At 37.5% G+C, this 71,365-nt stretch overlaps 6 protein-coding genes, 1 long non-coding RNA gene and 1 other non-coding gene across 9 annotated transcripts; 5 read left to right on the top strand and 3 right to left on the bottom strand.

Moving 5' to 3' along the window:
• Positions 1-13,463: 13,463 nt before the first annotated feature.
• On the bottom strand, positions 13,464-15,040 carry LOC130461045 (uncharacterized). The gene is made up of 2 exons (XR_008921339.1): positions 14,474-15,040; positions 13,464-14,328 (listed from the first exon to the last, which is right to left on the bottom strand). It is a non-coding gene; the product is annotated as an uncharacterized lncRNA (long non-coding RNA).
• Positions 15,041-30,185: 15,145 nt separating this feature from the next.
• LOC110800316 (DNA oxidative demethylase ALKBH2) lies at positions 30,186-31,444 on the top strand. Its single transcript, XM_022005625.2, has 4 exons — positions 30,186-30,552; positions 30,627-30,743; positions 30,828-31,020; positions 31,105-31,444. The coding sequence occupies exons 1-4, from the start codon at positions 30,244-30,246 to the stop codon at positions 31,308-31,310; spliced, it is 825 nt and encodes a 274-aa protein (XP_021861317.1). The 5' UTR covers positions 30,186-30,243; the 3' UTR covers positions 31,311-31,444.
• Positions 31,445-31,597: 153 nt separating this feature from the next.
• LOC110800314 (WEB family protein At5g55860-like) lies at positions 31,598-34,730 on the top strand. The gene is made up of 2 exons (XM_022005624.2): positions 31,598-32,823; positions 32,911-34,730. The coding sequence occupies exons 1-2, from the start codon at positions 32,632-32,634 to the stop codon at positions 34,492-34,494; spliced, it is 1,776 nt and encodes a 591-aa protein (XP_021861316.1). The 5' UTR covers positions 31,598-32,631; the 3' UTR covers positions 34,495-34,730.
• A 1,065-nt stretch (positions 34,731-35,795) lies between these two features.
• Positions 35,796-38,215, top strand: LOC110800323 (U-box domain-containing protein 35). Its single transcript, XM_022005634.2, has 4 exons — positions 35,796-36,606; positions 36,848-36,972; positions 37,146-37,261; positions 37,478-38,215. Exons 1-4 carry the CDS (start codon positions 36,051-36,053, stop codon positions 37,728-37,730), a joined length of 1,050 nt encoding a protein of 349 aa, XP_021861326.1. The 5' UTR covers positions 35,796-36,050; the 3' UTR covers positions 37,731-38,215.
• Positions 37,760-37,832, top strand: TRNAF-GAA (transfer RNA phenylalanine (anticodon GAA)). The gene has a single exon. It is a non-coding gene; the product is annotated as a tRNA-Phe (tRNA).
• Positions 38,216-38,522: 307 nt separating the features above from the next.
• On the bottom strand, positions 38,523-42,317 carry LOC110800317 (serine/threonine-protein kinase D6PKL2). Of its 2 annotated transcripts, none has more exons than XM_022005626.2 (3): positions 42,115-42,317; positions 40,427-41,471; positions 38,523-39,772 (listed from the first exon to the last, which is right to left on the bottom strand). In XM_022005626.2, exons 2-3 carry the CDS (start codon positions 41,341-41,343, stop codon positions 38,899-38,901), a joined length of 1,791 nt encoding a protein of 596 aa, XP_021861318.2. In that variant the 5' UTR covers positions 41,344-41,471; positions 42,115-42,317; the 3' UTR covers positions 38,523-38,898. The 2 variants fall into 2 exon arrangements, with proteins under 2 accessions (XP_021861318.2, XP_021861319.2); XM_022005627.2 differs by having other exon boundaries at positions 40,427-41,468; positions 42,115-42,280.
• Positions 42,318-45,143: 2,826 nt separating this feature from the next.
• LOC110800318 (phosphoglycolate phosphatase 2) lies at positions 45,144-48,738 on the bottom strand. The gene is made up of 11 exons (XM_022005629.2): positions 48,581-48,738; positions 48,423-48,490; positions 48,233-48,325; positions 48,081-48,152; positions 47,942-48,013; positions 47,523-47,582; positions 47,375-47,427; positions 46,132-46,229; positions 45,833-45,932; positions 45,597-45,700; positions 45,144-45,483 (listed from the first exon to the last, which is right to left on the bottom strand). Exons 1-11 carry the CDS (start codon positions 48,666-48,668, stop codon positions 45,383-45,385), a joined length of 909 nt encoding a protein of 302 aa, XP_021861321.1. The 5' UTR covers positions 48,669-48,738; the 3' UTR covers positions 45,144-45,382.
• A 4,900-nt stretch (positions 48,739-53,638) lies between these two features.
• LOC130461641 (uncharacterized) lies at positions 53,639-64,687 on the top strand. The gene is made up of 2 exons (XM_056829797.1): positions 53,639-53,805; positions 64,198-64,687. Exons 1-2 carry the CDS (start codon positions 53,639-53,641, stop codon positions 64,685-64,687), a joined length of 657 nt encoding a protein of 218 aa, XP_056685775.1.
• The last annotated feature ends 6,678 nt before the right edge of the window (positions 64,688-71,365 follow it).

Raw genomic sequence — 71,365 nt, 5'->3', positions numbered from 1 at the left:
ATAGAATTCCACATTCTTTCAGATGGTCATCAAATTCATAGCTCAGATATTCACCGCCTCTATCAGACCGCAGTGCCTTAATCTTCTTGCCTAATTGATTCTCTACTTCATTCTGAAATTCCTTGAATTTGTCAAAGGATTCAGACTTATGCTTCATTAGGTAGACATAACCATACCTACTGAAGTCATCAGTGAAAGTGATAAAGTAGCTGAAACCACCTCTAGCATTTGTACTCATTGGTCCACATACATCTGTATGGATTAAACCCAATAGTTCATTTGCTCTTTCTCCAACTTTAGAGAAAGGTTGCTTTGTCATTTTGCCAAGTAAACATGATTCGCATTTACCATAATCCTCTAAGTCAAATGGTTCTAGAATTCCTTCCCTTTGAAGTCTTTCTAAGCGTTTCAAGTTTATATGGCCTAATCGACAATGCCACAGATAGGTGAGATCTGAATCATCCTTTTTGGCCTTTTTGGTATTTATGTTATATACTTGTTTGTCGTGATCTAATAAATAAAGTCCATTGACTAATCTAGCAGATCCATAAAACATCTCTTTAAAATAAAACGAACAACTATTGTCTTTTATTAAAAAGGAAAATCCCTTGGCATCTAAGCAAGAAACTGAAATGATGTTTTTAGTAAGACTTGGAACATGGAAACATTCTTCCAGTTCCAAAACTAGCCCGAAGGGCAACGACAAATAGTAAGTTCCTACAGCTAATGCAGCAATCAGTGCTCCATTTCCCACTCGTAGGTCGACTTCACCCTTGCTTAACTTTCTACTTCTTCTTAGTCCCTGTGGATTGGAACATAAGTGTGAGCCACAACCTGTATCTAATACCCAAGAAGTTGAATTAGCAAGTATACAGTCTATAACGAAAATACCTGAAGATGGAACGACTGTTCCGTTCTTCTGATCTTCCTTTAGCTTTGGACATTCTCTTTTGTAATGGCCTATTCCATCACAATAAAGACAGCTTGATGTGGACTTGTCCTGCTTTGATTTAGCATTGCCCTTGGACTTTCCACCTTTCTTGAATGGTCTCTTTCTAGCCTTGAGTAAATCTTTGGCTTCACAGTCCAGTACTATTTCAGCCTTTCTGACAAGGTGAATAAATTCTGCAACTGTTTCTTCTCTTGGTTCACTTAGGTATAGTTGCTTGAAGCGACCAAACCCACTGTGTAGTGAATTGAGCAAGACAGAGACTGCCATCCTTTCGCTTATTGGTGTTCCTAGTAGACTTAGGCGATCAAAATATGAACACATAAGATCCACATGGAACCTCAGTGGGACGCCTACCCTCTGTTTAGTGCGAAGGAGCTGAACATGTGTTTCTTGGACCTCCATCCTATAACACCTGTTGGGAGAACTAACCTTTAGACCAGACATTGATTCAATCAACTCATGGACGTTCAGGTCCCTGTCCTCCGTACTTCCACGACAGATATCCCTCAGATTCTTGATGAGCGTAAAAGGTTCATAGGCTACAAACCTTTTAGCCCAATCATTAGGGATATTGTTCAGCATGAGACTCATAACCTTTTTGAGATCCGCATCCCAGGCGTAAAATCTCTCAGGGGTCATGTCTCTGGCATAGTAGCTTGGCATGGGATGTGACAGTACATACTCAAGTCCATTGAGTTTGACTATTTCAACTAGCTTAGCTTCCCATTCAAGAAAATTTGTCAGGTTCAGCTTGACCATAAGCTCAGAACCCATGATGATGTTTTGATTGTTGTTTGCCATATTAATACTACAATTGAAAAGAATAAACAAATAAATAACCATTCACAGTTTCTCTTAATAAACTTAAATTCTAGCATACATGCATAATTCAATGTTTATTAAGCATTTTATTCAAATTATGTGTTCCGGCAGGTGTGAATAAAATGATTCCAAGATCCTAAAATCATTGAAGAACTAAGCACAGTTTGTCGACTTAATCCTAGAACATCTTAGGTAAGAAAAAGCCTTTTGCTAATAGTCTAGAAACTATTCTTGGTTGATAGGTACGTCTAAGAACTTATTAGGTAAACCTATCGAATTTGCCACGACATAAAAGGACTCCTTACTTATATCGTTGAGTTTCACCAAAACTAACATGTACTCACAATTATTTGTGTACCTTGCCCCTTTAGGACCAATAAGTAACACCTCGCTGAGCGAAAACTATTACTAGATTGATGTAAAGGATATCCAAGCAAGTGTATATTTTGGCATGGCACCTTTTAACTCAATTTTTAAGTTTGGAACTTAAGGCTCTTACTATGTTGGTTAGATTTTAAGTGAACTAAAATCCTTAATCATGCAACATAATCAAGCTTTTGATCTCATGCATTTTAAGACATATTTAAAACAATAAATAACTTAAAACATGCATAAGATAAATGTGATCTAGTATGGCCCGACTTCATCTTGAAGCTTTGACTTCAAAGTCCGTCTTGAAAATCTCCGTGGGAGGCACCATTTTCTTCAAATAGGATAAGCTATAACTAATTACAACTATTTGATGGTTCGCAGACCATATTTGAATTGAAAAATAACTTTGGTACTTTAGACCAATTACATTCAAATTAATGGTACGCAGACCATATTTTCTATCCTATTTGGGCCATACTAGTCACTTCATAACCTGCAAAACAGTACATATACAATATATACCATTCACCCATTCATTATCATGAATGGCCCACATAGCTGGTTAGTAAAACACATTATGCATCACGTAAACATTTGCAGCAATTAATCAAGGGCACCAATAATCTACCAATTATTCAGTCCTTATTAATTCTAATCAAGTTGTTTTAACCTTAAGGATTTGTAGACCTAATCAAGAGTTTATGACTAAAAGCGCTCCCACTTAAACCAATAAATTTATATGCTTTACTAATTTTAAACATAAAAATGTATTTCTAGTCCAACCGGAAACATACAAATTTAATTAAAATTTAAAGCTCATATCAATTTATAATTGAATCCAAAAAGTTTAATTTAATTTCAGTCGTATTTAAATTAATTCATGATTTTAATTTTAGTAAAATAATTAGAATAAATAACATTTATTATAATTACAATATTCAAAATTAAAATCCAAGAAAATAATTTAAATTATTAATTTTAAAATTAATTAAAATTACGTGAACTGAAATTTTCAAATTAAACATTCAAAACGATCTTTAATCGTAACGCAAACACCCTACGCGTTGCACGCCCATGGGCCGTACGCACACAGCCATTGCTGGCCATGTGCGCGCAGCCCATGCGCTCGTCGCATAGCTGTTGCATCCCCATCGCAAGCCTCCGCACGCATTGGTGCTCGCTGCGCGCGCCAGCGCTCATCGCACGCGAGCTATCGCTCGCAGTGCGCGCGCGACATCGCTCGCTGAGCGCGCGAGCCATCGCTCGCTGGGCGCGCGACATCGCTCGCTGGGCGGGCGACATCGCTCGCTGTGCGCGCGAGCAATGCTGGGCGCAGCGCTCGTGGCACGCGAGCTTGCGCTCGCTGCGCGCGAGGCTGCGCGCTCTTGTGCGAGGCAGCGCGCGTTGTGGCGCAGCTCGCTTGCTGCCCACACGCGACTGCCTTGGCTCGCCCTTCGCCCATGCCCATTCGTCCATTGCTCGTGGCACACGACACAAGGCAGGGCTGCTGCCTTGTGCTCGTGCACTACGCCCTTGCTCATTGCATTCGTGCCGCACGGGCGACGAGCTCCCTTGCTCGTCGTCGCATGCCCGCATTATACAACACCCCTTAAGGGTAACACGAAGCGTCCATTGCTTCGTGCGTGCAAGTTTTATGAACGAATCGCATAAAATTTAAAATTTATATTTAAAATTAATGACAAATTAATAAATAATATTAATTTCATAATTTTAGGGCGAAAAATCGAAAATTTATTATCCAATTGATTTCCGATTGTTATGGATTCAAGTCTAGGTCATAAAAATTTAAAATTTATCATAAATTTACAATTTTTATGGTGGTTTTTAATCATAGGTTTCTAATTAAATTACAATTAATTATGAAAATCAAATTAATTCTAAATTATTCTAATTTTCAACAAATTAATCATAATTACAAAATAGATTGCATAATTAACAAGACTAGGCATTCAAACTTGTTAAACATATGCAGTAGGTCAATCAAAAATTCAAGATTTATCAACAAGAATCGCAAATATTTAATTTAACATCTTAAATTTACGAAATTTTGCATTCGAAAAACTAAAACCTTCGAAAAGTCATAGTTAGGCTTCGAATTTGAGAAATTTTAGAATGCCTTTTACATGCGGAATTGACACAAAAATCACTCAATTCGGATGAGTAACGAAGAAACTGCCGAAAAACTGCGTACGTATAATTAAATAAACGCAATTTGCAATTAATTAACAATTACGAAAATTAATCACCCCTTTTAATTCTTGCAAATTTGTAATATTTAACCATGTTCATGCAATTTAGATTATGAAAATAATAAGGGGCTCGTGATACCACTGTTAGGTTATGATACATATGACATTACATAGATCATGCGGAAACAACCATTAACCCAGGACAACATATTATTTACACATAATCATATAGCATAATTTAGATGCATACTCTTTGTTGCGTGCCCTCCCTAGCTGCGCCCGAACCGAACAAGAACAAGTCTTTAGGACTCCAAGTGTCGTCCCTCCGTAGATAGTCCACAGCACGTCCGGATCCGCCTTAAGATTGACCAACTAGAATCGCCCTTAAGGTACTAGAAAATTTCGGCACTTTTATGAGCAAGATGTGTGTTTTAATTTTCTCTCAAAAAAACTCACTTTTGAATACTTTGAAACTTCTTATAAATTGTGAGCCCTAGCCTCATATTTATAGGGGTATGGAAAGGGAATCGAAATCCTATTCAGATACAAATTAATTAAACCTAGAATCCTACAAGAACTCTAATTTAATTAATTTATCAAATAGAATTAGGAATTTAATCATTAACCGAACTCTGCATGTTTTAGGAAACGTGCACGAACACAAACACTTGCACACACACGCACGGCAGCCACGATGGGCCCCCATGCGTGCGCGCGAGCAGCAGCCCACGCAGCGCCCGCGCGCGCTGCGCGCTGCGCGTGCTGTGCGCGCTGTGCGCGCTGCGCAGCCTGCTGGGCCTGGCCTTGCGCTGGGCCTGGCGTGGCTGTTTGTGCGGCGCGCTTGGCTTGCTAGGCGATGGCCTGGCTTCGTGCTGGGCCTCGTCCGGCAGGCCTCGTCCGATGCTTATTCGTACGATGCGCTTCCGATTAAATTTTCCGATTCCGGAATTCATTTCCGATACGAACAATATTTAATATTTCCGATTCCGGAATTAATTTCCGTTTCGAACAAATATTTAATATTTCCGTTTCCGGAATTATTTTCCGATTCCGGTAATATTTCCGATTCTGACAATATTTCCGTTTCCGGCAATATTTCCGATTCTGGCAATATTTCCATTTCCGATAATATTTTCCGATACGTACCATGTTTCCGTTTCTGGCAACATCTACGACTTGGATAATATTTATATTTCCGATACGATCCATATTTCCGTTTCCGGCAATATCATCGTTTCCGGAGTATTCATTTCTTGCCTGTGACGATCTTAGCTCCCACTGAAACCAAGATCCGTCGGTTCCGAATATTCATAGATGGAGTATTTAATGCCATTAAATACTTGATCCGTTTACGTACTATTTGTGTGACCCTACGGGTTCAGTCAAGAGTAAGCTGTGGATTAATATCATTAATTCCACTTGAACTGAAGCGGCCTCTAGCTAGGCATTCAGCTCACTTGATCTCACTGAATTATTAACTTGTTAATTAATACTGAACCGCATTTATTAGACTTAACATAGAATGCATACTTGGACCAAGGGCATTATTTCCTTCAATTTCAACCCGCTTGAGAATTAGAATTTGTATTATTTTAGGGGAGTTTCAACCCGTTGGAAGATTGGACTTGTATTATTTTAGGGGAGTTTCAACCCGTGGATAGAATTTGAACTTGTATTATTTCAGGGGATTTTCAACCCGTTGAATGGAATCTCGAACTTGTATTATTTATGGGGAGTTTCAACCCGTGGATAGAATATGGAATTTGAATTTGTATTATTTCTGGGGAGTTTCAACCCGTTGAATGGAATCTCGAACTTGTATTATTTCTGGGGAGTTTCAACCCGTGGATAGAATATGGAATTTGAATTTGTATTATTTCTGGGGAGTTTCAACCCATGGATAGAATATGGAATTTGAATTTGTATTATTTCTGGGGAGTTTCAACCCGTTGGAAATGTTTTGAATTTTGTATTGGGGAGCAATGGAAAGCAAGATTCCTTTGTAGCTTGAAGATGAATTTGGAATTTGAATTTGGCTTGAAATTTGGAAGGTCGAATTGGAAAGTTGGTATTATGCCGGTATGGGCTCGGATATTTGAACTTGAGACTTCGAGATTGGAATTGGCAACTCGAGTTTGAGGTTTGAAGACTTGAATGTTTGAAATAGGAAATCCGGCGTGACGCCATTGGATTTGGGTTTTGAACTTGCAACTTGAAACTCGAAATTTGAACTAGAAAATCCGGCATCATGGCGTCGTTGGATTTGAGGTTTGACTTTGGAAATGGAAATTTTGACTAGGAGATCCGACATTATGCGTCGTTGGATTGAGTCTTGACTTGAAGCTCGAAACTCGAAATTTCAATTTAGAAAGTCCGGCATTATGGCGCCGTTGGATTTGGATTTGAAAATTGAGGTTCTAGAAAATTCGGATTTGAACTTGAAACTCGAAATTTGGATTAGAAAATCCGGCATTATGACGCCGTTGGATTTGAATTTTGAAATTGAGGCTTGGATTTTAAAATTTGGATTGAATTTGAAACTCGAAATTTGGACTAGAAAATCCGGCATTATGACGCCGTTGGATTGAATTTTGAATTTTGAAACTTGGAATTTGGACTTGAAAATCCGGCATTATGACGCCGTTGGATTGAATTTTGAATTTGAAATTTGAAATTGGGACTTGAAAATCCGGCATTATGACGCCGTTGGATTGAATTTTGAATTTTGAAACTTGGAATTTGGACTTGAAAATCCGGCATTATGACGCCGTTGGATTGAATTTTGAATTTGAAATTTGAAATTGGGACTTGAAAATCCGGCATTATGACGCCGTTGGATTGAATTTTGAATTTTAAATTTGAATTTGGGACTTGAAAATCTGGCATTATGACGTCGTTGGATTGAATCTTGGATTTGATATTTGTGCGTGAGGCGTGTTTAAGGGTTTTGAATCAAATGGAGTGACACTCCTACAGACCCTAAAATCGGCGATTTAGATGCATGAGGCTTGAATGATGCTCCTAGGGGTTTGGCTTCCTAGTTGGAGGCTAATTGGTTTTGGCAAGCTAGAACTCGAGGTTAGCCATTCACGCGTGCAAAGACGCCCACACAATGCACAAGTAGCACGTTGTCACACTAGTCATGAATATGAATGCGACATGCAAAGTTCTCAACCTAAGGTCGGTCTAAGTTTTGTATGATGCAAGTGGTCGGCTTTGGGTGTCAAAAGGTACTTGGCTAAGAGACGGATCCGGCGACGAGCTTTCACATCCGCCTAAGGGAAGTGTGTGTCGGCAGACGGCCTCCATACTTGACATCGGGAATGTCAAGTAAATGCCAAGTTTTGGTAGGCGCGGAAATAGTCACACACTTTGGTCGGGAACCGTATGGAGAGTCACCATTTCGTTGCCCCCGGGGCTAGCCCGAATGTAGAACACATCCGTTTGGGCGAAGGTAGAAATTCATTTTGCACAATATGGTTTTCGAAAAATGCATGAAATGCCTAGAAATTGAAATTGAAATCGTACTTGAATTTGTATTTGTAAAGCTCATTTTTCGGCACTTGTTCACGAGGCTTGGGAGCGTCCTTCCAGATTCAAAAACAGACTAACTCCCAACACGAAAAGTTGAGCAAAAGTGGGCAACAAGCCACTGTGAGCCACTGTCCTGGATGCAGGTAGTGGCGTTGGGCGCAGGGGCTGCGCCTGGCGCCAGTGCTGGCATCCAGTACTTAAGCAGGTCAGTGGCTTGTTGCTCGAAATCTGCCCGCATTTTCGAATTGAAATTAGTAGATTCCCCAGCAGAGTCGCCAGAATTGTAGGGGGTTTTTTTTGTGTCAAAACTTGTTTCCCGTTCTGCAAGAGGGGCGGTTCTTTAGAAAACCGTACAATTTTTGCACCTCGAAGGAGTCGCCACCAAGAAAATTTAAAGTCTCGTTTGGAAAGACCGCAAGTGACTCTATTTTGGATAAGGCCTTGAATCCTTGAAACGGATGGGTGAGATCCGGGCACGGGAACAAAAATGCTTATTCCACGAGCTTTAGAAATATTTAAGTACGTTGGCACAACATTGTTTTCGAAAATAAACCCTAGATTAGACTATGTGGGTTTGCATTTAGAGCAAGTTGAATCTCTAATTGTATGGTGGTCACTTTTGCTTTAAAGATTGATTTAAGGAACCTAAGGCCGGTTTGTCCAAAAATATCTTTGTTAAGCGTGATGTAACCTTTGCATTTTGTTGTATTTAGCATGTTGGTGATGAAAGCAATAAAGCAAATAAAGAAACATCACAATACTAAATAAAGTGCGGAATTAGTAAATACAAGACCCCCTAGAAAAGGACTAGGGAGTAGGTTCACATTGCCTAGAAATGGACTAGGCAAGTAAAGATGCGGAATTGAAAGTGCGGTATTGAAATTGCGGTATTAAAATTGCGATATTGAAATTGCGGTATTGAAAGTGCGGTATTGAAAGTGCGATATTGAAATTGCGGTATTGAAATGTTCGATATTGAAATTGCAATATTGAAAGGTGCATAATTGAAATTTGTACTTGGGCACATGAGGTTCGAACGCCAAGCGGCTCCTTAAAAATAAGTGCGCCTGACACGAATTCAAAGCCAAAAATCTCAACTTGGGAGAGGTTGCTCAACCCAAATGTCCTAGATTTTGCATATTAAACTTGAACTTGAAAGCTTGAATATTGTAGTTTTGAACTTGAAATAATTGAAGTTTGAACTTGAAATGATTGAAATTTGAACTTGAAATGATCCTAGTTTAGGGAAGTAACCATGAACAACCTTAAACATGGTGGGATCTTGAAAATTGAAAACTTGAACTTGTATATTGAAAATGGAGTTTTGAATCTCAAAAGACTAAACCTTTAAATGTTAAAAGGTGTCATCTTTGATTACCCCATGTTTGAAGATGATTCTAGTCCAAGAGGTGATTGTAAACAACTTGGACATCCTTGAATCTTGAGAAATTTGTATTTTGCATTTTGAAAAAGTTTGTATTTTTGGAAAACATGTATGATTTTTGCAAGTGGTGTTTTTTAATGATTAAAAACACCAACTTTCTAATCATTTAGAAATCAAAACAACATAGTTGATTAGAATGGGATTCGGATTTACCTAGTTAGATTTAGGCAAGAGCTCCCAATTGCTTTTGAATTTAGGAATTTTGTATGTGTTTTTGAGGAGTTTTTTATTTGTATTTTGAGGTGTAATGTCGAAATTACGACGTTGTATTGTTGTTCTCCTCCCCATTGTGCTGAAAATGAGGGGTATTTATAGAAGGAATTGGTGCAAGGCACCAGCACACGTCAGCGCAGGGCGCTGGACCAGCGCTGGGCGCTGGTGACGTGGCTTGAATGCCGCCAAAGCAAGGACGGGGAATCGTCCTTGTTTCGTCTTGTAGTGTTGTACCTGTTGTACGAATAGTACTAGGTTTGGCGTTTTGTATTTTCTTGGAGGTTAAGGCATCTTTTAGCGTCTTAAAACAAGCCTTTCTCGGGTTTTTGAATTCCGGTTTTACAGGACGGGTCCCGGCATGCTCGGTTTTGTGGGTCGCCGCCCGAATTTGACTTGCCTTATATGATTTTGATTGGAAAAGGCCTAGTAAAACCAATGGGATGGTCTACTAGATGAGATTGTACTTGGATTTTGAAATTGATTTTTGAAAATTGTATTTTGTACCGAGAACCGAAAGGGGAACGGTCTCGGGGGTAGGATTTTGGATCTTGAATTTGGAAATATTCTTAACAATTGGGATTTCCGCCTGGAGTTACTCTAATCACCTAGGATAATGGTATCGTCATCATCCCAAAGGGGAGACACAAATTAGGTGTCTACAATAGCTAACTAAAGTATTAGATTCATTATAATGCTAAAAACGCGAACAATCAACGACATTCATTAGTAATAAATCGTGCCAACTTGTCTCGAACACATTTTATTTCATCAGTCGTGAAGGAACGCTCCCTTGGTTTGTTCATGAATACCTATAATCAAATCCAACAAAAAATCACATAATAATCTAGTTAGAGACATGAATATTGTAAAATATAATATAAACATTATTTTAAAACAATAATTGAGTTATATGAACAATTTTGACTTAAATGACCGTTTTTGGTTCCAACTTTAACTAATGAACCTAAATAAGTATTCCAAACCCCTTATACGTTTAATATACTAAATATTAGGATGATAAGATTCATTCTCATCTACTTTGGTCAACTTATGCACATTTAACGCTCGTTTGATCGTTATATTTCATATTTTGACTATAATTGTTGTTTCGCCCCCAACTCTCAACTAATGAACCTAAATACGTATTCTAAGCCCTTTACATATAAAATACACTTAATATTAGTATGATAAGACTCATTCTCATCTACTTTGGTCAAGTTATGCAATTTAAGACTCGTTTGATCGTTATATGTCATATTTTGACTATGATTGTTGTTTTCGCTCCCAACTCTCAACTAATGATGATAAATAAGTATTCTAAGCCCTTTACGGTTTAAATATACTTAATATTAGGATTCTAAGACTCATTCTCATCTACTTTAGTCAAGTTATGCAATTTATGGCTCGTTTGATCGTTATATGACATATTTTGACTATAATGGTCGTTTTTGCTCCCAACTCTATACTAATGAACCTAAATACGTATTCTCTATCCTTTGGATGTTTCATATACTTATTATTAGGTGGCTGAGGCTCATTATCATCTACTTCGGTCAAGTTATGCACATTTGAGGCTCGTTTGACCGTTGTAGGACATATTTTGACTATAATGGTTGTTTTCGCTCCCAACTCTCAACAAATGAAGCTAAATAGGTATTCTAAGCCTTTTACATGTTTAATATACTTAATAGTAGGATGGTAAGACTCATTCTCCCCTACTTTGATCAACTTATGCAATTTAAGGCTCGTTTGATCGTTATATGTCATATTTTGACAAGAATGGTCGTTTTTTGTTCCAACTCTTAACTAATGAACATAAATAAGTATTCTAAGCCCATTACATGTTTAATACACTTAGTAATAGGTTCTAGACTCACTCTCATCAACTTTGGTCAAGTTATACACATTTAAGATTCGTTTGATCGTTATATGTCATACTTTGACTATTATAGTCGTTTTCACTCCTAACTCTAACCAATGGACTTAAATAGGTACTCTAAACCCTTTAAATATTTGATATTCCAAATATTAGGTTGCTACAACTCATTCTCATATACTTTGGTCAAATTATGCACATTTAAGGCTTGTTTGATATTTATAGGTCATATTTTGACAATAATGTTTGTTTTCGCTTCCAACTCTCAACCCATGAACTTAAATAGGCATTATAAATACTTTACATGATTATTATACTTAGTATTAGGTTGATAAGACTCATTTTTATCTACTTTGTTTGATCGTTATAGGACATATTTTGACTATAATGGTTCTTTTCGCTCCTAACTCTCAACGAATGAATCTAAATAGGTATTCTAAAACCTTTACATGTTCAAAATACTTAATATTAGGATGCTAAGACTCATTCTCATCTGCTTTGGTCAAGTTACACACATTTAAGACTCGTTTGATCGTTATATGTCATATTTTGACTTAAATGGTCGTTTTCGATTCCAACTCTTAACTAATGAACCTAAATAGGTATTCTAAACCCTTTATACGTTTAATATACTTAGTATTAGGTTGGTAAGACTCATTCTCGTCTACTTTGGTCAAGTTATGCACATTTAAGGCTTGTTTGATCGTTATTAATCATATTTTGACTATTGCGGTCGCTTTCGCTCCCAACTCTATCCCAAAAACTTAAATAGGTATTATAAACCCGTTAAATTTTTAATGTACTTATTATTAGGTTGCTAAGACTCATTCTCATCTACTTAAGTCAAGTTATGCACATTTAAGGCTCGTTTGATCGTTATATGACATATTTTGACTATAATGGTTGTTTTCGCTCCCAACTCCCAAATAATAAAGCTAAATCGGTATTATAAACCCTTTACATGTTTAAAATACTTAGTATTACGATGATAAGGCTCATTCTCATCTACTTTGATCAACTTATGCACATTTAAGGCTCGTTTGATCGTTATAGGACATATTTTGACGATAATGGTTGTCTTGGCTCCCAACTTTCCACTAATGAAGCTAAATAGGTATTCTTAACCCTTAACATGTTTAATATACTTAATATTAGGTTAATAAGACTCATTTCCATCTACTTTTGTCAAGTTATGCACATATAAGGCTCGTTTGATCGTTATATGACATATTTTAACTATAATGGTTGTTTTCGCTCCCAACTCTCATCTAATGAAGATAAACAGGTATTCTAAACCATTTACATGTTTAGTATACTCAGTTTTATGTTTTTAAGACTCATTCTTAGCTACTTCGGTTAAGTTATGCATATTTAAGGCTGGTTTGATCGTTATACGTCATAATTTAACTAAAATAACCATTTCCGGTCCCAACTATCAACTAATGAACCTAAATAGGTATTTTAAACCCTTTACTTGCATGTTTAATATACTTGGTATTAGGTTGACAAGACTCATTATCTGCTATATTGGTTATGCACATTTAAGGCTCGTTTTATCGTTATATATAATATTTTGACTTAAATTGTCCTTTTCGCTCCCAACTCTTAACTAATGAACCTAAATAGGTATAATCCTTTACATGTTTAATACACTTAGTTTTATGTAGCTAAGACTTATTCTCACCCAGTTTGGTCAAGTTATGTACATTTAACGCTCGTTTGACCGTTATACGTCATATTTTGACTATGATGATCATTTTCGCTCCTAACTCTCAAATAATAAATCTAAATAGGTGTTCTAAAACCTTTACATGTTAATTATACTTATTTTTATGTTTATAAGACTCATTCTCAGCTACTTCGGTTAAGTTATGCACATTTAAGGCTTATTTGATCATTATATGTCATATTTTGACTAAAATAACCGTATTCGCTCATCAGGCAAAACATTTTTGGTACACAGTTGAAATTGGAAACTCATTGATATCTTTTCGAAATGATGTTATACTTTGGTGAGGTATGGTGACTCGTTAAGACAACTAGAGAAAGTTTTTTTTTTTTAAATAAGGAAAGGTACACATATCTATGGTCTCCCTATCTCAGGGAAAGACCAATAGATAAAGGGAAATATAAAACAACATAACTAAAAACAAAACAAAATACAGGAAATAAACTAAAAAAGAAATAATAATAATAAACTACAGGCTTCTAGAGGAAGCCAGGCCTAGCATCTTCAATGACCACCAAAGACAGAAACGAAGGCGGCGGCACCAACAAACCACACGGCGGCGATAAGACATCGCAATCACCGACGAAGAGAAGACCGGTCAAAAACAGGCACCGACTACCCTTCATCGAGAAACCCATCATCAAAAACTCAACGGAACAACCCATCGCAGACGGGGCAGCATCGGCGGCGAATCCACCGACTGGGTCAAAGATCTGTCTTCCCGGAAGATCATCGGTGAAGAGAGATCGGTCAAAACAAAAGAGGTGGCGGGACGGTTAAAGAAAACCACCAACAACAAGGAGAGGATCGAGATCGGAACAACTGATAAAAGATCGGGGCGAGACGATGGAAGAAACCAACGACGGCTGCGGCTTTCAGATAACTGAAGAAGTTTATCAGGAAAAGGGGCTGGGAATTTTTCTGTAATTTGGGGGCTAGGGTTTTTAGAGAGAAGGGAGATCCCCTCTCTCTAGAAACCTACTGATTCAAGATTGACAACTAGAGAAAGTGGATAGAAACATAAAGTATCATTTTATCCAGATCTTCAGGTGACAATGTTGACATGGCTTTTTGAGCTTTTACAACGTCTTCTTTGAAAGCTTAAGGCCAAATTAATTGCTCACTCAAGCTGGCCATCATATATGGGCTCATAATTTTCAACATCAAAGATAACACCTGATAGATTCCATAACAACAACAAAATACAGCAGCATTCTAGAGGCATTAAATATCTCATCTCAAATTTTAAATTAGAGGTGCACTTATGAGTTAAGAAATATATCAAATGCAATTCAGAAACGATAATTATCAGCCAACTCACTGTTCTCATGGCAGGATCTTCATCTGCTTTCTCATATGTTCTTGCATATCACCCATTGATGTAGGAAAACTTGATTGGGATGAACTCCCTTGACTGGAATATAAACCAGAAGAGTTTCTCTTCTCACCAACAACAACAATATCATCAACGGGTACATTTTGAACCAGACTTTAAACTCAATCTACCACTTGATGAACCCAAAGAGCTGGGAATGATCTGCAAACAAGCAAGAAAAAGAGACCAACCTATTTATTATATGTCATGTAGGAAGTTTATCTGGTCTTTTCACCTTTACGAATCCTGTAAGACTCATCAATAAAAATGATTCCACTAAAAAAAGGCCAAAAACACCAAAAGCAAAAAGTTTTGTTACCCTGACTACTCGTGTAATATAATACATGTTGAAGTTCGCGTGAAATCTCCTTTTCCTAGACTTTCTTTAGCCTCCCTGTGGATAGAGCTGGCAAAAATTGACCCAACCCACCAACCCAACCCGAACCCAACCCAATAATAAAGGGTTGGGTCAAGATTTTCAACCCGTTTAATTAAATGGGTCAACCCAACGCAACCCGTTTAATTAAATGGGTTGGGTCAGGTTGAAATGTTCAACCCGAAAACAACCCGCCTAACCCGTTTAAGTTCAAGCAAGTATGTAATATACATCTGTAGAATTTTATTTAAAATATTTTATTTCTCATTTTTCCTTCAAAAATGAATAATTATTTGACATTTTGATACATGTCAAATACATATTTAAGTATTACTTTTTTCTATGAGATATGCCACAAAAATATCACCTCGCGACTCTATAGTTAAGTCAATTTACACTTAAAAGTGAAAAAAAAAAAATTAAACGGGTCAACTTCAGGTCAACCCGTTTATCATTGGGTTGGGTTGGGTTGAAAATTTCAAACCGTTTAATTAAGCAGGTCGGGTTGGGTTGGGAAAATCTCAATCCGTTTATAAATGGGTCGACCTGATTTCGACCCGACCCAACCCAACCCATCGCCAGCTCTACCTGTGGGATGAATGAAAAAAATCTCAATTCATATATGATCCTGTTAACCTCAATAAATATAAGAAGTCTTTTTTTTTGCATGAAACTAGCAAACCTAACAAAATCTTTACAAATACTCGTACTATAAATTCTCTAGAACTTGGCAAAGCATCACACTTGACACAATTAAAAAGGTATGCACTGGTAAACATCAAATAATGCAGAGTCAAAAACATCAGAAAAAAACACCAAAATACCTTAAAACTTCAGCAATTGTGTCATCGCCAAGGGTAACTTCAAGTGCCTTTGCCAGATCAAAAACAACATTTTAGAACAAATTGAAAACAGAAAGTAACCAGAGAGATATCACGAAAAAAATTAATATACATTGAAGCCCTTATATAGAAAATCACTGCCATATAAATATAAACTTACCACTACCCAGCCAAAATGAAACAAATTACAGATAATTACCTCTAATTGACCTAGGCCCTGTTCTTTAGAGCTGAACTGAACTGAACTGAATGCTCCTGAACTGAACTGAACAGAATTAAACTTAACTAAACTTAACTAAACTTAACTTAACAGAATATATTACCGAAATAAATAATAAATAATAAATAATAAATAATAAATAATAAATAATAAATAATAAATAATAAATAATAAATAATAAATAATAAATAATAAATAATAAATAATAAATAATAAATAATAAATAAATAATAAATAATAAATAATAAATAATAAATAATAAATAATAAATAATAAATAATAAATAATAAATAATAAATAATAAATAATAAATAATAAATAATAAATAATAAATAATAAATAATAAATAATAAATAATAAATAATAAATAATAAATAATAAATAATAAATAATAAATAATAAATAATAAATAATAATAATAATAAATAATAAATGATAAATAATAAATAATAAATAATAAATAATAAATAATAAATAATAAATAATAAATAATAAATAATAAATAATAAATAATAATTAATAAATAAAAAATAATAAATAATAAATAATAAATAATAAATAATAAATAATAAATAATAAATAATAAATAATAAATAATAAATAATAAATAATAAATAATAAATAATAAATAATAAATAATAAATAATAAATAATAAATAATAAATAATAAATAATAAATAATAAATAATAAATAATAAATAATAAATAATAAATAATAAATAATAAATAATAAATAATAAATAATAAATAATAAATAATAAATAATAAATAATAAATAATAAATAATAAATAATAAATAATAAATAATAAATAATAAATAATAAATAATAAATACTACATCCGTTCCTAAATGATCTTTACGGTTACTATTTGCACGGTAATTAAGGAATTTTGGTGAACATGTGATGGTGGGGTAACAAATGGAAAATGAGTGGCTATAAATTGTCCACCAATGTGAGTGGGTGGAAACTAATATTAAAGTATTGTGAGTGGGTAAGTTATGGTGGGCCAAATAAGAGTAAAAATGGAATAAAGTAGAAGTGTAAAGAACTTTCAGGAACGGACTAAAACGGAAAGCGTAAAGAACTTTTAGGAACGGAGGTAGTAATAAATAATAAATAATAAATAATAAATAATAATAATAATAATAATAATAATAATAATAATAATAATAATATTATTATTATTATTATTATTATTATTATTAAGTTAAATTGAATTGAATTAAACTAAATTAAATTGAACTGAACTTAATGCTCCTGAACTTAATGCTCCTGAACTGAACTGAACTAAACTAAACTGAACTTAATGCTCCTGAACTGAACTGAACTGAACTGAATGCTCCTGAACTGAACTGAACTGAACTGCCAAATAAGTTTTGAAACTAAAATTAAGCCAAAAAGAACAGGGCCCTAATTCTTTGTATGCTTGAGCCCTAAGGTATAAGGGTGAGTTTATCCCCAGACTCACTTTCAATCTTCAGACTCTGCCACATCAGCTTTCCACTAACTTTTTCATTATCCAGACTCACACAAAACTCACCTTATTTTTACACATTATCCCCAGACTCACCTCAGACTCACCTAACTCTTAAAATAATATTTTATGTATATATCTTTTTTTTGGTACATTTTCTAAATAATATTGAAACTATGTTTTCTTATATACAAACAAAGTAGACCTGATCAACATGCGGGCCGGGACGGGTTCGGGTCGGGCCGAGGGCATAAAAATTTGACCATTATGTAGGTCGGTCGGGCCGGGACGGACCAAGCTTCGGGCCAATTTTGTATGCCCAAAACCCGCTATTTCGGGCCAAAAATAGCGGGCTTTTTGGACCAATTTCGGGCCAGTCCAAATTTATACCTAAATTGTTGTTCTGCGTTGTCCAAAGCCCGCAAATTTTTTAAAAAAATCGGGTCAGAAACCCGGTAATTTTTGGACCTTGGTCGGGCCGGGCCCATATTGATCAGCTCTAAAACAAAGTAATTTATAATTCGAGAAAAAAATGAAAAAAAAGCAGAAAATGTTAATTTCGAAATTGACATATATTCCGTACAAATTAGAAACAATAATACAACATATTAAATTCAAAAGTTCTAGAACATAAATTTAAAGGCAAATGAAACAAAATAGTACATAAACCATCAATAATTTAATTGGGTGAAATAAGATAAATTAAGTTTGATGATTGGCATAATTTGATTGGAAGAAGAAAAAAGTGGAGTCTTAAGTTAGTCTTGAGTGAGTCTTGGATTTTCAAACTCACTTCAAGACTTGGTGTAGTCTTTTACCACATTATCCCAAGATTTAGGCTTGAGACTCACCTCAAGACTCCCTTCAAGACTAGGGATAAACTCACCCTAAGGCCTTGACATTCTTTTCATCGTAGGCCAAGACCTGAAACAAAAAAGTAAATTTACGAAGTCAAAGAACCAAAATAATACTCCCAAAATTGACGAAATCAGAAAAATTAATTGCCCCTCGATCCCACACTAACTTAAAAGTATTGGGGGGTGATAGGTGGGAAAACATGACCATTAGTAAACCTCATGGAGTGCAACATTGACAAATATGAGGTGTAGTCACTGAAAAAATAACATCTTATTGCCATACAGAGTGGTGTTCAGGAAAATGATTTAAAAAATACCTCAAAGCCTTCTATGACGTAGTCATGAAATTGTCTAGATTTTAAGTAACATGAACATCAGATTAAATGAGAATGCCAACTGCAGTGCTATACTTCTGGCAACAGGAGCCCCTTGTAGATTGTTCTTTGCCTACCGATAAAAAAGATAACTGATGGGATTACTAACCAAAATGTATCTTTATAATAAAGAAAACAATAGCACACTCACACACAAGTATTTCTGTGGAGCATCATGATATTTCCCTGGTTGTGAAGCTCATCTCCCTGAAAGAATTGTCAAAGTTATAGGCACAAGCATATTAGGCATATTTATGTGATTTCAAATAAAAAAGGATTCACTTGTTTGACTAATTATTAACATGCAAGTTCAAATAGGTAGTAAAGTTGGCATTACAATACTCAGGGGCAGACAATACTTTGTTATCAACTAAGTTGAAATTTTAAAGTGTGGATATATCATCAACAACCACATAAGAATCAAGGTATACAACACGACCAACACACAACGGAAGAATATGTAGCAAGCATTAATCCCATAAACTGTCAGCTTTCATTGTCAAACTAATTATTCCAAGGGACAACTCAAAGAACTGTTATGGTATAGTAGTGAGGTCTTCTCTGGTTCAACCTGTAAACAAGGTGAATTAGAGGCAGTAGTATTAGCTACTGGTGTTCACACTTATTCCGGAAAGGTTGCACATCTTACTGACATCCTTAACCAGGTTGGGCACTTCCAAAAGGTGCTTACATCAATTGGAACTTTTATATTTGTTCAATTGCTGAAAATCAGGATGCAATTCATTCTTATATGGTTGGGATACAATTCATTCTTATATGGTTGGGATGCAATTCATTCTCGATGGTTGGGATGCTGGAAGATCCAAAGGAGGTATAATATCACTTCCAACAGACTTTCACTTCTACACTAATTCATCAAATGGAAACTCAAAACTACTTACAGAGCTTGTAACTGGTGGTTAATTCACAAAATTACAAAATTATTAGTAAAATTAACCTGCGGTTAACATAATTAACAAAATTAACTAGTGGTTAATTCACTCATTGGTACTTTGAGGGATAACATCAAATTTGCAGAACAAAATTAACAAATCTGGTGATAATTAACAAAATTGCAGAAATAACCTAGCGGTGGCCAGCGGAAGGAGAGCCAGCGACGGCGGAAGTGCACGCAGGAGAGGCCACTACTAGAATTTGATTGTTTAACGACCACAATTTAACGACGAACTGAAATACTGGAAGTAAATCAGTAATTATAACGACAACTAAAATTTATCCTCGTTATTGGTTCCCCGAATATTCGGTACCATTTCATCCTTTCTAAACTGAAGGCCAAAACCGTCGTTAAACAAAAAGCCAAAGCAATTAGGCCTGTCATTTATTTGAGCGAAAAAGCATTAGGGTTACGTTCTAGCGTATGTCTTTGGCTTTTGTTTCTCACCAACAAAATGAAAAGCTCTAGGTTTTCCCAATTTTCCATTCAATTTCAATCATACTTGTATTTCAATACTCTGATAAACTTTTTCATTTAATTTTCAGATTGTTTCTAATTAAATTCTTGATGCTTTTCGGCAGCTGTTGCCGACTTATTATGCTTTATGATAATCAATTTCATCGAATTGGGATCCAACAAAGGTTTGTTCCTTTTCAGTCCAATAGTTTATTGTTTTATTATCCTGTTATTCTTGATGTTTGCAGCTAATTGGGATTTTTGTTATTGGGTTCTATCTTATATAATTCTCTATAAATTTGATTACTCTAATAGTCTGATTCAAAGATTAATTCATTCGGTAATCTACAAATTGATATTTTGTGATTCAAATTTTCATATGTAGGCATAATAGTCATTATTGTCATCTTAATAATTATTATTTTTTGAATAGTTTCACTTCATTTTTTCGGAGTAATGGAACTCCGCCATTGTAGACCAATTTTTGGTTAATGAGGCTGCTAAGGTTGTGAAGCATAAATTGGTGCCATCGGAACTCTCACTTACAAACCAAGGTCAACACTTTTTCTCTTAATTAGATATAACTTTTAAAGTTGGTAAATTAGCCTCCTTTATTTTCTTTGGTAGTTCATCAAATTAAAACCAATTATTCTTTTGAATATTTAACAACTATAATACTTCAACGTGATGTGTTATTATTCAGGAATTTGAAGTTTTCTAATTTTCATACCTTTTAATAACATAACTATAGTTATTGCTTGATATTTTAATTACCTATGGTCCAATTTACTAAAGCTTTGGTTCATCAGTACTGTTTCTCCTCAGTGATAATTCTCATGGTAACATTTCCAATTCCAAAGAGTTTTGAAAGTAGTGTTACCGAGAACATAACACTTATTTTTCATGCTATTATGTCTTGAATTCCGCTAGCCGATGAGGGAGGTGATAGTGATGATGTTGTAGAAATTGTTGCAGCATATGAAAACCTTATTATTTAACTTTTTGATTATAATTTTGTGAAACTGTAGCTCTTAGACTAACCACATTAGACTTTACGGTTCAGGTTACTGGTTTTTCACTTATGTACTTTTCAGGTTTCCATTTAGCACCAACCAAGGTTTACCTTATATATCTTCTAATTTCTTTAGTTTATTCTAACTACTTTAGTTTATTCAAATTGGAAACGAAAAAGGGTGTTCTGCATATAGGTATATACTTATCCTTTATGGTTTTGGGCATAGTAATAAAATGTATTTTCTTTTTGTTTGTAATCGTTAATTTATTGCTTTTCCTATGTATCAATCATGTATTCTATATCTCGAAATGAGAGAGGAACTGCTTGGGAGATTATCATTGAATATGCTCCCTTCTATCTTTATAATTTGATTGTCCATGTTATTTCTTCAGTGTCTAGTCATTGTCTACTTGGTAGAGTTGATACCAGTGATCCTCCTTAAATTTTGTCGTTGTCGCATCATTTACCTAATAACCAGGTATAGTTTAAGGACTTTTTTTCAAAAATCATTATAACTCTAGTATAGCAATGTGTAAAAATCTGTAATATGCAGTCATGTTTATGTTATGTAAGGTCGTGTCAACATTAAAAATAGGGTTTGGGACTTGCTCAGTAAAATAATTTTCCTAATGCCTTCCCTACTTAAAGTTTCAGATTGGTCACAGTATAAAAAATACATATAAATGAAGGAAATAATGCCCTTGGTCCAAGTATGCATTCTATGTTAAGTCTAATAAGTGCGGTTCAGTATTAATTAACAAGTTAATAATTCAGTGAGATCAAGTGAGCTGAATGCCTAGCTAGAGGCCGCTTCAGTTCAAGTGGAATTAATGATATTAATCCACAGCTTACTCTTGACTGAACCCGTAGGGTCACACAAATAGTACGTAAACGGATCAAGTATTTAATGGCATTAAATACTCCATCTATGGATATTCGGAATCGACGGATCTTGGTTTCAGTGGGAGTTGAGATCGTCACAGGCAAGAAATGAATACTCCGGAAACGATGATATTGCCGGAAACGGAAATATGGATCGTATCGGAAATATAAATATTATCCAAGTCGTAGATGTTGCCGGAAACGGAAACATGGTACGTATCGGAAAATATTATCGGAAATGGAAATATTGCCGGAATCGGAAATATTGCCGGAAACGGAAATATTGTCAGAATCGGAAATATTATCGGAATCGGAAAATAATTCCGGAAACGGAAATATTAAATATTTGTTCGAAACGGAAATTAATTCCGGAATCGGAAATATTAAATATTGTTCGTATCGGAAATGAATTCCGGAACCGGGAATTTAATCGGTAGCGTATCGTACGAATAAGCATCGGACGAGGCCTGCCGGACGAGGGCCCAGCACGAAGCCAGGCCATCGCCCAGCAAGCCAAGCGCGCCACACGAACAGCCAAGGCCACGCCAGGCCCAGCGCAAGGCCAGGCCCAGCAGGCCATGGCAGCGCGCGCAGCAATGGGCTGCGAGCATTGCTGCAGCTCGCGTGGGCTTGTAGCTCGCGTGGGCCGAGCGGCCGTGTGGGCTGTGCGCGATTGCGGGTCATGCTCGTGTAGAGTTTGTGTTCACATACGAAACCTAAAGAGTATAGGATTTGTTTAATGATTAAAATTCCTAATCCTAAAAGATAAATTAATTAAATAAGAATTCTACTAGGATTCTAATTTAATTAATTCGTATCCTAGTAGGATTCGATTACTTATTCCATGGTCTATAAATATGAGTTAAGGGCTCATAATTTATATCAAGTATTCAAGTATTCAAAGTGATTTTTGAGAGCAAAAATTCAGTCATATAATTGCCTACAATAGCCGAAAATTCTAAGTACCTTAAGGGCGATCCTAGTTGGTCAAGCTTAAGGCGGATCCGGACGTGCTGTGGACTATCTACGGAGGGACGACATTTGGAGTCCTAAAGACTTGTTCTTGTTCGGTTCGGGCGCAGCTAGGGAAGGCACGCTACAACATGTATGCATCAATTCTATGCTAAATGATTATGTGAATATAATATGCTTTCCTGGCTTTATGGTTTTTCCGCATGATTTATGAATTGTCATATGTATCATAACCTAACAATAAATAGCTCTGATCATCTTTAATTACTTTAATCTTCATTCCAAGAAATTCTATAAGCATCCGACACTGATAAAGCAGGGAGGCACCGGTACGATAGAAAAATTTCCTAGAGGGAAAATCGAAACACATGATACCACGGTAGTTTTCTCACTCCAATAAATATTGATGACAACTAAATACTTGTTATATTCATTAGGAGAAGCATAAGTTATATTTTTCTCTCCTATTTCTGAACTATTGGGCATGTTACTGGATTTACATAGAAATTAACTTGAGTTTATATATTTGGTTCAAACTAGTTGGCTATTTGGAATGTATTTACCTGTCTAATTCTTAGGCTACTTTAATTCCAGTAAGTCATACAATGTAGTTTAGTTTTGTTTACATTGTAAGTGTAGGATCACCAATTTTACTAGTTCTCTCGCCAAGTACTCGTAACTGTAAAGTCCTAAATATACCTGGTTAGTATTTTCTTGATTGCATTTAGATATAATCTTATTGAAAACCAGGCTCCATGTGACTAACGCTAGCTTTTAATGAAATAAACTGTTTTCAATTCACTGGTGTAGAGTTTGGAAGCACTGCTGTGTAGAGTTTGGGAGAACTGCTAGGGGGGTTGTGTTTCAATAAACTGATAAATAACTTAATCTACAATATACCTACTGAGGAAGCTTTCAAAGACCTACTTGTAGATGTAAGGATATGATAAGCACCAAATTTTGTGGTAAAAAATTCTTCTGTTTAGAGTTTCTTGTAGATATAGTGATAGTGATAGACACCTTTTATTTTTGAATTTAATTGTGTCTTGCGCTTTCAACCTTCCTAGAAGGTGGGAATTGTGGGATTAATGTATCCTGGGGTGGGGTTTGTGGTGTTTTGGTGTTTCGTTGGCTGCTGCAGTTTACTATGAAATTTGTTTTTACTTCTATTCTGTCAAGAATCTGTCTGGAAATACCTCTGTAGTCTTTAAGCTTATTTATGTGAAACTTAATTATGAGATTAGAACTGGATAGTTGGTTGAAGATAGAGCTTTTTGTGTAAGATATTGATTTTTTCACAGTTATACATGTTGTAGGATGAACTTCAGGAAAATTGTGGAAGAAAAACCAACACTTTGTAAAGTTATTTGACATGATAATTATCATGTCAAATAACTTTACTTTACTTATTCTATGTTCAAATGACAACTTTTCTTTATATATGTCCAGGTAACAAAATCACATTCTTACCAATCTCGTGGACACGGAACAAAAAAGAGAATAATGCACTTAAAAGCCGCATGAGTTCAGTTGAAGATGAGCATAAAGTTAAGGATGTGTTGCTACGACAACTCAATGTCTCTATTCTAAGAAGGGACGCGCGAACTTATATTTGATGTAGATTTCTTTATTTTTTTTGTTTTAGATCAAACAAGAGTTACTTATATTCAATTTTAGAATTTAATGACAAGATGAGGGGATGTGATTGTTGGTTTCACATAACTTGAAAATCTATAAGTGATGTCAACTTTCTTTTTTGTAATCAAATTTCCATTGGTTTCAATTGATTAATTTATAGATTTTTTTTATATCACTGGATAAAATAGTTGCTTCCGAAAATGTAGTCATAAGATTTTGATTATATGATTTTAATATTACTGGCGGAATAGTAAGTTGTTGGATTGTTATTTCTAATCAATTTGTATTCAATAAGTATCTATTAACGACGAATTATGGCTTCGTCGTTAAATTTTTAACGACGAATTTTGGCTTCGTCGTTAAATATCAACGAATTCGTCGTTAATTGTTAACGACGAAATCATAATCCGTCGTTAATTATTAACGACGAAACCATAATCCGTCGTTAATTGTTAACGATGACATGATGTTTCATCGTTAAATATTAACGACGAACATCATCGTTAAAACAATTAACGACGGAACCTGTTACAACGAATATTTTTTCCGTCGTTAAAAGTTTTAACGACAAAATTTGGGGCCTTCAACGACGAAATTGTCCGTCGTTAAATTGTCTGGCGATGAGGCGGTTGCGGGGGGCGGTTTCGAACAGTGGGCGAGTCGAAGAATTAAACACGGGGGGAAGCTTCCATTAGTAGGCGACACGGCTTCCAGAAACGCAGGAGAGTCGCGCATGCAAGGGGGGAGAAACGCGGGTGGGGGGTTATGGCAGCCATGACGCGGTGGTGCTTTTGGGGTGGGCGTTGTTGGGACTTGGGAAAGAAACAATGGTGTTAGGGCAGCAACCAACGAGAAGGAAGCAGGTTGCGAGAAACAAAAGGCGGGGAATGAAATTTGGTATGGGAGGGAATTTCATTTGCAAATTAACCTAAGTGAAGTAGTGAAAGGGATGTTTAAGTGGGCCGGTGAATAATGAACCCCAAGCCTTTGTAAATTTTGCAATTTTGTGCTTGGGTGAATAGAAAACCCGAAGCACTTACTCAAAAGAAAAAATTGGTTCAGTTAAGTGCTTGGGGTTTATCTAAAACCCAAGCACTTGGCTCAAAGCACTTGAGGCTTTTTCTACTATATGTTGGTAGCAAGCAGCACGCAGCCCACTCGTTGGGTGCTGCTGCTCGGCCCCTTGCCTCAATGCTCCGTGCGCGAGCTTGCTTGGCGCTAGGCCTGGCGCTTGCGTTGGGCCTAGCGTCTCGCAAGCTCGTTCGTCGAGCGTTAGCACGTCGCGCTTCCGATTCGTTTTCCGATTCCGGAATTCATTTCCGATTCGAACAATATTTAATATGTCCGATTCGAACAAATATTTAATATTTTCGATTCCAGAATTTATTTCCGATTCCGACAATATTTCCGATTCCGGTAATATTTCCTTTTCCGGCAATATTTCTATTTCCGATAATATTTTCCGATACGAGTCATGTTTCCGTTTCCGGCAACATCTACGATTTAGATAATATTTATATTTCCGTCATGATCCATATTTCCGTTTCCGGCAATATCATCATTTCCGGAGCATTCTATATTTTGCCTTTTGACGATTTCAGCTCCCACTGGAACCGAGATCCGTCGTTTCTGAATGTTCATAAATAGAGTATTTAACGAATAATATTTTCACTCAAATACTTGATCCGTTCACGTAATATTTGTGTGACCCTACGGGTTCAGTCAAGAGTAAGCTGTGGATTAATATTATTAATTCCACTTGAACTGAAGCGGCCTCTAGCTAGGCATTCAGTTCACTTGATCTCACTGAATTATTAACTTGTTTAATTAATACTGAACCGCATTTATTAGACTTAGCATTGAATGCATACTTGGACCAAGGGAATTATTTCCTTCAGTTTTCCCAGTGGCTTCTTTCTCGGTGGTCCGAAGGGACCAAAGTGTTCCAGGAAGCTCCTCTAGCCATTTTCTCTTTTCATCTTCAACTCTCTTCTTGAGTGCATTGAGGATTAGCTTGTTTGCGGCTTCGGCTTGCCCGTTGCTTTGAGGGTGGCATACTGCTGAGTAAGCTAGGTGGATACCGAACTGTTTGCACCAACTTTGCAGTGGGGTGTTATCAAACTGTTTCCCATGGTCGAAGACCATTATCCTTGGTATGTCGAACCTCGTGATGATGTTTTTCCAGATGAACTTGCGGACTTGTGTTTCAGTGATGGAAGAAACTGCCTCGGCTTCAATCCACTTGCTGAAATAATCCACTCCTACTATCAACCACTTCTTGTGGTTCACAACCGAGGGGAGTGGACCGATGATGTCCAACCCCCATTGTGCAAATGGTATGGGGTAGAGTGTTGATTGTAGGGTTTGAGCTGGTTGGTGGATAGCCGGCGCGAATTTCTGGCACTTCTCACACTTCTTTGTCATTGCCTTTGCTTCGGAAACCATGGAAAGCCCCTTCGATGCCTAAGTAAGAATGATGCTCGGATCTAGAATGAGTTCTCTAGAGAGTAGTCTTAAGGCAAGAAATTGGACGTACCTTGAGGTGTGAGCCTTGGCGGCTTATTTATAGTGTTTGTGTAATAAATGCCCCATAGGTCATTTATTGATGTTTGGCCTTGGGCCTTGGTGATGGCTGAATAGCCTTGTGTGGGGTAGATGGATTTGATGCTGTTGTATTGAGCCATTGGACTTTGGACTATTGGCCCAATTGGTATCCAATTGGTATCCAATTGGGAGCCCAAACACTAGCTAATACTAGTGATAATGTTGCCTAATCTTGGTTCTATTTGTTTGCAGCAACGAAGATTAAATTTGATAAATTTACTTATTTTAGTTATTTTTGACGAGATTGTTAAGAACATTTCTATATCTATGCATTTTAGCATCAAAGTACCTATAGTTAGTTATGCTACATCATTTTAGCTACTCATTTTCTCAAATTGGTAGGATCTTACGATCTTACGATTCGATTCTACCGATCCGATCCTACCTCCTTCACCGATCCAAAGTAGGATCCCGATCCTGACAACCTTGCTCAAGACATTGGGTCTCATGCTGCTGCTCATATCTTCACCATGACAAACTTTGCTATAGCTAGAGGAGTGGGGCCCAAATTGTATCTCGACTACCCACTAATTTTTTGTACTTTGATTGACTTTGTTAGCATTTGAAATAATAATAATAATAATAATAATAATAATAATAATAATAACATGGCAGTCGGCGTTGTGGAAATCGCAACAGGGAGATCACACCTCTGCTTGGCTTCGTGCGGTCCCCATATCAGGTTTGGGACAGACGATGAATGCTAAGGCTTATCGATGTGTGTTGTGTTACCGGTTGGGGGTTCCTTTGTTCTCTGTTACGGTGCCATGTTCTTCTTGCTCCAGGGTCTTTGCGGGAGACATCTTTGGTGATCATGCGTGTCATGTGCTGGCATCGTGGGTATTAAACATCGGCATAATGTGGTTCGGGATACACTTGTTGATGTTTGTTATCGGTCTGGGATCTCGGCACGGAAAGAGGTTGATATTGGTCTATCTGGAGGGAACGATGGATCCCTCCGACCAGCAAACGTGTTGCTCTACTCTTGGGATCGGGGATGTGATGTGTGTGTTGACTTGACGGGATCTTCTCCTTTGACACAGTCTGGGTTGTCTGGCTTTGCCCCTGGTCGGGTTGTGACTGATGCGGCTATTCGGAAGCGGGTCAAGTACGAAGCACATTGCAGAGCCATTGGTTATGGCTTTCTTCCGTTCTCTTTCTCTTCGTTGGGGGAACTGGATAAGGATGTTGTTGCGTTGCTGAAGCGGATTCAGAAGTTTTCTAGGACGCAGGACATTGGGGCTCGTGCTGCTGCTCATATTTTCACCAGGATAGGTTTTTCTATAGTCAGAGGAGTGGGGCCCCAGATTGTATCTCGGCTTGTAAAATGTTTGACTTTGTTAGCATTTGATCTATAATAATAATAATAATAATAATAATAATAATAATAATAATAATAATAATAATAATAATATATTAATATTATTATTATTATTAGGAAAATTTGTAATTATTAATCCAACCTTTGCCCAATTTTTCTTTAATTAAGCCTATCTATGCGATATTTCTTAATAATCCAACCTTTATGACCCAACTACTATTATTAAGCCTAGATGACTGGTTACCTGCTACAAAGTCAATGTTAAAAACGTTGACAACCTAAAGTTGGTTTCCCTCCTAAAATATTGGACACGTCATCATCACTTGCCACCTAAACAAGGATTTCATTTTTTTTTCAAAAAACCCTTAACCCTTCTCTTCTCTGTACCGTGTTTCAATTCCTCTCTCCTCCATTACTGCTGCTTCAACCACAATTGTACTGGTTCATGACATCATCAGCGATTTTCTTGTGGAAATAGGTGACTTCATCCACGCGCATTCAAATTTCGTCTCCAGAATCGTACAATTGAAGGTGAACTTACGAACCTTAGCGTTTTTGTTCCTTTTTTGGTAAATTTTGAATTTTGGGCTTCCTTGATGGTCAGTTCGTAAAAACCAGAGTTGTTGCAATAATATAGTTTTTTTTTATGTTGTGGGATGTTGGTTATTGTGGTCTTGTTGAAAATTTAGAAAGAAAAAAAAACCTTGAATTTGAAGAAGATCCAGATCCAACAGGCAATTGTTTTACCCCAGACATAGCAATTGCTGATTATTTTTGATGAACTTCGAATGGAGATGTATGACCGTATGAGGGATCGACAATGGTAGAGAAGAGGTAGAAGAGAAATAATGGAGAGGAGTGCAGAGATGAAGCAGAAAATCGCAGAGGAGAGAGGAACGAAAATTAAAATAGCAATTAAAGACAATAAGGGGGGAAAAAATTATAATTGTTATATGCCACGTAAGGGTGAATACCGCCTATAGCAGGTTAGTAACTTGTTAGGCTTAATAATAGTAGTTGGGTCATAAAGGTTGGATTATTTAGAAATATCGCATAGGTAGGCTTAATTAAAGAAAATCGGGCAAAGGTTGGATTAATAATTACAAATTTTCCTTATTATTATTATTATTATTATTATTATTATTATTTCATACAAAATAATAAAAAGTTAATTATGTGTGCGTGGTATGTGGTTTATTGGCTTATGATATATTGGTATAAGAGTTAGGGTAAATGTAAGGCCGACTTACATTTTCACATTTTTAAAAGTTATAATTTATTCGATTCTAGTATTTCTTTTGCTAGTCTTTGATCGAGAAGATGAGACATGAGACATAGATAAACATAATTATTCTGGTTTATGCATGGTAAATATGTGGTTCATACATATCAGATTCGATTCTCCTATTCTGATTGGATTTGGCTTGATTTTATTTTATTTTTGTAGTTATTTTCCGTTCCGATGATTCGATTTTAGGCGAAGATCGGCTCGATTACTTCGGTTTGGGCCACTTCAAGTATCAAGTCATTTCGGGTCAAGTCAACTTCAGTCAATTTTGGTTCCGGATCGGATCAACTTGGGTTTAGGTTTGAGCTCAAATCACCGTTTGGGGATAAATCGGGTACTGGATCAGATAAGTCGGATCGAGCCATCGGGTTTTGCCCCGTTGTAGGCAAGTCCAATCGGCCAAGAAGAATTGCAGAAGATTCATAAAAACTTGCTCAAAAATGGGCGAAAACCTAAAAATGGAGGAAACAGGGTCAGGTAATACTAGAAAGAGGGATACGGCGTGGGCAGAAAGCGAAAGGTCAATCCAATTGCAATCGAAGAAGAGAATCGTTGAAGAAGAAGAAGAATCTAGAAAAAAGAGTAGTCGTACGAGTAGTAGAATTATAGAATTAGGAAATGGAAGCCAAGTAGTATATTATCCAAGCTTCTTAGATTATAACGAAGCTTGGAAATTATTTGATTACCTCAACAATCACATTCCATGGACTCGCCCAACAATCCGAGTATTTGGTCGGTCCTGCGTCCAGGTAATATCTCTTTTTGGGGAAGATCATCATCGTTTTTATATCAAATTATAATTAATAATGAATTCTCTGTGTAGCCTCGAGATAGCTGCTATGTTGCCACTGAAGGTGTTTCTGAACTGAAATATAGTGGCTATCAGCCTCAAGCTTATCCTTGGCACCAATTCCCGCCTCTCCAACATCTCCTCCAGGCGGTACTTTCTGATCTTTTTTTAATTGATTGATGTATTGAATGAATGAATAAATAATTGAATTGATAACAAATTAAATAAGTAAAGGTAGAAGATGGTGTTCCTGGGAGTCATTTTAACAGCTTGCTGCTGAATCGATACAATGGTGGGAATGACTACGTTTCTTGGCATTCTGATGATGAATCTCTTTATGGACCTACACCTCTTATTGCTTCCCTTTCTTTTGGTTGTGATCGTCATTTTTACTTGAAGAAAAAACCCAACAAATTGGCGTCTTCAGGTACCAGCAACACCCTGCACTTACCATCTACCTGCCTATTAGTGTGAAATCCATAAACTAACTAAACAAATGAATTTCTGCCAGTGTTAAAGAAGAATTCGAGTGATGAATCTTCGAGCAAGCAGTTGAAGAAAACCAAGAATGTCGATGAGCAGCATTCCATGTTATTAAAACATGGATCCCTGTTGGTTATGAGAGGCTATACTCAGAGGGATTGGAACCATTCTGTGCCTAAGCGTACTAAACTAGATGCTGTCAGGATCAACCTTACCTTCAGGCTTGTCCTTTGACCTCTCACCAGATTATATGTAATTTACTGTCTAATTGCCTATTATACTCTGTAGTCTGTACTCTCTTCACTTGGTTGGCAATTGTACGCTTTGGAACCACTTACAAAGTTGCAATTTCAGTATCATTTTGCTAACTGTCTTTTTTTTCCCCAAGTGTGATACGGCCTCTTCGTCTCTTGGAGGATTGAGTCCACAATCTGGCTTAAACCCTTTCTTACCATTCAGACAGCCATGAGACTAACATCATTTTTTTGGTCTTCCCATCAGCAACCAGCAATATGTAGTGGAACAAATGAACTACAGCACAAAGACATATTATTGCATTGACTTGTTTTTTTTCCTGTTCTTATTCTATAGTCCCAACGTAATCATATATTTCCTCGCACTTCCTGTTTCTTTTTTAATTGCATCATTTGATATTTCACGCTCGTCAATGCAAAACTTTAGCCTCTAATATCTCTACTTATATGTTAGATAAAATTATAGAAAGTTGATATTTTGAAAATATATATCGGGACGAATCTAATAAGATCACACGTAACTGTATAATTCCTTATGTATAAATAAATAAAAAATGAAAAAGCGAGGTGTGTGAATAGTGTAAAACTGCAAATAGTACGATTAAAAAAAATCATAGGAAGTATATGATTAGTGGAAATTGAGTGTCAAGTTTGTTTGTTGTTTTATTTATTTAATTGCGTGAGTGTAGGAATTAGGTCAAAGCACACACTAAGTTTAGTTAGTACCATCCAAAGCATATCTTAATTTAAACAACTTCTCTCTTCTCAAAATAGTAGTATATTGTCCAACAATGTAGGCTTTCTTTAGCAAAATTTGTGTTTAGTCTCCCTAATATGTGTGGCTCCCATTTCTCCTCTCTTCTCTTGGTTTTTTTCCCTTCTCCTTTTGCATCTTATTGTAGTCCAGTAGTGCACATTTCCGCTCTAATCTCTCTTTTCTCTTGCATTTCAATTCTCATTCATCATTTACATGCCAACTTGAATTCATGATCATAATTATGGGCATTCACAAACGTCGTTATGAAGATAATATTTTAGAAGTGTACTCGATACATTAATCCTCCCTTTCCTTTTTCCGATACATTAATCTCCTTTTCTCTTTAGGTTTGCTTATCTCTACCAACAATATAATTCTATTATCAATATACACATTTGTTCCATACATGCATTCATCAATCATGAGAATTTGATGTTTGCAACCTATTTGTCAGGTTGATTTTTATTTTTTTAGTTAACAAAGTTAGGGTGCATTATAAATTAATCCACCACTTCATCACATATTAATACATCATTCACCGAACATGGTGAACATAATAAGAACACGGCAGAATTCCATGGGAGGCTCTCCGAGGGCAGCCGAGGTAGGAGAGATAGATACCAAAGCTCCTTTTCAATCTGTCAAAGCTGCTGTTAGTCTCTTTGTTGAAGCATCATCCTTCTCTCCTAAAGCCGCCAAACCTAATATTACCAAGAAGTCCAAACCTCAAGCTCAGGTAAATTTTTTAATTTATATCATCATACATATGAGAAAATTGATGTTAATTAATTTACGTACTAATATTCATATTTGAACTGAACAGGTAGAACTAATAGACAAGGATGCAGAGTTACATATTGCCTTGAACGAGCTGAAAAGGTTGAAGGAGCAACTGAGAGGAGCCGAATTAGAAAAAAGCAAAGCCCTACCTGAACTCGACAAGGCTAGAAGGACTCTTGATGAACTCAAACAAAGATTGAAAACCATCAATGAATCCAAGCAGTCCATACTTGAATCTTCAGAAGCTCTTAAGGTTAGGGATAGGGAGCTTGAAGAGGCAATATCATCTAGTGTTAATGTTCAAGATGTAATTGATATTGTACAACAAGATTTGGACGCCACCACGGAGGAGTACAACGCTGCCATCTTGGAGCTTGATGCCTCTAAACAACAGCTCAGCAGTGTACGTAGGGAATTAGATGCGACATTAGAAGCTAAAACTACTGCTTTCCGCATTTCACAAAAAGCAGATGCAGAAGCAGAAGCTCACCGACAGAGAATCAGCGACCTTACCAAGCAGATATCTAGCATGCAGGAAGAATTAGCTAACATCAAGTCTTCTGCTAGAGATGCGGAGAAGGAGCACCAGGATCGTTTAGCAAAGAAACATGATGAGATATGTTTTGGTAGACTTTCCAAGGAAGAGTTGGAAGGTAAACTGCTTGTTCTGAAGAATGAACACCAATCGCTACTAGAGGATGAAAATCTGCAGCTGAAACTTGTAGAAACTAAAGCTGAAATATTATATCTTGAAGAAAAGCTATCAAAAGCCCGAGCTGCTTATTTAGAATCTGAGAAAGCAACAAGTTTTGAGCTTGAGATTGCCAAGAAAACACTAGAGCAGGTAGCAGAGGAGAAGATATCTCTACAAAATTCAGTGGAATCCCTCAAGCAAGAGCTACAATATGTTGGGAAGGAATTAGCAGAGCAAAAGCATAAACAGGAGGAAGTAGATGCTTTAATCAATAAGCTCCGAGCTGAACTAGATGATAACAAGAATGTGCTTGAAGTTGGCGTTGTAAATAAAACAAGTGCAGCAGATGTCTCTGATGATATGGCCATATTGATAGAACAACTGTCAATTGAAACTGAGAGATCAAATCAAGGAACTCAGGAGATGAACAAGAAAATAGAGCAGCAGAAACAAGAAACCAAAACTGCCATAGAGATGATAGCAGATATGGAATTTAAGCTCACACGTCTGCTGAAAGAGGTAGAAGAAGCCAAAGCAGCAGAAAGAGCTGCTCAAGATGAGATTAAAGCACTCTCTGAAAGACCTGAAGAATCAACTTCTGAAACCAATGGAAAGATTAAGTTGTCAATTGAAGATCACAATTCCTTGATGGAGAAGGTTGATGAATCGGAAAAGTTAGCTGATATAAAAGTAACTGCAAACCTAGCTCTAGTAGAAGCCCTAGTTGCAAGCCAAAAGGAAGCGGCTCAAAAGTATGAAGCTGTTTCAATTGAGATAGAAGAACTAAAGATGAAAGAAGAGGAGGTTGTAAAGACTGCTGAGATGGCTGAGGCAGCAAAGAGTGTTTTGGAAGTGGAGCTGCATCGGATGTATCAACAAGAGCAAAACAATCAAACAACTCAACCTGAATTGACACCTGAGGGCCATACGTAGGACCTGTTACAAAGAATTCCACTGGTGTATTTCTTGTACTGCAATCTGTTTGAGTGAGACAGTCCAATTTTGTGTAGTTCAGACTTAATAGTTCTTGAGTGATGTCAGTTTGATCTGTATAGACCTCAGGTAAATGTAACAGATAAAATTCTTGATTAACTACCCCAGATTTTTACGAGTAAAGACTGCTAGTTGATGTAGTTGTAGAGCTGTTAATGAAACGAGTGATTATAAAATGTCATGAAGACCTGATCCTTCTTTAATTTTAAGGTATAGAGCTCCATAACGTGTATTGTGTGAAATTCTAAAAGAACATAAAAAAATCCTGGTATTTCAGAGTTAAGATTGATGAAAAGGTAAGCAGGGGAGGCTAACATAATAAACTCTAATAATAAATTAATAACGCAACACAAATATTATTGTATCCTTACATGTAGCTGTCATGACTTGAGTCATGACGAGTTCCTTACCGAAAGTTCCCCGTGATTCTCTCACGTATTCGCATATTCCCTTTTTGAACCATTGACATGCAGATTTCTGCCCTTGGACTTTTCTACCATCCATGACACTAGACTTCAGACTATGCAACTACAAGTCTAATACTATAATCCCCTTATGCAATTATGTTCAAGACTTTTTCAAGTAAAAAGCTAATTAAGGTTACATACTCTCAGGGTTTTACGAAGCGGAAAATCTAAGGTAGTCAAATGTTTATATGATAAGCTAAAAAGCCGAACAATTTTTTTCACTTCTAAGTTCCACGGAAAAAGAACTAAATGAGAAAAACCAGCACCTAAGGGCTCTTTCTGTATCAGTATCAGTGTCATGGACAAAAAAATATTCATTCTTATAATAATCGTGTTGATTTTGAAAACTGACAACAAACACGGGAAACAAAAAATAATACAGAACGGGGCCTAAGGTTTATTTTGTCTTTAGTCTAGTGTTTGGGGGTAAGTCTAAGGTTTAGTACTGATGATTGATGAATAGTTATTGATTAGTTGTTGATTTTCAAAGTAAAGCCGTAAAGTTAGAACTAAGAATGCCATTCCATAGCTAGCTACTCCGTACTAGCTAGCCCCACGTTATTACTAGTACAAAATTATGTTCGTTGGTGGATATTCAAAGATTAGAACAAGGGCCAACTACCGGGCTGAATTTGTTTGTGTTCAAACACGCCACAGAAGTACAGAACTGAAGGGCAACAGAGTCAGCACCATCATAACTCGCTTGGCCGAGCAGTAGGGCTTTATCAAACTTTGAAAAGTATATAATATAATTAGGGGAATTGATTTGAAACTGTGAAATGATCATTTCATTTACCTGCCCTTCCTTACATCAGAGAGGCATATCATATTATCATATATTCATATTCATATTCATATTCATATTCATATTCATACTAGTAGATTGAGTGAATTTATCAGCAACCTAATCATCTTCTTAGATTAATATATTATTCAACATTGTTGGCAGAAACTCATGTGTTGGACCGAGTATATACCAACAAAGATCAATCTTGTCTAATAAAATTTCATCAAACCTCAAACTTGTCTATGGAAATCACAGAATTACCTTCCCCTGGCGGGTCCCCAACCCCGAGTAATGACAATATCCACAATGCCACTGCATCAGCTGAATATCATCATTACACCCGTTTAGATTCCAGGAGCAACAATAATAACAATGATGGCACTTCTCCTGCAGTTTCTGCTGTTGCTGATGACAATGATTACTTTGGTGGTGTGAGTGAGATCGTAGAGATTATGGAGGAAGAAGAGGAGTTTCTTATCGCATCATCTTCATCATCACAGCATAATAATAAAAGCAAGAGCTTTACTGGGAAATCAAGAGGGCATCAATTGACTCCTATAAGTGAAGGTGGCATTACAACTAATACAACAAGTTTGTTCTCTATTGATATCCACAACAATAATAACAATAATAATAATAGTGGAAGATCATCTGATGATGTGGTATATGTTGCTGTGGGAAAAAGTGATTCAAGCAGTGAAGCACTTGTATGGACTCTCAAGCATTCTGTTCATCCCGGGACTAGTCTTGTTTATCTCATTCATATCTTTCCTGACCTCAAATTCATTCCTAGCCCTTGTAAGTTACTCAGATCATCTACTATTATTCTCCTTTACATCCATTTTTCATCTGGCATGCCTGTCACATCCTCCCATTTTTCAACGAAACACGTTTGAACCTGTAAAATGATCTTTATATTGGGGATTTGGTGGCAATATAACTAATCATATCATACTATGTACATATATATATATATATATATATATATATATATATATATGATGATACATATATGTTGCTAATAAAACAAGGATTGCAGTTGGAGGAGGAGTGGTGCCAAAGACTCAAGTGAGTCCGGATCTGGTGGAGAGATACTTGGCCGAGGACACCAGGAAGAGGCGGGAATTACTTACCAAGTACGTCGATATCTGCACTTCACATCGGGTAATTAGTTGAATACTAATTCCATATATACAATTTGATATTGTCAACTACTCTCTAACTTAGGCTTTAAGGCTTAGATAGCAAACATATTATTAGGCTATTAACTAAGTAATACTAGCTTGTAGAGTTGTATCTAACAAGAAATACTTGTAAATTTGAACACAAACAAACAGGTACAGGTAGAAACTATACTAATCGAGAGTGATTCCGTAGCCAATGCTATCGTGGAGCTCATTTCTGTTCTCAACATCCGGCAGCTGATTGTTGGAATCTCTAAGTCCAATTTGAGGTATACAAACACCCCTATCAGACATCAGTTTGAAAAAAACCTACTTATCTTAACTAGACTTATTTTGTCTGAAATAAGTCAAAATAAGCAGAACATAACATAGTATTATATGCCTAGTATAAGCCTGAAGAACTAGTTAAGCTAAAATGAAGCAGAATAACTAGAGTATTATATGCCTAGAATGAAACTAAAGAATGGTGCATTTTAATGGAACAGGAAGTTGAAAGCAGGTAAAGGAAGTGCAACAGTAGCAGATCAGTTAAGGAGAAGCGCTACAGATGAGGGGTGTGAGCTTACAATCGTTTGTCAGGGAAAGAAAATGAACCCGTCTGAATATTACAGAAGTACTGAGGATAATCTGCATTCACGTTCCAATTCTGATGCTTCTTCTAGTGGAGGCGATCCTCAGATTGATAAGCAGCAGCCGCCCATGTCTTACAACTCCTTCGCTTGTTGTTTTAAAGGTTAATAATTAAACGGACCACAAGACATCAATAAGCGGGGATAGCTCAGTTGGGAGAGCGTCAGACTGAAGATCTGAAGGTCGCGTGTTCGATCCACGCTCACCGCATATTTATTTTATATTTTTCCAATTTTCTGCTCTACAAATCTCCCCCTCCTGTCTGTCCCCCACTTAGCTTTTGTTACTTGTAAATAATTTTGCAAGCTCAGTTTGATTAGCTCACTCCAACTTTAGGTAGTTGTATCTGTACTAGCACTGCTATTATATTTCTGGGCCAACACATAAAATCCCCATCCAGGAGACATTCCGTCCTACATATATGCGATAATAATACGAAGTAATACATAGTTTAGTGTAAATATGTCTTTAAATAATACTCCTAATCCCAATCCCTTTGTATAAAGATGGTCCTTTGATGTACTGACTTTAGAGTGTAGACCCTAATCATGAGTGCAAGCCCTTTAACAATACAGAATTATATAACTTTAGTCCTTAATCATGCACATTCAGTCACCCTTGCCGATTAGTGCAGCCAGCAGGAATTTAGATCCTTTAACATGTGCAATTATGTTGTTCATTAAAGATAATTCAAACTTTCAACACATTTTTGCTCATCAAGTCATCGGTCTTGATAAAGATTTTAGAGAAGTCATCATTCAGAAACTGTGACACCAAGTTTGAATTTTACCGGAAAACAGAGGAATTTTATCCGATAGAGTATTAGCAAGTAATAGCAATGGCTGATTCGGACACAATGTCTACATGTATCTAACTTAAACATTTGAATGAAATATTAGGTGCAATAAGTTTTGTAAAATACTTTTGCCAAATAAAAGATCTGGAACAAATTGAGCACAACTCAAGATACATATACATTCTACATCTCTTTGAAGTATTTAGAGAGTTCACCCTGCATCTAAGAATACATAGATCAGTTTTAACATAAATACATTACAGACAAGCAGCGGCTACGGGCCTAGATCAGCATCCAGCAACCACGTCTGCGTCAGCCTCCTGAGTACAGGGCACTACAACTCCCCTGTGCATTTTCTCCCAATTTGTGCTAGCCAGATAAATATAAGGATCAAATCTTTTAAGCAACAGTTCTCCTACTCAGCAGAGTGCGAAAAATATATGAAACAAGATGAAGAAAATAAGAACCAAGGTAGCAACCTTAGAAGAAATCAAACTCAAGGTAATTGTCAGAACCCTTTTGATCAGGTGCCCTCATAGGAAGACCAACTTTTTCATTAGAGCTAGGAGGAATTGCTGCCTTTTCAATAACAACAGGCTTTGGTATCTCAGGAGGTGTAGCACACCTTATTAATGCCCAATTCACACCTTCAAAAAATGGGTGTTGCTTAATCTCTGTTGCCCCTCTTTTGTACGCCAACCTATGCTGTGGTTCTTTCACAAGCAACCCCTTTATTAGATCCCTGCCTGCAAAACTTACAGATGGGGATTCAGGAAACCGCAGAGGTTGCCCAACAACATTGAACAATGTTGCACGGTTCCCCGATCCTTTGAAAGGAGTTCTACCGAACAACAGCTCATAAAGAAAGATACCAAAAGTCCACCAGTCGACTGCACTTCCATGACCTTCTCCTTTGATGATTTCAGGCGCCAAGTATTCATGGGTCCCAACAAAAGACATAGACCTGGCATTGGTTGGCTCTGCCATAAGCTCAGGCAGAGGATTTACTTGGTTTCCAATTTCATTCTTCGCCTTTTTATCTTTCTTGGACCTGCTTGTAAAGAAACGTGGTGAGAAGCATGTTGTTGGTGCAACACATGAGGGCTGAATGCAGGAAGGCTGAATACAAGCTGGCTGGACACAGTAAGCTGAATCTTTTCGCAATGGTTCAGTCTCATTAGAGGATGACTTCACTAGTGTTGGACTGACAGCACAACGAAGGGAAAGATCAAAGTCTGAGAGCATTATGTGTCCATCATCTCTCACAAGGACATTCTCGGGCTTAAGGTCACGATAGACTATCCCAAGCATGTGAAGATACTCCATTGATAGGAGGACTTCTGCTACATAAAATCTGCAAGAGTAGATAATAAAAATGGAGAAGTCAGCATGGTTGCATCACCCATGCATCAAAAAGATGAAGGAGCTCAAAATTCTATGATGGTATAGCGTGCACTCTTATTATAACAGGAGTTAGTATAAACCAATTGAGAGCAAATTCAGGCCTTAAATATCTTAGGTTGCTGTAGTGCAGGGCTTAGCATCAGCAAGCATAGCATACATGGAACCCGCAAGAACAAAATTACATGTCATCTGAACCTTCTCACTTGTAAGTACTGGTCAGCCAACCTCTTTAATAATTACATCATGTTGTTAGTAGATTACTACACCAAACTCCGGTGAAGCACAGATGTGCATCTTGCACCATGAATCCATCCTCTGCCTTTTCAGCGCAGGGGAAATGGGCAGCTCTCTAAGTTTTCTTGCCAGTATCAGATAGTGGAATGAATGAGTTAAAGTTTTAGATCTCTTCAAATGAGATTTAGTTCAGACATATTGAGTGAACAATTGCATGTCAAGTAGAGAATCTAATCTGCCCTTACACCAAGTAGAAAATCAAAATGCTCACTGGTAACTGGCAAAAATAGATAGATAGATAGACAGTAATAAACAAGAAAAATGACACCATAAAATTGTACTAGAATATTTCAGTTATAAGGAATCTTACTTCACTGCTTGTTCAGTAAAATATTTCCCTGGCTGCCGCTGCCTAAGACTGTGCAAATCTCCACCTGGGCAGAATTCCATCACCAAGCATGAGAATTTGTCGGTCTCAAAGTGGGTATACAGAGTAGGAAGGAAGGGGTGGTCCAGAGATTGTAGAATTTCTCTCTCTGTCTGAGCTCGAAGTAACTTCTTGCGACTAGCCAAAGATGCTTTGTCCATTACCTTCATGGCAAAGTAGCACTTTGTTCCACTCAACTCAGCAAGGTAAACACTACCAATATCCCCACATCCCAACCTTTTGAGCAGTCTAAAGTGGCTCAACCCCAAGACTCCATCCCTGGCACGAACAACTTGGATAGCTTCCCATCTCACATCATTTCCTTTGTGGGGTTTGCTAATGCTGCTACTAAAGCTGCTGCAACTGCTCTCGTCACTAACATCTGTGCTAGTGCTTCCTCTACACAAGCTACTCTTGCCACTTTCAACAAAATCAAGGCGGCCACTTGTCTTGGCACTTCCACTTGTCTTAGCAAGACTGCTTGTTCCATCACTAAATTTGGCAGACACTGAACTGTCTTTGACGCTTCCGTATTCTGATATTTTCTTCTCCTGATCAGTGGATATATCCTCCAACAACCTAACTTCATTCTCAACAGGATCTATGGCCGTTGAAGAGGGTTCAATAACAGACGAAGAAGAAGTGGAATGAAGCGTATTATTTTGGTGGATGGATTTAGATTTGTTATTGTGAACTCCAACATCAGGCTGCTTAGAGGTAATCTGCACCGATTGGGCGAAGTGGTCACTTAGTTCGGGTTTAGATTTGGTCGAGGAAGTGGAAACCTGTGAAGGAAAAGCAGGACGTCCTGACCGATGTTGGTGGTCGGACGGAGCTTTGGTGCCGTTACTGGAAGCCATAGGATATAGAAAGAAAGACTAGAAAAATCAAAGTGATAGTATAGATATGCAAATGAATCTGGGGTGAGCACCCATTGTGAAAGTGATAGTAGTAGCTCTTCTGCTCATAAAGTTATGTAGTCCACCTACTAAATAACAAAGTGGAAACCCAGAATCAAACCGTGAAAGAAATCAGATAGTTTAATTCCTTGGAAAAGATGATGCATGGACTAGAAATATAAATGTAATAACCAAGTAATTAAAGATTAATTAACTACTAAATCACATACACAGACTGACAAACAAGTTAAGTTCCTCAATTTGTGATAATAAGCAAGATTCATTAAAGCAATAGCTCTTTTTTGGGTGCCAATGAGCCATAAGGGAAATACAAATTGCAAATGGGGAGGGGATTCAACCTGCGACCAATCATACCCATAGCTTCAGTGTAAACTACTAGGTTAAGACCTTATTGGAGCAAAAGTAAGCAGCAGCCGCAGTAGCTGATGGGCTTAAATTAGTGATGCCAAACAAAAACAAAAACAAAAATAAGAAGAACAAAAATGAAATCGGTTAAGTAGAGGGGGATAAAAAAGAGGAATAAAGGAAACCCAAGTGAGAGAGGGAAGAAAGGGATCCGGGGAGCTTGAAGAACAAACCAAAATCACAACAAGAAAAATGCAAATTAAACCCAGAAAAACAATCAATTAAACTAAGACAAAGGACAGATCTCCAATACTGAACAAGAATAGATCCCATATTCCCATCCAGTAAATGAAACAAGAAACTCACCTGAAATTATGAACACTTGGTTGATGATGAAGGAGAAATCCAGAAAGAGGAGAGGAGAGGAGAGGAGAGAGAAAGAGAGAGTATCTGAAAATGAGTGAAGCTTGTCGCCAGCGTGGGGCGTGGGGCGTGAGAGTGAGAGTGAGAGGAGAGAGAAAACAAATGGGCAGTCAAAGCTTAAAGTGAGTCACTCAAATACTACTAATAGTCTACTAAAGTTTTACAGGTCTACAGTGCTGCTGCTACTAATACACGGTAAAGATGGTCGTTGGTCGTGCCGGACCGTGTCTCGTGCATAGCCCTTGGGCCTGAATATGGCCGGTCCAGGCTAATTGCCCAAGATCACTAGTTTTGTGTCAAAATTTTCAAAACAGCAGCTTATGATGTGTCGTGCTTATGCGGCTAAGCCTAATTTCACTCAAGTTGATGTGATTTATCTTGTCGGGTAGTGTCGTGTCGTATCGTGTCGTGTCAAATAACGGCTTAAACACGACCCATTACTTCGTGTGAGTGCTTTTTGGGCTTTTCCTGTTAGGTTGTACGCTTGTACCATGTTCTGACCCGACCTGACCCACTATCATCTTTAATACTCACCCATCTCACGTATAACTCCAACTCTAAATTCGGATCATCCCTTCTCTTTCTACCGGGGCAGGCAACACTAGAGCATTGGTGTTAGATTCTTGACCCCAAGTTTATACCAAACTAAAGAAGAAAGGGATTATCCATCCTTCTCTGTGTTTTTTATGTTCATATGTTATTAAGGGTATGTAATGGATTATTTGCAAAACCTTGTAATTTTATTTTCTGTAGAGATTTATACAAATTAAATTGTATAGTGTTATATAGTATGAGCTTTTAACCTCTTATGCCATCTTCTTCTCTGGTTTTATTTGCTTGGCCATACAACAATCTACTTAATAGAAGTAGATAACCACTGCGTCTCCGTCTGAAATTAATAATTAATAACCATGTCGATAGTGCAATTATAGCAACATGACAATGAATCTGGATGGAGCCATTGAAGTAGTCGGAAATAAGTGACAAAATAAGCTGCAATCCTTGACCAGAGTTTGGTAATATAGATGATTGTGATCATACAATCATACTCCATGGTGCTTGGGATAACTGGTCAGTATTGTTCAAGTCTTAGTGATGAGTTAGCCCGGGAACTCCCATCACCGCGACCTAACTAGGTAGGAAGAAATGTGACTAGGAAGACAGCAATGCGTGGTATAAATATGTTGAGGCATCCCCATTATCACCAGCTGGTGTATAGCCAAGTACAGCAGAAAAAGTTAATATAATCAGTGTCCAAAGGCAGGTTATATAGATCATGTTTGGTATTCCAATAGATAATGATATAACAATTATAAATGAACAACAATTGATGATCATGTTTGCTTTTTGTGCTGCACTTACTACTGATGCAGCATGGTTACATATCACGGTAACAGCTTCATGGTATTGTAGTACGGAGTGGACATGATTCCGTATTGTATTTTTGGGATATCGATCCATATATATATATATATATATATATCCACAAGACCTCAACAAGAGAGTGACATGAAAGTGACGACACGACACCAGCTGGAGACTTGGGGAGTAGTTACTACAGCAACCCACTAACAGGTGAGAGAAAAGCTCCAACCAACATACTCTTTTATGTCAGACTCACTTGTGTGGCATTCCTTTGCTCTGTCCCCAAACCCCCCATGTCCCATGCCCCATGCCCCCTCTATATTAGGAATGGGACTTGGGATATAGACATACACAGAGAACATCAATGTCCATTCATCTTGAACTACAGATTAGTTACTTCAGTCCTGAAATAATTCATATTCCACCTTTACCTTTTCAAAATATACAAAATCATTCTAAATTAATTGAATGTAACTTGCCCTAATTAAACATGTTGCAAACATACTACTACAGGCCTACTCCTATAATGCTTGCAAACTAGTGTAATACTGTATATAGGCAAGTAGGGATGATGACAAGTCTCGACTTGTAGCTTGACTCGAAGTGGAGACAGCCCAAATTTGAGTAACTCGTATTAAAGTGACAAAGTGCAGCTAACTATATCACTTAAGTGGATGCCAACTAGCTTAGTTAATTAAAGTCTAGGGGGTGGTACCTAAGGGGATAAAACCATATATTGAATCCTGTCTATTGTAAAATCTGATCAAAAAGCAAAAAAGTTAGACCATCTATATATGTATCTTGCTTAAACTTTATAGCAAAGCAGGCCAACTCTTTCTTGTAATTTACGGAGTTCAACTTACCAACAAATCAGGTATAAAACACTCATTGCAACCCCCCCCCCTTTTCAAAATATACAAAATCATTCTAAATTAATTGAATGTAACTTGCCCTAATTAAACATGTTGCAAACATACTACTACAGGCCTACTCCTATAATGCTTGCAAACTAGTGTAATACTGTATATAGGCAAGTAGGGATGATGACAAGTCTCGACTTGTAGCTTGACTCGAAGTGGAGACAGCCCAAATTTGAGTAACTCGTATTAAAGTGACAAAGTGCAGCTAACTATATCACTTAAGTGGATGCCAACTAGCTTAGTTAATTAAAGTCTAGGGGGTGGTACCTAAGGGGATAAAACCATATATTGAATCCTGTCTATTGTAAAATCTGATCAAAAAGCAAAAAAGTTAGACCATCTATATATGTATCTTGCTTAAACTTTATAGCAAAGCAGGCCAACTCTTTCTTGTAATTTACGGAGTTCAACTTACCAACAAATCAGGTATAAAACACTCATTGCAACCCCCCCCCCCCCCCCCCCCCCCCCAATCTCCTTCCCCCAAAACAAAACGCAACTTTAACAAGAAAAAAAGAACATATTCGTTCTAACCCTTTAATAATAGTAATAGGATGAAGAGGGGATCCTTATGGCTCTAACGAAGAAGAAAAGATAACACTTGTAGAATTTGGCATCTAGGCCGCCCCGTATCAATCCAAATGCTAAGCCAGTCAAGTAATCAAGTTAGTAAATACTCCATCACAGTTTCACCAATTTATGTTTCAATTATCAAGGAAGACCAGAACAGGTAAAGCTGGAAGTTTAAAAAATAACAGAAACAAGTACATGCTTTCAGACTAAACGATATTGTGGCTTACCGCACATAAGGGTAAAACCTAGTTCAATAGTGTTTCACTATCAACTGGGACATGAATTGACATGATAATATAGAAGAAAATGGCTTCCTGAGTTGGGAGGAGCAGTCCCACTGGAAAATAACATTACTAAGGTGCCAATAGTTGTAGCATGTCAGAAACCTTGTCTGTGTAGAAATCTGGCAGGATGTTGTTTGCTGGGTCCTTAAGAGTAGACAGTGTCGTCACACCTGCAGTAAGTACCATAAGGAATGACCACAAGTGAAAAATTCATTTCTTCTACAAGCTTACATGATTTATTTTCAACAATCAAAATTAGTAAGAGATCAAGAAGTTGTTGTACCAGAGAGAACAAGGAGTGTTTTGCAGCCAGCACTCTGTCCAAATAGAATATCAGTATCTAATCTGTCACCCACCATGCACATTTTAGAGGTGTCGATATTGAATCTGGATACAAAAAACAAAATTCAAATAACCTGATATACATAATTCCGATCCATTAGCAGATCAGCTCGGAAAAGGCTGGAGGTCATGTTTACATTTTGGGAAACCATTGTATCAGATCTAAACTATACTTACTTCTTTAACAAAAAGTCCATCATAAATGTAGAAGGCTTTCCAACCACAATGGGCTCTTTCTGAGTGGAGCCACACACAGCAGCAACCATACATCCAGCACCTGTCACCCAACATCAACAAAGGATTAAGAGGTCAGACTTCATATTTTCTGATTAGCACATATGAAACTAGTCGTCATATAATCTAATTAGTTCATATGAAACTAGTCGTCACATAATCTAGTTATTCCATATGAATTTAGTCACTAGACTCACTAGAAATGAAGTATGTGAAATGGGGTAGCAACAAAAGAAGAAAACCTGGCCATTCTTGCAAGTCAGTCATATTTCCCACAGCATCCCGATTGGTAGCAATAAATAGGCATCCTGGATTTTCACGAATGCAAAGTGTTGCATACCTGTTGAAACAAAGGAGATCAGTCTGTGTAAAAATAGGGAAAAAAAAGCAGGAGATCAGGGAATAAGGCTCAAGTTCTGAACCATAATAGTACCGATGAAAACTTCAAAAGTAAGAGACAAGCAATCCAGTGAACTTCGCAAAACTGTAAGTACTGTTTGCACCATTACATTGAGCCCCCTAACAGCTTCCATTTCTACCTCTAAATGAGTATGAGGAGATGGGTTAAGTATCAAGTAAGCCTTCACGTAGATAATGCTAAGCATTGCCACTTTCCACCTAGTGGGACGGCCTTTCATGAATCAACTTGTTTACACTTGCAACTGATACGGATCAGAATCTCCTCCTAGGTACTATGTTTTATGTATCAATACTTATGATATTATTTCGATTTATTTTGGTTGGACTTTAAATGGGTTCCAAGTTGTGAGGGGTGGTTGTTGGGCCGATGTAGTTCATTAATTAATTCTTTAGGGTGTTAGAATTAAGGAGGAAAACCGGACTTAGTTATATAGACCTAGGTCCTACGGACTATGGTTGTACTTTTAGGGTAGACATGAATGATTAAGAATATTGAGTTAAACTTGTGTGCTTTAACCCAAATAGAGTTTTCTTCTCATTTCAATATATCTAACAGTCACTTGGATATGTTTCATCTCATTTAGGTTTCGTTTTTTCCTAAATTTGAAGCCCTATTTCATATCCAATATCACAAAAGCCTGAATTTCATGTTTTTCAAATTTTCATCATTGGATCATCAAGATTCATATCAGCAGCAAGCTAGTGTTGTGAGACAAATAACAAGATATGCTTGTGCAAGTGCAAGCACATCCCCAGAAAAAAAAGAAGGAAGGAGCACAATATGACAACCTGTCCAGCATTTTTGTGTCTCTGCAGGTTCTGCAATTTGATGTTTGATCAAATTTGGTGGTCATATTAACAATTTTGGGAGGGTGTTTTAGTATAAAACATGTTTCGGCTTTAAACTTGGAACAAGGGAAAGTGAAGCAATAATCATAAAAGTGTATGTGTCCTATACAATTGGTATATGCTGAAATCTGAATGCATGATTTGGGTTGAATATGTAAACGTGGACGAAAAGGATAAACATAAAAAACATATACAAGTAGGTAAGATGAATCTTACTGGAGCTTGTAAAAGTTAATATAGGGATCAAATCCAACCACAACAGCAGCTACCTGCAATAAGACCAAAACACAAAAGGATAAGAGAATACAAGGTGTTTGAATAACACTAAAATGAGGGACAATAATTGAGATAGGTGTTACATTACATCCTTGTCATGCTCAACATAGGGATTGTCTTTGATTTCTATCATTCGTTTGGCATCTTCCTACAGTAAAGTAAGAGGGGTAAGTGAAGAAGTGATGTTTGGTTGACATGAAAAATCATGGGGAGTATGAAAACTTAGGAAGTGGAAGATCAGATATTGTTTGGTTGACAAAAGCATGGAAAGTCACACTTCCTAGGAAGTTCCACTTCCCACAAAATGGAGGAAATTGCTTACCTAGGCTCCCCTAGGTAAGTAGAACTTCCCGTATGAAGTTCCTATGTTTAACCAAACAACGTCTCCTACTTCCTAGGAAATACTTATACATGGGAAAACTTTTTCCTAGAGAGCTCTACTTCTATAATCAACCAAACAACCCCTGGAAACCATCATAAAAGTAAAGAAAGGTGGAATTGACATACAGGACCACCAAGGGATGTAAAGCCAGCAAGGTGTAACTCCTCCACGATGCCTTCTCCACCAACAACATACACCTGCGAATCACTACATTAATTTACTTGTATTAGAGTTGGATGCATAATATGTACAACAAATACGTACCTTTTTATCAGTGGATAACTCAATGGATTTCAAGTACATTGCAGCTGCGAATGAAGAGCTGAATATCTCATCCTGCCCAATTTTAAATTCTACAGATTGTAATTTTTTCGGAGAAATTGGAATAAAGGATAGAGAGTGATGATGGAAAGTACCTCTGAGACAGAAATGCCCAAAGAGAGGAACTTGGCGGCGTATTGCCTTCTTGATTTCGAGGAATTGTTGGTGACAAACACTAGCGTCTTTCCCTGCAAATGAAATCACCCAGTCCAATCATCAAATTCAATCCAGTACAGTCAAATCCAATTCAATTCAATCCAATCTGGGAAAGAGAGACAGATATACCTGAGACCTGAGGAAATGTAGCGTCTCAGAAACGCCATCGATGAGCTTGTCTCCCTTCCAGATGACGCCTGCAAAGTGACAACCACAGAAATCTCAAACTGGTTGAAGACTGAAATCAAACCAACGCAATTAAAAAAAGACTGATAAATCGAACAGACCATCGCAATCAAACAGGAAAGCTTCAACGGAGTTGAATAGACGTCCGCCATTCACGCCATCCAAAACTTCCACGCGTCCGTTGTTCATCTCAATATCTCATGTTCTTTCTTTTTCCTCCTTTTCCTCGTGACTAGGATGTGGTTAATAACTAACTTATGGCCCGGTTCGATAAACGGTTAATTATATATTACGGAGTAGTTGAGATTTATATTATTTCATAATATTTGTCAAATACACTCCCTCTAGGGTTTTCTCTTGGGAGGGTTTTCTGCTCTAGCGCCACTGCTAGGTTTTTGCTCCTTCAGAAGGCTTTTGCTCGAGATTCCGAGAGGCAAGACCATTGCCTATGGCTACACCGGAGGAAGATAGACCTATTCCACATGAAGAGGAGGAGGAGAAGGAAGAGGAAGAGGTTGAATGGGAGGTAGAAGGAGAGGAGGATGAGGAGGCTCGTACAGCGCTAGGGGTCATGGGGAAAATATGGACGGAACGTAACATTAATGCCAATGCCCTAATCGCTACGATGCGGAAGATTTGGAACCCGAAATACGGCATGGATGCAAACTGCCTAGAGAAGAACATATATTTCTTCCAATTCCATCATTGGAGGGATAAGGAGTTTGTGATGGAAGCCCAACCATGGCACTTTGATAAACATGTATTGGCGTTGAGTGATGTCCAAGGAGACCGAAAGCCATCCGAGTACCCTATGCACCTTATTCCATTCTGGGTTAGGGTGTATGATCTTCCCATACTAGGGAGACTCAATGAGACTAATGCACGAAGGTTGGGAGATAAGATCGGCTCTTTTGTGAAGGTAGATAAAACGGACATCATTGGGATTAACAAATCCCTCAGAATCAGAACCCTAATTGACGTTCGAAAGCCTCTAAAGAAGGAAATTGAATTGAAACTCAGGGGGGGCGCAATGGAGAGGGTTAGAGTGAAGTACGAGAAGCTGCCCATATTCTGTTATTTTTGTGGCACTCTTGGGCATGGTGAAAAAGATTGTGAATTAACATCTAGCCCAGGTAATCGAGTCTGCAAGTATAGCGAGAAAATGAGAGCATCTCCCTGGCAAGCAAATAAGGGAGATGTCACTGGGGAGGAAAGAGAGGGCCAGTCATGTGCACGCAAACTGTTTGTGCTAAAGAAGACAGCACCATCGATGGAGGGTATGAAGGAGACTATGGAGAATGTTGAATTAGTGATGGAAAAGATGGGGGAAGTCACGATGTCCCTGAAGGACAAGGTTGATCAGAGCAAGGAGGGCCAAGAGGAGAAAGACGAGTCAACAGCTGCCCTCATAAATGACCAGCCTCCATGCCCGGTGACCTTTAACATTGGCAGCTCTGTAAGCACGGGAAAGAAATTCCGAAGAGTCCAGAGAAAGAACACACAGGAGGGAGAAACAAGGGACACTGGACAACACAAAGGAGATAGCAATGGAGTGGGGAAAAGGAAGGATTACATGGAGATAGATACGATGGATGGCCCAAAGAAGTGCAAAGTTGGGGAGAATGTCAGTCACGGGAGTACCAACTCTTTAGTAGTGGCGGTTGCGGAGCAACCCCGCGAACAGCAATGATGGGTGTAGCGTGGAATTGTCGGGGATTGGGGAGTCCCCGAGCGGAGAATGCCCTCAAAGGCGTTGTCCGTATAGAGAATCCCCACTTTGTCTTCTTGGCGGAGACAAAGCTGAAAGGAAAGGAGTGGGAGAACATAAAACGAAAGCTGAACTTTCGAAACTTCGTATGTGTGGACTGTCACGGGGATGGTAGAAGGCGAAGAGGGGGCCTTGCAATGTTCTGGAGCGAGGATGTTGATCTCACCCTCCTCTCACAATCTCTACATCACATGGACTTTGTGGTCCAAGAGACAAATGGTGATAAATGGAGGTTGACAGGCATCTACGGGCATCCAGAGGAGGAAAACAAGCCAAGAACGTGGGAACTAATGGAAAACCTTCGTGATGTAAATTCTCTCCCTTGGCTTCTATTTGGAGATTTTAACTGCATTGCCTCACAGGAAGAGAAGCAGGGTGGACGTATGAAGAATCAAAGGGAAGTGGATGGTTTTAGGAATGCAATGGAGAACTGCCAATTGCGCTCCATCAGATTCGAGGGGCATCCTTTTACGTGGAGTAACAACAGAGAAGGGGGAGACAATACTCAGGAGAGGTTGGATAGGTTCTTAATGACTGACTCCTGGCACGTGATGTACCCCTGTACGAAGACGGAGCACCTTCCAAAACGGAGGTCAGACCACCTCCCAATCAAAATTTACATCCAGAAACAGCTGCAAGTTGGGAAAGGGAAGAAGAGAAGATGGAAGGGGTTCCGCTTTGAAAAGGAATGGCTTAGAGATGAAGAATGCTCGAACATAGTACATGAGACATGGCAGGCTAACCCAAGTTCTACGTATACTGTGATGAACAAGTTGGAGTCGTGTGCTAATAATCTCAAAGGATGGAGCTCAAAACGGCCTACTGATTTCATTAAGGAGATTAAAACACGACGTGACAGGATGAAGGCCCTAGTTCTACAAGTGCAAACTGCGGAGGTCATAGCAGAGATGAAGGCAATTGATAATGAAATTGATGAACTGGAGGGGCGAGAGGAGGAGTATTGGGCTCAGCGAAGTCGACAAAACTGGCTCAAAGATGGGGACAAAAACACTGCATTTTTTCACCGAAAAGCAAACCAAAGACGACAACGCAATACTATTAAAGGAGTGTTTGATGATGGAGGAGTGTGGCGTGAGAAAGAGGAAGAAGCAGAAGCAGTTTTCACAAGGTATTTTGATGACCTCTTCACCATGAGTGGGGACAAAGATGATATGAATGATGTATTCGAGGTGGTACAACCCAAAGTCACAACAGAAATGAACCAGGAGCTGGCAGAAACGTTCACAAGGGAGGAGGTAATTTGTGCCCTTAAACAAATGCATCCCACCAAAGCCCCCGGACCGGACGGCATGCCGGCTTTGTTCTACAAGCAGTTTTGGAGTGCGGTAGGTGAGGACGTGTCCTCGTATGTGTTGAATATCCTCAATAATAATGCTCCCCTTGATCATATTAATTACACGCACATTGTGCTTATCCCAAAAAAGAAAACTTGTGAATCCACAAAGGATTATCGGCCCATCAGTTTATGTAACGTGCTTTACAAGTTAGTGGCGAAGGTTATCTCAAATAGGCTCAAAAAATGTCTACCAATGGTGATTAGTGAATGTCAAAGCGCTTTTGTCCCAGGAAGACTAATAACGGACAATGTACTAGTTGCCTATGAGTTGTTCCATTTCCTTCGAAAGAAGAAAAAAGGGGAGAGGGGATACATGGCAATAAAATTGGATATGAGTAAAGCCTACGACCGTGTGGAGTGGAATTTTGTACGGGGTATGATGTCAAGGCTGGGGTTCGAAAATGGCTTGATTGAGCTTGTTTATCGTTGCATTTCGACGGTTTCGTACTCGGTGCTGTACAATGTCTTTCCTACAAAGAAAATCTTCCCTAGCAGAGGCCTTCGGCAAGGGGATCCCCTATCTCCCTTTCTCTTCCTTATTTGTGCTGAAGGTTTTTCTTCTCTCCTCCGTGATGCGGAAATTAGAAAATCTATTCATGGGGTTCGAATTGGGAGGCATGTGCCGCCGATCTCACACTTGTTTTTTGCAGATGATACCTTGCTTTTCACGAGAGCCAGTGAGACTGAAGCCAAGGCTATTATGGATATACTGATGACTTATGAACTTGCTTCGGGACAAAAAATTAATCTGGAAAAATCGGAGGTCTCTTTCAGTGGTAATGTTAGTCAGAATTCGCAGAATATGCTTCTCTCGAAGTTGAACTTTACTGCTGTCCAAGAGCACGAAAAATATCTCGGGCTCCCCACTTTTGTCGGGAGATCCAAGAAAGTTGTTTTCCAGGTAATTCAAGACCGAGTTTGGAAAAAATTCAAGGGATGGAAGGAGCAATGCCTCTCGAGACCGGAAGAGAAGTCCTACTAAAAGCCGTGGCACATGCCATTCCCTCATATGCAATGCAATGTTTCAGAATCCCGGAAGGAATTATCAACAACATGAACGCGGTGTGCCGGAATTTCTGGTGGGGCCAAAAAGGAAGTGAAAAAAAGTTAGCCTTGATAAGCTGGAAGAGATTATGCAGGGCCAAAAGTGAGGGGGGCATAGGCTTTCGGGACCTAAGTGCTTTTAACGCCGCCCTACTTGCAAAACAATGTTGGAGGTTAGTCACAAACCCGGACTCATTTGCTGCATGTGTTCTTAAAGGAAAATACTTTCCACGATCCAGTTTATGGGAAGCGAATGTCCCCCCCAACGCGAGCTACACATGGAGATCTATCCTGAGTGCGAGAGAACTATTACAGCAGGGAACGAGGTGGATTGTGGGTAATGGGAGAAAGATTAATTTCTGGAAAGACAAGTGGGTTCCTAGCCTACCAGGTGGCCGTATATCCTCCCCTCAGCCCCAGGTAAATGCTGGCACCCTTGTTGCAGACTGGAGAGATGAAAGTGGTGAAGGATGGAAGGATGAAGTGCTGCTACAGGTGATCACCGAAACCGAACTACAAGCAATAAAGGAAGTAAGTTTTTCGGCGAGTGACTCTAATGACCTCCTTGCTTGGGGCCGCACAAAAAATGGTGAATTTAGTGTCAGAAGTGCGTACCACCTTGAGGTACAACGCAAAAGTGGGAACGAGGGGGGGTCGGGCAGCGATCCAAACAAGAAGCTCTGGAACAAGATATGGCGAGCTAATGTTCCCCAAAAGGTGAAGACGTTGGTTTGGAGAGCGGTATGTAATGGGCTACCCACGATGAGTGCCTTGGCTTCTCGTGGCATGACAGTAGATACCATATGTCCTCAATGTGGGGAAGGCAGTGAGACTGTTTCCCATCTAATACTGGGATGCCCTGGAAGCAAGCTTATGTGGAGATTATCACCAGCGAGAATAGTTGAAGAGTGGAGCTTGGATTGTGGATTTACCGAATGGTGCAGAGGCATAGTTGATAAATGCAACATTCAGAGAGCCTAGGAGACTGTCATGATGATGGTGTGGCAAATTTGGAATGTTAGAAACGCGTGGGTGTTTGAAAGGAAGGCGATTGATCCCAAGGTGGCATGTGACCGAGCCTTGAAGATCCTGGGTGACTATGAAATGGCTATGGTTAGAGAATCTGCTCCCGCCCCAACCTGCGAGGTAGTGCAGAGGTACTGGAAGAAGCCAACTATTGTTAGGTTATGATTCATATGACAGTTCATAAATCATGCGGAAAAACCATAAAGCCAGGAAACATATTATTTACACATAATCATTTAGCATAGTTTAGATGCATACTCTTTGTTGCGTGCCTTCCCTAGCTGCGCCCGAACCGAACAAGAACAAGTCTTTAGGACTCCAAGTGTCGTCCCTCCGTAGATAGTCCACAGCACGTCCGGATCCGCCTTAAGATTGACCAACTAGAATCGCCCTTAAGGTTCTAATATTTTCGGTTAGGTAGGCAAGAATATTGGCTGATTTTTCTGCTTAAAAATCTTAGTTTTGAATACTTAAAACTTGTGTTATAAATTGTGAGCCCTAGCCTCATATTTATAGCGGTATGGAAAGGGAATCGAAATCCTATTCAGATACAAATTAATTAAACCTAGAATCCTACAAGAACTCTAATTTAATTAATTTATCAAATAGAATTAGGAATTTAATCATTAACCGAACTCTGCATGTTTTAGGAAACGTGCACGAACACAAACACTTGCACACACACGCACGGCAGCCACGATGGGCCCCATGCGTGCGCGCGAGCAGCAGCCCACTCAGCGCCCGCGCGCGCTGCGCGCTGCGCGTGCTGTGCGCGCTGTGCGCGCTGCGCGCTGCGCGCAGCCTGCTGGGCCTGGCCTTGCTGTTTGTGCGGCGCGCTTGGCTTGCTGGGCGATGGCCTGGCTTCGTGCTGGGCCTCGTCCGGCAGGCCTCGTCCGATGCTTATTCGTACGATGCGCTTCCGATTAAATTTTCCGATTCCGGAATTTATTTCCGATACGAACAATATTTAATATTTCCGATTCCGGAATTAATTTCCGTTTCGAACAAATATTTAATATTTCCGTTTCCGGAATTATTTTCCGATTCCGGTAATATTTCCGATTCTGACAATATTTCCGTTTCCGGCAATATTTCCGATTCTGGCAATATTTCCATTTCCGATAATATTTTCCGATACGTACCATGTTTCCGTTTCCGGCAACATCTACGACTTGGATAATATTTATATTTCCGATACGATCCATATTTCCGTTTCCGGCAATATCATCGTTTCCGGAGTATTCATTTCTTGCCTGTGACGATCTTAGCTCCCACTGAAACCAAGATCCGTCGGTTCCGAATATTCATAGATGGAGTATTTAATGCCATTAAATACTTGATCCGTTTACGTACTATTTGTGTGACCCTACGGGTTCAGTCAAGAGTAAGCTGTGGATTAATATCATTAATTCCACTTGAACTGAAGCGGCCTCTAGCTAGGCATTCAGCTCACTTGATCTCACTGAATTATTAACTTGTTAATTAATACTGAACCGCATTTATTAGACTTAACATAGAATGCATACTTGGACCAAGGGCATTATTTCCTTCAGTCTCCCACTTGTCCTTAGGGACAAGTGTGCATTTCCTAATTCCTTTGTCGCTCGATGCTTGCTCTTGAACATAAGGTAAGAGTTGTCATCCTTATTATGTCCAGAGGTGTTCCTCGGTTTCAGAGTTCAACTGATCAAATAAACAGATAATCATAACCTATGATTCATCCGAGCACGGCCATGCATTTCACAGTTTCTAGCTCTCCGAGTGGCCTTGTACAACTTTTAAGCATCTCATCCCGATTTATGGGAGGACAATCCCAATCTTGCGATCTTGAGATTAGACTTCGTTTGATAGGTGATTACCTGAGCGTTGCCTTTATAGCCTCCTTTTACGGTGCGACGGTTGGTCAACGTCAAAGCAACCAGTTCTCAAACAAGTAATCTCAAATCACTCAGGTATTGAGGATTTAGTGTCTAATAATTTAATGAAATTTACTCATGACAGATTTTCATCTCTTACAGTAAAGTTTCATAGGTCTTGTCCGATACTAGTCTTCCCAAAGTAAGTATCTATGCAAATGATTATGACATTGCCATGTCCACATAGTTCAAGAAACAGAACTACTAGTCATCTTGCATTCTAATCGTCTAACGTTTTCTATGCGTCCAATTTTATAGAAAACTCCGATTAGGGACCATTTTCAACCTTTGACATTCAAGTTCACTTGATAGACATTTCTTAGTCACAGGACTGGTCCTGACAGTCTATCTTGAATATATCGTCAAATTTGAAGGGACTCATCATTTAATACTAAACCAAGATTAAATGGAATATGAAAATACATTTCATATATGATAAATGTTCAACCCCAATGTTTTATAACCATGGGCCTCAAACCCATCTTCTAAAACAATTCATGGAATTCAAAGCTATGCTTGATTTCCAGTGCTACAATGTGAGTGTTGCTTCTCACTTGTTGCATAGGTTTAGTTATCATGCTTTGCCAATCTTAATATCCTTTTCATCGAATGTTCTTCGAGATATGATGATAAGATCTTTTCGAGTTTGTTTATTATGTGATCTAGTCTTTCTTACTTCGATGGTGGTTTTACTCACTTTGCAATGAAGAACCATCAAGTTAGCAGACGTTTTTCTTGCTTCAAGAGTGGTTCTACGCATTTTTCAATGAAGAACCATCAAGCCAGCAGATAGGTGATCTACCCAAGTTCAGTGAAGAACTTTAAACAACCCTGTTTTATTGCTTCTTAGGCAATAATTACTTTTACTTCAACTGTATAGGTTGCTAGTGATGCTTTGTTTGGATTTACCTATCCAAGCAGTTCATAGATATGTGGAAGACTCTCCAACTATATCTTAGAACATAGAAATTATTATTTTAATTTCCCACGCAACAACTCATGGTCTCCAATCCATGTTGCCATTTCAAAACACGATGCTCTATAGCTCGTCCTTATCAATGGTTAACTCCAAAGGGTCTTGCTTGATCCTTTGCCAGTGTTTATGCGTGTAGCATCAATATTTAGCATATCTTTATTTCCTTGAATCAAGAACTATTCCTATGTACCTTTTCAAGTACCATAAGTATTCTTGATCTCAATCTAGTTGATCTTTACTTAGATCAATAGAGATTGGTATATGTTCGTCATGGCTAAAGTCATACGATACGTTTTTGGCGATCCTCATATTATATCATACATGATAAATTCTTTTGCAGAATAATTCCCAATTGAATTCTATTCATGTAACTTTAGCTTATTCAATTTCAGCAGATACTGAATCCAGCTAAATTCTTTGACATATAATATAGGTTAAGAATCTCATTTAGACTCTTTGATGTTTAACTTAGTAAATGATTATACATAGTTCAAACATCCTTTACTTAGATTTATTCACATGGGTCGAATATCTCCAATGGAGACTTTCGTGTTTGATTTAGTAAATGCCATTACTTAATCCAAAACAATATCATAAGATTTTTGTAAATAGATCTTAATACCCAGTATGTACTAAGTTTCGCCATGGTCCATCATTGATGAATAATTTCAAATCTAAGTCATTAGCATTTGAATGTTATTTCACAATAGAGAGATATGTGTGTAATACACATAGGACCAATTAAGTTTTAAGTACTCCCACTAAACTTCTTATATATCTATAAGAATCATGTATATTTTATGAAACTAAAATACTTATTAGCTTCACTAAAATACAGTTCTAATTCCCAATTGCTTGCTTAAATCTGGACTTAGATTTCATAAGCTAGCTTTCCTTTTCAAGCATTTATTTGGATCCACAAATCCTATGACATACCATGTACATAGTTTATTCCAACATTTGATTGAGGAATACGTTTTGTCATCCAATTGCCATATGTACCAATATGCAATCATTGCTTGAATTATAGACTTAAGCATTACGATTTTGCATGAGGTTTCAACACAATCCATGCCATGAATTTGCTTGTAACCTTTAGCAACTAATCTAGCTTTGTGTGTGAACACAATTCCATGTTTGATGGTTTTTATCCTTAAAACAAACTTGCAACCAATAGGTGTGAAACTATTCTTGCAAATCAACAAAATTTCAATTTTGTCATCAAAACATTGAGTATGTTTTATGGCCTCTAACCATTTAAAACATTTGAGTCTATATATGGCCTCTAACCATTTTAGGGAATCTAGGTTTCGTCATAGCTTTCTTACAAGTCATAAACTCATTAATCTACATGATAATAGTTTGACTGCAAGTTGTAGGTTTCTTCACTATCGAATAGAAGAATCTCATAGTTTCATTGACCAGAACTCTATGTTTCCTTACTATCTAATAGAAGAATCTCATAGTTCCAGTGACTTGAACTCTATGCCTACTTGGGTATAGAACATCAAACAATAGAATATCAACAGGCACTTTGAGAGTCCTTTGAATATTCTATTCTCCTTGAAGCACTTGTAAAGTCTTCTAAGAGATGTCTATTCTTTAAAAGCTACTTCTAAAGTCCTTTCAGAATAAGTTCGGATTTTCTGAAGCACTTCGAAAAGCCTCCGGAATGTCCGTTTATGTTTGTTGTTCGCCTCGAAAACTTTCGAGGTCTATTTTCTCCCACTTGTCATTTTGGAAACGAATCTCCAAAAGGACATTATTTCGAGCAAACAAACATTATGTTCTCAAAAATTCGTGGTAGAAACAATACCCTTGTGTCTCATTTGAATAAATCACAATGAAACATATATCTAGACTTGGGCCTTAGTTTGTTGAATAACAAACACTAAGCTCCCACTGAGTTTAGCAACTCTTTAGATATATATAATTGAAAAGATATACTGAAATTACTTTTCAATAGCTTTGACGAATTTGGTTTAGTTTGGTGGTAGTTGAGCATTTTGTTTTAGAAATTATAGGAAAAGTCTTTATGATTCATCATTGATCGAATCAAGTACTAATTGACTTCGATCATTCCAACGTAGATATGCCATATCTTATGGACCTAGATTGTGAACACACAATCATTGATGATCATATTTGGTCTCAAGTAATCATGAACATGATCTAACCTAGATCTTTATGATTTCTTGCCAAGTGGATTTTATACTTCTGAATCTTTGAACTAGCCAAACAGATTCAAACTTATATCACATTGAGTAAATAAACCTATATTCACTCAAATCCATGTGAAATAATAAAGTCATAAAATCTTTCTTTAGCTTTGAACTCTATTGTCTAGGCGTTCTAACAATAGTTCATATCTTTTGTTACTTTCAACAAGTAAGACTAGTTGTCTTAAAATGATCTAGAAATCAATCAACTTTCAAAAGTTTATCAAAATAGAGCTTTTTGAATGTTAACTTGTTGATATGGTCTAAGCAACAATGCCAAAGATTAGTGGAACTCAAATCAAGGGGTTGATTTGAACCTAGTAAAGTTCTTTAAAGAGTTGTTTGTTTTAATCAAGCATATTGACTCAACCTGTAATTGACCATTTCATTCAAATAAACAAACAAACATTGTCTTTGTTTTTTCTTGAATGTGAGTCTTTCTGTGTTTGAAAACAGAAATTTAGGTATCTTGATTATGGAACAAAATAGCCATTAAGTTCCAGCCTTTGAAAGGACTTAAAACAAACTAGATGACCCTACAACTAATGTAGCATTGCCATGCTTCATTTCCCACTTGTAGGTCATTAGTGTATCCTAGCTTCCATTATTTGAGTTATTACCGAAGTAAGAACCTCAAGCGGTATATGATACCAAGGAAGTTTGATTGCTAGGTCACTTCTCTTTAAACATAAATTTATAGGTAGAAACGGAATCGTAAATTCCTTTCATTTGTTCCTCGTTTTCCTATTTCTTGTACCCTTTCTTATAGTCTTAAGAATTGAATTCTTTAGTGTTGACTTTTATACTTTGTTAGACATGTCCAATGTCACCAACAAGGTTCTTTACCATTTTAATTTATGTTGAATATTCTGTTTCAACTAGATGATCTTACCAGAAGCTTCTAAAGTTCTCTAAGCATCGATCTATTCGAATGTCTAGGAACTAGACTCATTCGAGAATTAAATGGAAAAAGGATTTTAGGTTGTTAACCATTGGTAAAGCTGAGCGTTTAAACTCAATGCTTTATGATCTCAAAACCACATTGTATTTTGAATTCACAAGCACCAATCGGTTTGCCATTCGACTTTGATACTCGAAAACAACCATAAAAGTCGATATAAGAAACGTACATTTTAAATTGCTCACTTTCTCTCATTTCCGTGAATCGTTCTTGGATTCACTACCAATCGAGGAAATTTACTGTTACCTTTCTAAAAGGATTTATTGCAGTGCAAGATATTTAATTATAAACAATAATTAAAACATACATTGAAGCATGCAAAGTCTAAACATTTATCATGAATAATAACTTGAAATTAAAGCAACCATGCAATTCAAACAAGTTATTAGCATTATTTTATTCGATTATATTGTTCCGGCAGGTGTGAATAAAATGATTCCAAGACCCTAAAACCATTGAAGAATTAAGCACAGTTTGTCGACTCAATTCTAAAACATTTTAGGTAAGCAAAAGCCTTTTGCTAATAGTCTAGAAACTATTCTTGGTTGATAGGTACGTCTAAGAACTTATTAGGTAAACCTATCGAATTTGCCACGACATAAAAGGACTCCTTACTTATATCGTTGAGTTTCACCAAAACTAACATGTACTCACAATTATTTGTGTACCTTGCCCCTTTAGGACCAATAAGTAACACCTCGCTGAGCGAAAACTATTACTAGATTGATGTAAAGGATATCCAAGCAAGTGTATATTTTGGCATGGCACCTTTTAACTCAATTTTTTAAGTTTGGAACTTAAGGCTCTTACTATGTTGGTTAGATTTTAAGTGAACTAAAATCCTTAATCATGCAACATAATCAAGCTTTTGATCTCATGCATTTTAAGACATATTTAAAACAATAAATAACTTAAAACATGCATAAGATATTTGTGATCTAGTATGGCCCGACTTCATCTTGAAGCTTTGACTTCAAAGTCCGTCTTGAAAATCTCCGTGGGAGGCACCATTTTCTTCAAATAGGATAAGCTATAACTAATTACAACTATTTGATGGTTCGCAGACCATATTTGAATTGAAAAATAACTTTGGTACTTTAGACCAATTACATTCAAATTAATGGTACGCAGACCATATTTTCTATCCTATTTGGGCCATACTAGTCACTTCATAACCTGCAAAACAGTACATATACAATATATACCATTCACCCATTCATTATCATGAATGGCCCACATTGCTGGTTAGTAAAACACATTATGCATCACGTAAACATTTGCAGCAATTAATCAAGGGCACCAATAATCTACCAATTATTCAGTCCTTATTAATTCTAATCAAGTTGTTTTAACCTTAAGGATTTGTAGACCTAATCAAGAGTTTATGACTAAAAAGCGCTCCCACTTAAACCAATAAATTCATATGCTTTACTAATTTTAAACATAAAAATGTATTTCTAGTCTAACCGGAAACATACAAATTTAATTAAAATTTAAAGCTCATATAAATTTATAATTGAATCCAAAAAGTTTAATTTAATTTCAGTCGCATTTAAATTAATTCATGATTTTAATTTTAGTAAAATAATTAGAATAAATAACATTTATTATAATTATAATATTCAAAATTAAAATCCAAGAAAATAATTTAAATTATTAATTTTAAAATTAATTAAAATTACGTGAACTGAAATTTTCAAATTAAACATTCAAAACGATCTAATCGTAACGCAAACACCCTACGCGTTGCACGCCCATGGGCCGTACGCACACAACCATTGCTGGCCATGTGCGCGCAGCCCATGCGCTCGTCGCATAGCTGCTGCTTCCCTATCGCAAGCCTCCGCACGCATTGGTGCTCGCTGCGCGCGCCAGCGCTCATCGCACGCGAGCTATCGCTCGCAGTGCGCGCGCGCGACATCGCTCGCTGGGCGCGCGAGCCATCGCTCGCTGGGCGCGCGACATCGCTCGCTGGGCGCGCGACATCGCTCGCTGTGCGCGCGAGTAATGCTGGGCGCAGCGCTCGTGGCACGCGAGCTTGCGCTCGCTGCGCGCGAGGCTGCGCGCTCTTGTGCGAGGCAGCGCGCGTTGTGGCGCAGCTCGCTTGCTGCCCACACGCTACTGCCTTGGCTCGCCCTTCGCCCATGCCCATTCGTTCATTGCTCGTGGCACACGACACAAGGCAGGGCTGCTGCCTTGTGCTTGTGCACTACGCCCTTGCTCATTGCATTCGTGCCGCACGGGCGATGAGCTCCCTTGCTCGTCGTCGCATGCCCGCATTATACAACACCCCTTAAGGGTAACACGAAGCGTCCATTGCTTCGTGCGTGCAAGTTTTATGAACGAATCGCATAAAAATTTAAAATTTATATTTAAAATTAATGACAAATTAATAAATAATATTAATTTCATAATTTTAGGGCGAAAAAATCGAAAATTTATTATCCAATTGATTTCCGATTGTTATGGATTCAAGTCTAGGTCATAAAAATTTAAAATTTATCGTAAATTTACAATTTTTATGGTGGTTTTTAATCATAGGTTTCTAATTAAATTACAATTAATTATGAAAATCAAATTAATTCTAAATTATTCTAATTTTCAACAAATTAATCATAATTACAAATTAGATTGCATAATTAACAAGACTAGGCATTCAAACTTGTTAAACATATGCAGTAGGTCAATCAAAAATTCAAGATTTATCAACAAGAATCGCAAATATTTAATTTAACATCTTAAATTTACGAAATTTTGCATTCGAAAAACTAAAACCTTCGAAAAGTCATAGTTAGGCTTCGAATTTGAGAATTCTGGGTTCGGCAGAAAAATACTTTTTTTGTCAAAATTTTAGAATGCCTTTTACATGCGGAATTGACACAAAAATCACTCAATTCGGATGAGTAATGAAGAAACTGCCGAAAAACTGCGTACGTATAATTAAATAAACGCAATTTGCAATTAATTAACAATTACGAAAATTAATCACCCCTTTTAATTCTTGCAAATTTGTAATATTTAACCATGTTCATGCAATTTAGATTATGAAAATAATAAGGGGCTCGTGATACCACTGTTAGGTTATGATTCATATGACAGTTCATAAATCATGCGGAAAAACCATAAAGCCAGGAAACATATTATTTACACATAATCATTTAGCATAGTTTAGATGCATACTCTTTGTTGCGTGCCTTCCCTAGCTGCGCCCGAACCGAACAAGAACAAGTCTTTAGGACTCCAAGTGTCGTCCCTCCGTAGATAGTCCACAGCACGTCCGGATCCGCCTTAAGATTGACCAACTAGAATCGCCCTTAAGGTTCTAATATTTTCGGTTAGGTAGGCAAGAATATTGGCTGATTTTTCTGCTTAAAAATCTTAGTTTTGAATACTTAAAACTTGTGTTATAAATTGTGAGCCCTAGCCTCATATTTATAGCGGTATGGAAAGGGAATCGAAATCCTATTCAGATACAAATTAATTAAACCTAGAATCCTACAAGAACTCTAATTTAATTAATTTATCAAATAGAATTAGGAATTTAATCATTAACCGAACTCTGCATGTTTTAGGAAACGTGCACGAACACAAACACTTGCACACACACGCACGGCAGCCACGATGGGCCCCATGCGTGCGCGCGAGCAGCAGCCCACTCAGCGCCCGCGCGCGCTGCGCGCTGCGCGTGCTGTGCGCGCTGTGCGCGCTGCGCGCAGCCTGCTGGGCCTGGCCTTGCTGTTTGTGCGGCGCGCTTGGCTTGCTGGGCGATGGCCTGGCTTCGTGCTGGGCCTCGTCCGGCAGGCCTCGTCCGATGCTTATTCGTACGATGCGCTTCCGATTAAATTTTCCGATTCCGGAATTTATTTCCGATACGAACAATATTTAATATTTCCGATTCCGGAATTAATTTCCGTTTCGAACAAATATTTAATATTTCCGTTTCCGGAATTATTTTCCGATTCCGGTAATATTTCCGATTCTGACAATATTTCCGTTTCCGGCAATATTTCCGATTCTGGCAATATTTCCATTTCCGATAATATTTTCCGATACGTACCATGTTTCCGTTTCCGGCAACATCTACGACTTGGATAATATTTATATTTCCGATACGATCCATATTTCCGTTTCCGGCAATATCATCGTTTCCGGAGTATTCATTTCTTGCCTGTGACGATCTTAGCTCCCACTGAAACCAAGATCCGTCGGTTCCGAATATTCATAGATGGAGTATTTAATGCCATTAAATACTTGATCCGTTTACGTACTATTTGTGTGACCCTACGGGTTCAGTCAAGAGTAAGCTGTGGATTAATATCATTAATTCCACTTGAACTGAAGCGGCCTCTAGCTAGGCATTCAGCTCACTTGATCTCACTGAATTATTAACTTGTTAATTAATACTGAACCGCATTTATTAGACTTAACATAGAATGCATACTTGGACCAAGGGCATTATTTCCTTCAACTATTGCCCCATTCAAGCTCAATACTGATGCAGCAGTGAGGGAGGGGGAGTGTGGTCTGGGCATGGTTGTGAGAGATGGTGTAGGAGATGTGGTGATGGCTGCCGGGGAGAGAAGGAAAGGATGCTGGTCAGCGGCTCAAGGAGAAGCTGAAGCATTCAAATTCGGCCTACAGTACGCGTATGACGGGGGTTTCCGGTGTATCGAGGCTGAAACAGATTGCCAGAAAGTGATCGATATGCTGGTCAAAGGCACAAGAGAAAGGTCTAGTATTCAAGTAGTAGTGGATGATATTCTTGCTTTAGCTAGAAACTTTGTTTCCTGTTCTTTTTATTTTGCTCGAAGGTCCTGTAACCGAGTGGCCCATGCCATTGCTCAAACCTCGCTGAACCTATGTGAGGTGAAGGTATGGATGGAAGATCACCCGATTGAGGTTACCTCCATTGTAGAAGCTGACAAAGCCTTTATTACTTAAATATAAGTCCTGCATTTTCCTGTCAAAAAAAAAAAAAGTGCTAATTTTGTTAAGGGATTGTAATTTCAGCGGGTTAAAAGTTGAAAAAATATACAAATTAGATGGTGAAACAAACAACAAAAGGAAAAATTGAAAAAAAGAACAAATTAATAGAGAAAATATGGGATGACACATGTCATCTAATAAACCATGGTCTTAATAGAGGAAAGATGAGATGACACATGTCATCTAATAAATCATGGTCTTCCTAGGTATTGATACTGTGTTACTCCCTCCGTATTTATTTAAGGGATACACTTGTCTTTTTCGGTTGTATTTATTTAACAGATACACTTGTCATATTTAGTAATTTATCAACCTCACTATCTAATTAAATACTACATCTAATTTACCTTATGGCCCACCATCCTATTAAACAAATAATTTCAGAAACTCACCCCACCTCTCATCCCCCCCAAAATAACATGGTCCCCACTTGTTTACTTATTAAAATATCTACCCAACCCCACGTGATTTATTATTTTATTTCATTCAATTCTTTTTCTTAATACCCGTGCCCGACCAAGTGTATCTCTTAAATAAATACGGAGGGAGTACTAGTTTTAAGCCTGTGCGATGCACGGTTTGTTATTAATATATTGTGCTTAAAAGTTTAAATTCTACTCCAATCCGTATGTTAATCTCTATTATATAAGTGAAGAGGTGAGGTTATTTTAATAAATCCACTTTTGGTGTCCCCTTGAATTACTAAAACACCCTCAACACTTATAGAACAGAGAATATAACGCCAACCTAACCAAAAGGAAAAGCGCAAAGAAGCATTTTAATCAATCTAGTGTTAGGTTATGATACATATGACAAAACATAAATCATGCGGAAAAACCATAAAGCCAGGAAACATATTATTTACACATAATCATTTAGCATAGTTTAGATGCATACACTTTGTAGCGTGCCCTCCCTAGCTGCGCCCGAACCGAACAAGAACAAGTCTTTAGGACTCCAAGTGTCGTCCCTCCGTAGATAGTCCACAACACGTCCGGATCCGCCTTAAGCTTGACCAACTAGAATTGCCCTTAAGGTAGTATAGATTTCGGCTAAAAAGGGGCAAGAAAGTGGCTGATTTTTCTTGAAAATCTTACATTTGAATACTTCAATTGTGTCTATAAATTATGAACCTAGGCACCTATTTATAGAGGTATGGAAAAGGAACTGAAATCCTACTAGGATACGAATTAATTAATCTAGAATCCTAGTAGAACTCTTATTTAATTAATTTATCTTTTTAGGATTAGGAATTTAATCATATATCGAAACCTGATAGCTTTAGCATTCGTATAGCACACAAACACACACACGCACGCACAGCAGCCCACGAGGGGCGCCATGCGCGCGCGCGCGCAGCCCGCGAGCACTCGTAGCCCATTGCCACGAGGCCCACACGCTGCCGCAGCTTTGGCACGCGCTGGGCCTGCCTTGCGGTGGGCCTGGCGCAGCCTTGGCTGGTGCGTTGTGGCGCGCTGGCTTGCTGGGCCTTCGTCTGGCAGGCCTCGTCCGATGCTAATTCGTACGATACGCTTTCGATTAAATTCCCGATTCCGGAATTTATTTTCGATACGAACAATATTTAATATTTCCGATTCCGGAATTAATTTCCGTTTCGAACAAATATTTAATATTTCCGTTTCCGGAATTATTTTCCGATTCTGATAATATTTCCGATTATGACAATATTTCCGTTTCCGGCAATATTTCCGATTCCGGTAATATTTCCATTTCCGATAATATTTTCCGATACGTACCATATTTTTGTTTCCGGCAACATCTACGACTTGGATAATATTTATATTTCCGATACGATCCATATTTCCGTTTCCGGCAATATCATCGTTTCCGGAGTATTCATTTCTTGCTTGTGACGATCTCAGCTCCCACTGAAACCAAGATCCGTCGATTCCGAATATCCATAGATGGAGTATTTAATGCCATTAAATACTTGATCCGTTTACGTACTATTTGTGTGACCCTACGGGTTCAGTCAAGAGTAAGCTGTGGATTAATATCATTAATTCAAATTGAACTAAAGCGGCCTCTAGCTAGGCATTCAGCTCACTTGATCTCACTGAATTATTAACTTGTTAATTAATACTGAACCGCATTTATTAGACTTAATATTATATGCATACTTGGACCAAGGGCATTATTTCCTTCAGTCTCCCACTTGTCCGTAGGGACAAGTGTGCATTACCTAATTCCTTTGTCGCTCGATGATTGCTTGAACATAAGGTAAGAGTTGTCATCCTTATTATGTCCAGAGGTGTTTCTCGGTTTCAGAGTTCAACTGATCAAATAAACAGATAATCATACCCTATGATTCATCCGAGCACGACCATGCATTTCACAGTTTCTAGCTCTCCGAGTGGCCTTGTACAACTTTTAAGCATCTCATCCCGATTTATGGGAGGACAATCCCAATCTTGCGATCTTGAGATTAGACTTCGTTTGATAGGTGATTACCTGAGCGTTGCCTTTATAGCCTCCTTTTACGGTGCGACGGTTGGTCAACGTCAAAGTAACCATTTCTCAAACAAGTAATCTCAAATCACTCAGGTATTGAAGATTTAGTGTCTAATAATTTTAATGAAATTTACTTATGACAGATTTTCATCTCTTACAGTAAAGTTTCATAGGTCTGTCAGATACTAGTCTTCCCAAGGTAAGTATCTATGCAAATGATTACGACATTGCCATGTCCACATAGTTCAAGAAACAGAACTACTAGTCATCTTGCATTCCAGTCGTCTAACGTTTTCTATGCGTCCAATTTTATAGAAAACTCCGACCAGGGACCATTTTCAACTTTTGACATTCAAGTTCACTTGATAGACATTTCTTAGTCACAGGACTGGTCCTGACAGTCTATCTTGAATATTTCGTCAAATTTGAAGGGACTCATCATTTAATACTAAACCAAGATTAAATGGAATATGAAAATACATTTCATATATGATAAATGTTCAACCCCAATGTTTTATAACCATGGGCCTTAAACCCATCTTTAAAACAGTTCATGGAATTCAAAGCTATGCTTGATTTCCAGTGCTACAATGTTAGTGTTGCTTCTCACTTGTTGCATAGGTTTAGTTATCATGCTTTGCCAATCTTAATATCCTTTTCATCGAATGTTCTTCGAGATAGATGATAAGATCTTTTGAGTATGTTTATTTTGTTGATCTAGTCTTTCTTGCTACATCAGTGGTTCTACACATTTTTCAATGAAGAACCATCAAGTCAGCAGACATCTTTCTTGCTTCAAGAGTGGTTCTATGCATTTTACAATGAAGAACCATCAAGCCAGAAGACATGTGATCTACTCAAGTTCAGTGAAGAACTCTTTAACATAAACAACCCTGTTTTTTTGCCTTTTAGGCAATAATTACTTTTACTTCAACTGTTTAGGTTGCTAGTGATGCTCTGTTTGGATTTACTTATCCAAGCAGTTCACAGATATGCGGAAGACTTTCCAACTATATCTTGAACATAGATTTTTTTTTTTAATTTCTCACGCAACAACTCATGGTCTTCAATCCATGTTGCCATTTCAAAACCATGATGCTTTTTAGCTCGTCCTTGTCAATGGTTAACTCCAAAGGAATCTTGCTTGATCCTTTGCTAGTGTTTATGCGTGTAGCATCAATATTTAGCATATCTTTATTTCCTTGAATCAAGGACTATTCCTATGTACCTTTTCAAGTACCATAAGTATTCTTGATCTCAATCTAGTTGATCTTCACTTAGATCAATAGAGATTGGTATATGTTCGTCATGCCTAAAGTCATACGATACGTTTTGGCGATCCTCATATTATATCATACATGATAAATTCTTTTGCAGAATAATTCCCAATTGAATTCTATTCATGTAACTTTAGCTCATTCTAGTTTCGGTTGATACTAAATCCAGCTAAATTCTTTGACATATAATATAGGTTAAGAATCTTACTTAGATCCTTTGATGTTTAACTTAGTAAATGCTTATACATAGTTCAAACATCTTTTACTTAGATTTATTCATATGGGTCGAATATCTCCATTGGAGTCTTTCGTGTTTGATTTAGTAAATGCCATTACTTAATCCAGAACAATATTATAAGATCTTTGTGAATGGATCTTAATACCCAGTATGCACTAAGTTTCGCCTTGGTCCGTCATTGATGAATAATTTTCAAATCTATGTCATTAGCATTTGAATGTTATTTCACAATAGAGAGATGTGTGTATGACACACATAGGACCAATTAAGTTTTTATGTACTCCCACTAAACTTCTTATATATCTATAAGAATCATGTATATTTTATGAAACTAAAATACTTATTAGCTTCACCAAAATACATTTTTAATTCCCAATTTTCTTGCTTAAATCTGTACTTAGATTTCATAAGCTAGCATTCATTTTCAAGCATTTATTTGGATCCACAAATCCTATGACATACTATGTACATAGTTTATTCCAACATTCGATTGAGGAATTGTTTTGTCATCCAATTGCCATATTGACCAATATGTAATCATTGCTTGATTTATAGACTTGAGCATTACGATTATGCACGAGGTTTCAACACAATCCACGCCGTGAATTTGCTTGTAACCTTTAGCAACTAATCTAGCTTTGTGTGTGAAAACAATTTCATGTTTGATGGTTTTTATCCTTAAAACAAACTTGCAACCAATAGGTGTGAAACTATTCTTGCAAATCAACAAAATTTCAATTTTGTCATCAAAACATTGAGTATGTTTTTATGGCCTTTAACCAATTAAACATTAAGTCTATATATGGCCTCTAACCATTTTAGGGAATCTAGGTTTCGTCATAGCTTTCTTACAAGTCACAAACTCATTAATCTACATGATAATAGTTTGACTGCAAGTTGTAGGTTTCTTCACTATCTAATAGAAGAATCTCATAGTTTCAGTGACTTGAACTCTATGCCTACTTGGGTATAGAACATCAAACAATAGAATATCAACAACCACTTGAAAGTCCTTTGAATATTCTGTTCTCCTTGAAGCACTTGTAAAGTCTTCTAAGAGATGTCTATTCTTTAAAATCCACTTCTAAAGTCCTTAAAGAATAAGTTCGGATTTTCTGAAGAACTTCGAAAAGCCTCCGGATTGTCCGTTTATGTTTGTTGTTCGCCTCGAAGACGTTCGAGGTCTATTTTCTCCCACTTGTCATTTTGGAAACGAATCTCCAAAAGGACATCATTTCGAGCAAACAAACATTATGTTCTCAAAAATTCGTGGTAGAAACAATACCCTTGTGTCTCATTTGAATAAATCACAATGAAACATATATCTATACTTGGGCCTTAGTTTGTCGAATGACAAACACTAAGCTCCCACTGAGTTTTGCAACTCTCTAGATATATTTTATGAAAAGTTATTCTGAAATTACTTTTCAATAGCTTTGACGAATTTGGTTTAGTTTGGTGGTAGTTGAGCATTTTGTTTTAGAAATTATAGGAAAAGTCTTTATGATTCATCATTAATCGAATCAAGTACTAATTGACTTCGATTATTCCAACTAAGATATGCCATATCTTATGGACCTAGATTGTGAAATTACAACACACAATCATTGATGATCATATTTGGTCTCAAGTAATCATCAACATGATCTAACCTAGATCTTTATGATTTCTTGCCAAGTGGATTTTATACTTCTGAATCTTTGAACTAGCCAAACAGATTCAACTTATATCACATTTGAGTAAATAAACCTATATTCACTCAAATCCATGTGAAATAATAAAGTCATAAAATCTTTCTTTAGTTTTGAATTCTATTGTCTAGGCGTTCTAACAATAGTTCATATCTTTTGTTACTTTCAACAAGTAAGACTAGTTGTCTTAAATTGATCTAGAAATCAATCAACTTTCAAAAGTCCATTAAAATAGAGATTTTGAATGTTAACTTGTTGATATGGTCTAAGCAACAATGCCAAAGATTAGTGGAACTCAAATCAAGGGGTTGATTTGAACCTAGTAAATTTTTTATTGTTAAAGAGTTGTTTGTTTTAATCAAGCATATTGACTCAACCCGTAAATGACCATTTCATTCAAACAAACAAACAAACAAAAAAGCATTGTTTTCGTTCTTCTGAATGTGAGTCTTTCTGTGTTTGAAGCAGAAATTTAGGTATGCTGATTATGGAACAAAATAGCCATTAAGTTCCATCCTTTGAAAGGACTTAAAACAAACTAGATGACCCTACAACTAATGTAGCATTGCCATGCTTCATTTCCCACTTGTAGGTCATTAGTGTAGCCTAGCTTCCATTGTTTGTGTTATTACCGAAGTAAGAACCTCAAGCGGTATATGATACCAAGAAAGTTTTGATTGCTAGGTCACTTCTCTTTAAATATTAACTTTTAGGTAGAAACGGAATTGTAAATTCCTTTCACTTGTTCTTTGTTTTCCTATTTCTTGTACCCTTTCTTATAGTCTTAAGAATTGACTTCTCTAGTGTTGACTTTTATACTTTGTTAGACATGTCCAATATCACTCCAACAAGGTTCTTATCATTTAATTTATGTTGAATATTTTGTTTCAACTAGATGATCTTACCAGAAGCTTCTAAAGTTCTCTAAGAATCGATCTATTCGAATGTCTAGGGT

This window comes from Spinacia oleracea, chromosome 5 (genome assembly GCF_020520425.1).
Source record: "Spinacia oleracea cultivar Varoflay chromosome 5, BTI_SOV_V1, whole genome shotgun sequence".
In the NCBI taxonomy this organism is placed as follows: Eukaryota; Viridiplantae; Streptophyta; class Magnoliopsida; order Caryophyllales; family Amaranthaceae; genus Spinacia; species Spinacia oleracea.
The sequence above is the reverse complement of the archived record's forward strand: the minus strand, read 5'-3'. Positions and strand labels throughout refer to the sequence as shown.

What these genes read in the sequence shown, in the direction of transcription:
- LOC110800316 (XM_022005625.2), top strand. Translation starts at nt 30,244, where the DNA reads ATGGGCGAAAACCTAAAAATGGAGGAAACAGGGTCAGGTAATACTAGA. An exon ending in TTGGTCGGTCCTGCGTCCAG is followed by an intron (nt 30,553 to 30,626) that starts GTAATATCTCTT and finishes TTCTCTGTGTAG; the next exon opens with CCTCGAGATAGCTGCTATGT. An exon ending in CAACAAATTGGCGTCTTCAG is followed by an intron (nt 31,021 to 31,104) that starts GTACCAGCAACA and finishes AATTTCTGCCAG; the next exon opens with TGTTAAAGAAGAATTCGAGT.
- LOC110800314 (XM_022005624.2), top strand. Translation starts at nt 32,632, where the DNA reads ATGGTGAACATAATAAGAACACGGCAGAATTCCATGGGAGGCTCTCCG. An exon ending in AGTCCAAACCTCAAGCTCAG is followed by an intron (nt 32,824 to 32,910) that starts GTAAATTTTTTA and finishes TGAACTGAACAG; the next exon opens with GTAGAACTAATAGACAAGGA.
- LOC110800323 (XM_022005634.2), top strand. Translation starts at nt 36,051, where the DNA reads ATGGAAATCACAGAATTACCTTCCCCTGGCGGGTCCCCAACCCCGAGT. An exon ending in ATATCTGCACTTCACATCGG is followed by an intron (nt 36,973 to 37,145) that starts GTAATTAGTTGA and finishes ACAAACAAACAG; the next exon opens with GTACAGGTAGAAACTATACT. An exon ending in ATCTCTAAGTCCAATTTGAG is followed by an intron (nt 37,262 to 37,477) that starts GTATACAAACAC and finishes TTAATGGAACAG; the next exon opens with GAAGTTGAAAGCAGGTAAAG.
- LOC110800317 (XM_022005626.2), bottom strand. Translation starts at nt 41,343, where the DNA reads ATGGCTTCCAGTAACGGCACCAAAGCTCCGTCCGACCACCAACATCGG. An exon ending in TTTACTGAACAAGCAGTGAA is followed by an intron (nt 39,773 to 40,426) that starts GTAAGATTCCTT and finishes CTACTCTTGCAG; the next exon opens with ATTTTATGTAGCAGAAGTCC.
- LOC110800318 (XM_022005629.2), bottom strand. Translation starts at nt 48,668, where the DNA reads ATGAACAACGGACGCGTGGAAGTTTTGGATGGCGTGAATGGCGGACGT. An exon ending in ATGTTGAGCATGACAAGGAT is followed by an intron (nt 47,428 to 47,522) that starts GTAATGTAACAC and finishes GTCTTATTGCAG; the next exon opens with GTAGCTGCTGTTGTGGTTGG. An exon ending in TGACTTGCAAGAATGGCCAG is followed by an intron (nt 45,933 to 46,131) that starts GTTTTCTTCTTT and finishes GTTGGGTGACAG; the next exon opens with GTGCTGGATGTATGGTTGCT.
- LOC130461641 (XM_056829797.1), top strand. Translation starts at nt 53,639, where the DNA reads ATGATGATGGTGTGGCAAATTTGGAATGTTAGAAACGCGTGGGTGTTT. An exon ending in ACCTGCGAGGTAGTGCAGAG is followed by an intron (nt 53,806 to 64,197) that starts GTACTGGAAGAA and finishes ACTTGGACCAAG; the next exon opens with GGCATTATTTCCTTCAACTA.